The sequence below is a fragment of the Ornithorhynchus anatinus genome, chromosome X1 (assembly GCF_004115215.2).
Source record: "Ornithorhynchus anatinus isolate Pmale09 chromosome X1, mOrnAna1.pri.v4, whole genome shotgun sequence".
Classification (NCBI taxonomy): Eukaryota; Metazoa; Chordata; class Mammalia; order Monotremata; family Ornithorhynchidae; genus Ornithorhynchus; species Ornithorhynchus anatinus.
The window spans coordinates 61,285,422-61,357,510 of record NC_041749.1 but is presented as its reverse complement, the minus strand read 5'-3'; the positions used below and the strand labels follow the sequence as shown (position 1 = coordinate 61,357,510).

Below are 72,089 nucleotides of genomic sequence, written 5' to 3'. Positions count from 1 at the left end.
GTTCTGAAAATCCCCCCCCCCCCAATTTTCTAGTGACTCCCGCCCCCCAAATCCCTCGGAAACAGGGCAAGCAGCAATTGGGGGCAGTCCATCCTAAGAGAAACTGACGGATGGTTGTTGACAGATTACCATCCATCCAGCTAATGAATTAAACCAGCTAATTTCCCACTTAACTGCACTTTTCGGGTCACTGGGCAATTCGATTCTTTTGCTTCAGATGCTTCTGCTGATGGCTGGGGTGGGGAACCTTCAGCCTTCTAAAGTCAAACAGACCCTGGCTCTGCAGGGAACAAGCCGTGACCATCAGAAAAAAACCTTTGACATCAGTCCATCAGTGCAGAGCGCTGGAATAAGCACTTGGAAGAGGACAATACAACAGAGTTGGTAGATGTGTTACCTGCCCACTACGAGCTTACGGTCTAGATGGATGATCTCAAGTCAGTGGCATTTATCGAGCGCTTACTCTGTGCCGAACACTGGACTAAGCACTTGGGAGAGGACAATATGGCAGAGTTGGTAGACATGATCCCTGCCCACAATGAGTTTACCCATATGTTTTTAGTGGAGAAGAGGATGAGACATCATTTGCAAGTTCTCTTCACTGAGGAAGACTCTCATTCGATCTTTCTGACCGATCTTTTTTCAAAAATGATATTTGTTAAGCCTTTTACTTTGTGCCAGGCACTGCTCTAAATGCTGGGGCAGATATGAACCTATGAACCGACGAGGCTGGACACAGTCCATGTCCTACATGGGACTGGCAATTCATGATTTTACTCCCCATTTTAAGCTCATCGAGGGCAGGAAATATGGGACTGGATTAACTTGTATCTACCCCAGCATTTAGTATCCTAGTTGTGATCATATTTGTTGAGCACTTCCATGTGCCAGGCACTGTTCTAAGCACTGAGGAAGATACGAGCTAATGAGTCCACAGTACGCAGTCCATGTCCCAAATGGAGCTCACAGTCTTTAACCCCATTTTACAGATAAGTTAACTGAGGTACAGAGAAGCAAAGTGACTTGCCCAAGGTCATACAGTGGACAAGTGGCCTTTCTCCCAGGCCCAGGATCTATCCACAAGGTCTCACCATTTAGTGCTTAACAAATACCACACAGATGGCATGGCTTCGGCTACAAAGTCAATATGAACAACTCCCCAATCCACCTCTCCAACAAAATGCCAAGCAAGAGTGGGAAGATATTTTTCTTTCAGGACAGTATCACCAAGTCATCAATTATGTTTCCATTCCAGTACGTACCCTCTCTGTAATTTATATTAATGTCTGTCTGTAAGCTCATCGCGGCCAGGGAACAGGTCTCCCAGCTCGATCGTATTGGACTTTCTCAAGAACATTGTACAGTGCTCCACATGTGGTAAGCACTCAGTGAATTCCACTGATTGACTAATGAGCTTATCATTACTATATAACAATTATAACACTTCCACAAAGATTTGGATAGATTCACAGTGCATTCAAAAATATCAGCATCCAAAAAAGCAATTATAATGGGGAGATTTTGGATGCTTTGGATTTGGGGGAAAAAAAAGTCATTGGAACTCATGGTATCAGTCCCATGTGGGACCGGGACCGTGTCCAACTCAATCGGCTTATCTCTGCCCCAGTTCTTGGGACAGTGCCAGGCACATGGTAAGTGCTTCACAAATACTATTATGAATTATTATAATAATAAAATGAGGATTTGACGTTTGTTCCCCACTCCTTCTTGTCCTATGAGTTCCACGTGGAATGGGAAACGGGTCTATCTGGATAATCTTGAATCTACCTACGACTTGGCACACAGTGGACACTTAACAAATGCCACCACAATTATCATTATTATTACTATGCGAGAGAGGGAGGGACCCAGGAGTTTCTCAATAGATTTCCTTCCTCTCTCTCTTCCTCCTGCCTTGATAAGTAGAGGAGGGTCGTTTGGCTCAGCAGGCTGCACAGTGCCGAAGTGGTCACTTGTGAGATTAATCGACAGGGTTTATTTTACTCAGATCACTTTACCTAGCACTTGGGAGAGTTCAACAGAGCTGGTAGACACGATCCCTTCCTTCAAGGGTTTTACATTTTACTGGGGAAGGCAGATGCTAAAATAAAATTACAGGTCATAGAAGATATCTGGGGCACAATATATATTTGCGTGTACACGCATGCACGCCCATGTGAGCTAACTGTTCCTGGCTGCGTAAAAACATCTTTTGAGTTATTTCTCTTGAGGTAGTTGTATACATCCACCCAGGGTGTCTCTGCACCTCCACCACTGGTCTGCTCTGTGACCTTGGGCAAGTCACTTCACTTCTCTGTGCCTTCGTATCTCATCTGTAAAATGGAGATTAAGACAGCGAGCCTGACATGGGACAGTAACTGTGTCTGAACTGATTTGCTTATCTTCCCCACAGGGCTTGGTTGTGGGAGCTTAACTAATACCATGATTAATTAATCCCAGCTCCGCTACTTGTCTGCTGGGTGACCTTGGGCAGGTCACTCAACTTCTCTGGGCTTCAATTACCTCACCTGTCAAATGGAGATGGAGACTGTGGGCCCCGTGTGGGACAGGGAATACATCCAATCCGACTGCCTCGTATCTACCCCAGCGCTTGGAGTGGTGCCTGGGCCATGGTAAGTGCTTTACAGATCCCACAGTTATTATTATTACTACTATTACAATACAACAGAGTTAGTAGATATTTCCTGTCCACAAAGAGCTTACAGAGTAGAGGGAGAGACAGATATGAATATAAATAAATGATGGCAATCCTGGCACTTGTCTCGCCTTATGCTGTCAAGTCATCTCCGACCCATAGCGACACCATAGATGCATTTCTTCCAGAAGGTCACACCTCCATCAGAGATCGTTCTGGTAGCATATCCAAAGAGTTTTCTTGGTAAAAATACGGAAGCAATTTACTACTCCCTCCTTCTGCACAGTAAACCTGAGTCTCCACCCTCGATTTTCTCCCGTAATGCTGCTACAAGTTTTGACTTGTAGCAGATTGCCATCCACTCATTAGCCACTGCCCAAGCTAGGAATGGAATGATTATGCCTCTGCTTGACTCTGTCTCCTGTAGTCAAGACCGGTAGAGTACTGGAAACTCTCCACGTGAGACCCTGAGAGGGGATCCTGGCACTTAGTAAGCACCTGATATCATGATGTCACAATTGTCAGTGCTTAGAACAGTGCTAGACACATAGTACTTAAGAGATACCATTACTATTATTATTAGAAAAAGAGGGAGGGGAAAGCAGAAACCCAGAGAGATTGAGGGACACCCCTAAGGTCACACAGCAAGTCACTCGTTCATTCTCAGGCTCCTCCTCCGTCTCCCACTCCCTGTGGGGATCCCTCAAGGTTCAGTTCTGGGTCCCCTTCTATTCTCTATCTACACCCGCTCCTTCAGAGAACTCATTCACTCCCATGACTTCAACTACCACCTCTATGCTGACAATATAGCATATTGTCACCTCGCAAGTGCCACCCCCTCCACCTGCGCCTCGGACCCCATTCCCTCTCACCTTCTTAAAACCATCGCCCCTGCCCTCCTCCCTTCCTTAACTTCTATTTTTAACCACTCAATCTCCAAGGGCTCCTTCCCCTCTGCCTTCAAACATGCCCACGTCTCCCCCATCCTAAAAAAACCCGCTCTTGACCCCACTTCCCCCTCCAGTTATCGTCCTATCTCCCTACTACCCTTCCTTTCCAAAATCTTAGAACGAGTCGTCTACAATCGATGCCTAGAATTCCTTAACTCCCATTCTCTCCTAGACCCCCTCCAATCTGGCTTCCGTCCCCTCCACTCTACCGAGACTGCTCTCTCTAAGGTCACCCATGACCTCCTTCTTGCCAAATCCAATGGCTCCTACTCCATTCTGATCCTCCTTGACCTCTCTGCTGCCTTTGACACTGTCGACCATCCCCTCCTCCTCCATACCTTATCTCACCTTGGCTTCACGGACTCTGTCCTCTCCTGGTTCTCCTCTTACCTCTCTGGCCGATCATTCTCGGTCTCCTACGCTGGAGCCTCCTCCCCCTCCCATCCTTTAACTGTTGGAGTTCCTCAAGGGTCAGTTCTTGGCCCTCTTCTGTTCTCCATTTACACTCACTCCCTCGGTGAACTCATCCGCTCTCACGGCTTTGACTACCATCTCTACGCAGATGACACGCAGATCTACATCTCCGCCCCTGTCCTCTCCCCCTCCCTTCAGGCTCGCATCTCCTCCTGCCTCCGGGACGTCTCCACCTGGATGTCGGCCCGCCACCTAAAACTCAACATGAGCAAGACTGAGCTCCTCATCTTCCCTCCCAAGCCCGGTCCGCTCCCAGACTTCTCCGTCACCGTGGATGGCACGACCATCCTTCCCGTCCCGCAGGCCCGCAATCTCGGTGTCATCCTTGACTCGTCCCTCTCGTTCACCCCACACATCCTATCCGTTACCAAGACCTGCCGGTTTCACCTCTACAATATCGCCAAGATCCGCCCTTTCCTCTCCACCCAAACGGCTACCTTACTATTACGGGCTCTCGTTATATCCCGGCTAGACTACTGTGTCAGCCTTCTCTCTGACCTCCCTTCCTTCTCTCTCGCCCCGTTCCGGTCTATTCTTCACTCCGCTGCCCGGCTCATCTTCCCGCAGAAACGATCTGGGCATGTCACTCCCCTTCTTAAACAACTCCAGTGGTTGCCTATCGACCTCCGCTCCAAACAAAAACTCCTCACTCTAGGCTTCAAGGCTCTCCATCACCTTGCCCCTTCCTACCTCTCCTCCCTTCTCTCTTTCTACCGCCCACCCCGCACGCTCCGCTCCTCTGCCGCCCACCTCCTCGCCGTCCCTCGGTCTCGCCTATCCCGCCGTCGACCCCTGGGTCACGTCCTCCCGCGGTCCTGGAACGCCCTCCCTCCTCACCTCCGCCAAACTGATTCTCTTTCCCTCTTCAAAACCTTACTTAAAAATCACCTCCTCCAAGAGGCCTTCCCAGACTGAGCTCCTCTTCCCCCTCTACTCCCTCTGCCATCCCCCCTTTACCTCTCCGCAGCTAAAGCCTCATTTCCCCTTTTCCCTCTGCTCCTCCACCTCTCCCTACCCATCCCCACAGCACTGTACTCGTCCGCTCAACTGTATATATTTTCGTTACCCTATTTATTTTGTTAATGAATTGTACATCGCCTTGATTCTATTTAGTTGCCATTGTTTTTACGAGATGTTCTTCCCCTTGACGCTGTTTAGTGCCATTGTTCTTGTCTGTCCGTCTCCCCCGATTAGACTGTAAGCCCGTCAAACGGCAGGGACTGTCTCTATCTGTTGCCGACTTGTTCATCCCAAGCGCTTAGTACAGTGCTCTGCACATAGTAAGCGCTCAATAAATACTATTGAATGAATGAATGAATGAATGAACAATACTCAGATCTATCTCTCCAGCCCTAATTTCTCCCCCATCTCCAATCTCGCATCTCCTCCTGCCTTCAAGGCATCTCTACTTGGATGTCCTCCTGTCACCTCAAACTTGGCATGTCCAAAACGGAGCTCCTTATCTTCCCACCCAAACCCCATCCTTCCTATTACCGCAGGCAGCACCACCATCCTTCCTGTCCTACAAGCCCGTCACCTTGGCATTATCCTTGACTCCTCTCTGTTGTTCAATCCACATATTCGATCCATCATTAAATCCTTCGCAACATCGCTAAAATCCACCCTATCCCCTCTCCATTCGAACTGCTACCAAATTAATACCATCACTCATCCTATCCTGCCTGGATTACTGCATCAGCCTCGTTGCTGACCTCCCTGCCTCTACTCTCCCCCGCCCATACTTCATTCTGCTGTGTGGATCATTTTTCTACAAAAACATTCAGAACGTGTCACCCAGCTCCTCAAAAACTCCAATCGTTGCCCATCCACCTCCCTATCAAACAAAAATTTCTCACCATTGGCTTTAGAACACTCCATCACCTTGCCCCACCCTACCTCACCTCACTTCTCTCCTTCTACAACCCAGTCTGCACACTTTGCTCTTCCAGTGCTAACCTTCTCACAATTCCTGGGTCTTGCTGCCATCCCCCTGCTTAAGTCCCTCCTCTGGCCTGGCACACCCTCCCTACTCAAATCTGACAGATGATTCCTCTCCCTCCTGCCTTCAAAGGCTTACTGAAGGCATGCCTCCTCCAAGAGGCCTTCCCAGACTAACCCCCACTTTCCTCATCACCCACTCCCTTCTGTGTGACTCTGACTTGTTCCCTTTGCTCTTCCCCCTCACAGCCCCACAGCACTTATGTACATATCTGTCATTTTATTCATTTTTATTGATGTCTGTCTCCCCTCCTCTAAACTCTAAGCTCATTGTGGGCGGGGAACGTGACTCTTTATTCTTGCACTGTACTCTCCCACGCACTTATTACAGTGCTCTACACTCAGGAAGCATTCAATAATACAATTGAATGAATGAATTTAAGTCACTTCAATGTGACTGACTCACTGAGTAGGGGAACCTGGGACAACCTCCAGTCTGAGCCACCACCCACCCTCAGCCTGTGCCAACCCATCCATGTCTCTTTAGCTTAAAGGGTCCTGCCTCCCACCCTAGCCCAGCCTGGCAAAGAAATCAGAGACTCTTGAGCCATTAGGAGCCACACTATGCCTGTCCATTCCTCTAGAGCCCCTCAGCCTGGGGAGGCAGAGAGGGAAGGAGAAAAATAGGTCATCAACCCCTCTATTTGAACTATCAAGACTCCTGCCCCCTTAGCCTGCCTGGGTGAGACCAAAGGATGAGATCTGGGGGTGGGGAGGGAGGAGTGGGAGTTCTAGCCTGTCACTCTATAAGTTAGAAGCCGGTGGCATGCCTCCTGCTTTGAGTCCACAGCCAGTACCCCCAACTTGTAACGTCTGTGGAGCAGGATGAGCTGCCCCTGGACTAAGGTGAGTCAGGAGTGAGGCAGAATGTACACATTTTATTCCATACTGATGCATTTGGCCTTACAGAGGCCAGGCCACCAAGGGGACAAAAAAGAGGGGAGGAAACAAGGAAGGGGCCAGACCGTGCCATTTCTGTGGATAGGGTGTGTGTGTGTGTGTGGGGGGGAACCACTTTGCATCTTCCCACTTGAGTTGTTGCTACTCCTCTCCCCACCCTTATTCTGCTTGTCCAGGAGGGATGGAGGACATAAGGTAGTCATACACACACACACACACCATTGACTACTCCTTCCCCTAGCCCCTGCTTCCCCAGGGGCACCTCCCGTGGGCAGGAAAGAGAGCCTGTACTCATGAAGCCAGAGCTGGGCAGATAACTCCCAAAGACCCAGGCCAGGAGGAAGTTGCACTGACTATAGAATTAAGGGCCCCGGCCAACTTCACACCTGGTCTTGAGGTCCGTCCTCGGAGCACCTGTCCAGAACTCTAGACCCCTGCTTCTAGAACCCACCTCCCCATCCAAAGAGGGGTGGCCCCTCACCCTGCTCTGGTCCCAGCCCTTGTTCTCATGCCACACACACACACACACACACACCACCCCCAGGCCTCCATCAGCTCCTGGACTTTCAAGGGACTAGTTTGCCACCCATGATGCAGTGTTTGACCCTTGACCCCTCCCCAAAGGAAATGGCATTGGCTGGAGGGAGGGAATACAATCGTGGGCTCAGAGTGGGAGGGGTAGCCAGGGGGCAGCAACCTCGTCCCAACTGACTCCCTCATGGCAGGGCTGGTGCAGTGCTTGTGGCATCCTATGAGGGTCTGGTTAGCACTCCGCTGTCCATGGGGGCCGGTGTTCCAGTTCAGGTCTGAGCTGTGGCTTCTTGGGGACAGATGTGACCATTGAGTCGATGATGAGGTGTGCCCCAGCCTCCCCAAGGTGAGAGTGCCGATCAATCACAGTTGGGGGGGGTGCTGGGAGAAGGCTCGGCGGGTCTTCCTTAGGGAGCCCGGTCCTCCACCCAGGGAGTAGGAAGATGTACATTGGATAAGAACCTGGTCAGGAGTCACTTCTGGGCCAGGTGAGACTCGGTCACTGCGCTGAGTTTTGGACTATAAGGATGCAGTGGATTGTGAGTATGGGTAGTAGGGGATAAGGATACTCTCTCAAGTACTCTGTATAGTGCTCTAGACTTAAGCACTCAATAAATACTGTCGATTCCTCCCACTTACCCAAAACAGAGGCCCCAAAACCCGGGCCTAGGATATGACACTCACTGTCCTGTCCACACCAAGGTGTCCTTGGAGAGGCAAGGATGGATGGGGAGGTGGAGGGGGCAGGCCTCATGATGCATCTGGGGCTCAGGCTCCTTCTTTGGCCCTAAGGATACACCTTATCAAGCCTCAAGGCAATCTCACGAGAGAGAGAGAGAGAGAGAGAGAGAAAAGGGAGGGGAGATCCCTCTGAGGCTGAGATAGGTAGAGACAGGACAGAGCGGCCGCCACTCACACGCCCTGCAGGGGAGGCTCTGGATGGCTTTGTCACCCCAAGGCTGGACACCCTAGGCACTCGGGGTTTCCCCCCAACAGAGTCTTAGCCCCTGCAGAACCCCTCTCCAACACACCCACACAACCAGCTCTTACCTGTGGGAAGATTTGTCTGGGAGACTGCTCCAGGGGGCCAAAAGAAGCTGGACTTCTGTCTTTTCTCTTCCTGCAGCCACGTCCTTGCACACTTACCCAGTGCCGGTCTGGTCCTTCATCCCTGCTCCTTCCCACACCAAACACACTCAAGAAAAACAATACAACCTGACTGGGGCAGCTGACCCTAAGTTGTTCTGACTTGGATGAGACCACAGCTTAGTAAGCACCCTCTTTGGCCCTTTGGGTGTAGGAGACACAGCTCTTGCCCACTGGGAGCTTACAATTTAAGTCAGTCAATTCTATTTGGGCCCTGAATGTGTTTGGAGCACTGGACCACGTCCTCGGAAGAGTACAATACAACAATGTCACGGACACATGCCCTGCCAACGAGCTAACAATCTAGAGGGGGAAGCATCGACTTTGGAATGTGGTACGAATGCTTTCTGGAGTTCAACGCTACATAGCATACATGGTCCCTGCTCTCAAGAAGCTTCCGGTTTACGTGACGGACATTAAAATTGAGTTACACACATGGAATGGCAAATCCAAGGTTGGTATATGAAGTTGCTCACGCTGAACCCAAAGCTTGAATCGGCAGTACAAGCAGATAAAAACAGAGTAAATCAGTACATAAATTGAGTGGATGCTATTTGACAGAGCGCTGGAGTAAGAGCAGGATGGGGGTGAGAGGTGTCAACTGCTAAGGACACCCATTTCAGTTGGTCAATCCCATTTACCCAGGGCTTAATGTGAGCAGAGCACAATATAACCATCAGACAGATTCCCTGCCCACTATGGGCTTAGACTTTAGAGGGAGAGACAGACATTAATATCAATTACACCTGTTGAAGTAGGAGCTGTGACGAGTGCAGGGAGAAGTCCTCTGGAAATATCCTACAGACTAGGTTCCAACTCAAGGACCCATTTGCTCTTTGTAACCTCGGTCTCCCAGAAACTCAGTACAGTGCTCTGCACTGAAGTACTCAATGAATCCCATTGGTGTCTCAGCTTCTGCTGCTACAGCCGTGGCTGTGTCTTTGGTGTTACAACTCAGCCAGTCACATTTACTGAGGGCAGAGCACTGTATCAAGTGCTTGTGGGAATACAGAAACACAACAGACACATTCCCTGCCCTCAGTAACACACCTGTGGCTAGTGAAGCTTAACTCACTGCTAGGCTTTTGGGGAGCTGTAATGGAATCCCACAGGGGTTAAGGGGCAACTCGTACCTTGGGATACAGGAAGTGGGAAGTCCAAAGAGAGAATCCTCAGCCATCCAGCTGAGGTCAGTGCAATCCTGCCCTTGAGGGGCCTCCAGTGTACCAGCCCTCGAGGGGCACATAATGGTACCACCACCCCACCCCTCTCCCCATTTGCGGGTCTCGGTTCCTGCCCCGGGGGGCTCACAGTTTGATGCTTCGATACCGACGCTTCTGGGACCAACCCGTGGCACTGAATCCAGTGAGGATGGTGAAGGGCAGGGTGGAGGTTTCCAGTGGATGGGGGCTGGATGTGTTCCTCTTAGGCCTGACTCAAGGGGGTGGGGCGCCAGCCTTGCGGGAGCAGCCCCTCACCTTCTAGCACATTCCAAGCACAGGGTCCCATGCTAAAGTTGTGGAAAGTCACTGGCTTTGGTGACTTTATGGTTGAATGGGAAATACTAGCTAACTGAGGGCTGGCCAAAGAACAAAGAGAAATACAATGACACACACACACACACACACACACAGAGACAGTGAGCATGCACTGCCATGCATCCCAGGGTTTCTGCCCCATCCCTTTCTCCCCCTACCAAAACCCTCATCTCTAGACCCAAAACACCAATCAACCCCCACTTTAAGACAGGCCTCATAGCATCAACACTCTTCAACTTCCTCCGCTCCAGATGCTTCTCTTCCTGGACTCTAGACTCATCACCCAATCAGCAAAAACCAAAACCTGAGTCACCTGTGAGATGCCCTGCCCCTCTAGCGCATGAAGATTGTAGCCAAGTCAGAGTCTGGGCCACAAACACTGCTAAGCACACCCATCAGTGTCCAATCTGATCTTCTTGTCCCTACTCCAGCACTTAGAACAGTGTTTGAAATACAGTAAGTGCCCAAAGAATAAAAACATCACATCAGCAGTACAGACAAGTTAATGGTATTGAAATCTGCCCCATACCTGCCCCCCCATCAACTCTCTCTGTAGCCCACACATCATTCACACAGTCCACATTGACTATCCAGCCCTGCTTGCCCCCTTACCAGCTTTAGCTTTCTTCACCTTCTCCTGGATAAATTGATACAGGAAATATCATTTAGCCCAACCCTAGATTAGCAACCCAAATCACGGATATCAATTGACACCCAAACTCAATCCTATTTATGGAGTACTTACCGCAAGTAATAATAATAATGTTGGTATTTGTTAAGCACTTACTATGTGCCGAGCACTGTTCTAAGCGCTGGGGTAGACATAGGGGAATCAGGTTGTCCCATGTAGGGCTCACAGTCTTAATCCCCATTTTACAGATGAGGGAACTGAGGCACAGAGAAGTTAAGTGACTTGCCCACAGTCACACAGCCAACAAGTGGCAGAGCTGGGATTCGAACTCATGAGCCCTGACTCCAAAGCCCAGCCTCTTTCCACTGAGCCACGCTGCTTCTCATTAAGTAGAGCACTGTAATAAGCACTTGGGTAAGTAGAATATAACTCCCCAAGTCAGCTTCCTTCCTAACTCCCAAGGTGACATCACCATTATCAATTACTCCAGACTTGAGTCTCCCCTCCCCATCCTTTAACTTCAAAGGCTGGAGACCAGCCCCTTCCCGACCCCTCGATCACCAGAATCAATAAAGACTGTGAGCTCATTGTGGACAGGGAATGTGTCCATTTGTCATTATACTGTACTCACCTCAAGTACTTAATACAGTGAAAAGCAGTGTGGCTTAGTGGAAAGAGTATGGGCTTGGGAGTCAGAGTACATGGGGTCTAATCCCAGCTCTGCCACTTGTCTGCTGTGTGACCTTGGGCAAGTCACTTAACTTCTCTGTGCCTCAGTTCCCTCATCTGTAAAATGAGGAATAAGACTGGGAGCTCCACGTAGGACAACCTAATTACCTTGTATCTACCCCAGCACTTAGAACAGTCCTTGACACATAGTAAGTGCTTAACCAATACCATAATTATTATTAGAGTGCTTTACACACAGAAAGTGTTCAATAAATATAGTGGAGTGAAATAAACTAAGTATCCCAACCTTAAATACACAAATCATTGCTGAGTCATCCATAGAAAAACAACTCCCCCCACAAGCCACCCTATCCCTAATGTAGTTAACATTCATTAGCCCAGCCTTAAATTGCCCCCCAAAAGCATCAACCCAAGTCACTTCTGAACCATCAAAGCCAACCTACCTCAACAAAACCCCTCAACACCAACCACTTCAAGAGGCATCAGTTATCACAATTGAACAAAAAGATAATCAATGGGGCACCACAGACCCTGCTCACCACACTCCCCAAGGAGCATAGGCCATCTCCTTGCTATAGCCTACAAGAAATAGGATCCATAGGCCCCACAGCGAGTAGAAAAACACCCACAAGCTACAGGAGCTTTAAAGGACCAGTGCCACTTTCCCCATTGAAAGAAGGAAGAGGCAATAGGCTATTAAGGAAAAGGGGATTTGCAGCTACCCATTGTTGAAAGGATCTGGAAAAACATCCTTAATTAGAGACACCTGAAACTCATTCACATTCTCCTTGCCGATGGGGTCTAATTCTGATCCAGTGCTTTTCCAAGATTTAGTACAGTGCTTTGCTCCCAAGAGGATATTCAATAAATAAGAATGAATCAATCAGTCAATGAATCAATCAATGAACTCAAGCTCTTCACTAAGGTCTCCTAGACTCCGGGCCCCACTGTCCCTCCTTTTTGTTTTTTTTCTTTCAATGGTATTTAAGTGCTTTCTATATGCCAGGCACTGTACTGGGTTCCACGGTGGATTCAAGACAGTTGGGTTGGACACGGTCCCTGTCCCACATGGGGCTCACATCCTTCACCTCCTATTTCACAGATGACTTGAATGAGGTCCAGAAAAGTGAAGCAACTTGCTCAGGGTTGCACAGCAGATGGCTGCCAGAACCGAGGATGGAACCCGGGTCCTCTGACTCCCACACCTGAGCCCTTTCCACTAAGCCATGCTGCTTCTTTCCTCATTTCTGTCCCATTCAGCTTCCCAGGGAAGGACTGTTGGTGTAAGAAGTAGGTAGAGGAGGCTACCTCTGGGGGGATTTTAACCCAGGATCTGGGGAAGAGTGGGGGGAAAAGGAGGAGGGTGGGGAGGAAAGACAGGAAGGAAGGACGGGTCAGTTTGAAGGCTGGCCACTAGGGTGACCTCTTGATGGCCCTTGTAGATAGTGGACTGACAGATTATAATAATGGTATCTGTTAAGCGCTTACTATGTACCATGCACTTACTAAGCGCTGATGCCCATGGTGTCGCATGTCTGCTGTGTGACCTTGGGCAAGTCACTTCACTTCTCTGTGCCTCAGTTACCTCATCTGTAAAATGGGGATTGAGGCTGTGAGCCCCTCGTGGGACAGGAACTGTGTCCAACCCACTTTACTCGTATCCACCCCAGAGCTTAGTATAGGCTCTGGCCCATAGTAAGCTCTTTAAGAAATACCATAATTATCCCTCTAGACTGTGAACTCATTGTGGGCAGGGGTTGTCACTCTTCATTGCTGTATTGTACTTTCCCAAGCACTTAGTACAGTGCTCTGCACACAGAAAGTAAGCGCTCAATAAATATGGTTGAATGAATGAATGTCTCATGGAACACTTCTTTTTTATGCTACTCATTAATCACTTACTAAGTGCTCAACAGCATTCTAAGCCCTGGGGTAGATACAAGTGATTCAGTTGGCCACTGTCCCTGTACTGTGTGGGGCTCACAGTCTAAGTTGGAGGGAGAATAGGAGAACCGAGGCCCAGAGAAGTCGAGCCACTTGCCCAAGGTTACACAGTGGGCATTTGGTGGAGCGGGGATCAGAACTCGGGTCCTTTAACTCCCAGGCCCGGGCTCTTTCCACAAGGCAATGCTGCTTATAATAATAATAATGATGGCATTATCAGAAGTCTGCCTAAATCTTGGGCCCTACAGGGGGTAGGAAAAGGCTGACAAGCCTCTGATTCTTTAAGGGGACAGTGTCGTGTGCCCCATTCAAGGGCACCCTGTGGAAAGACTGGGTTTCTTGGGGGAAGATCAGGGAAGAAAGAAGCAGAAGGCTACTAAGGAGAGGGGGATTTGCTGCTGCCCTTCATTAAAAAGATCTGGAAAAACATCATTAATTTTAGACACCTGCAGCTCTTTTACATACTCCTTGAGGATCACGTCTAATTCTCATCTAATGTTTCCCAAAGCTTAGTACCTTGCTTTGCACCCAGCGAGTTATGCAATAAATAAGAATGAATGAGTGAATGAATGAATCAATCAGTCAATGAATCAATAAATGAACTCAAGCTCTTCATTGAGGCCTCCCCAGTCCCTGGATCCCATGGTTCCCTTTATTCTGTCTCTCTGTTTCGTTTTTTGTTTCCTTTTTAATGGTATTTGTTAAGTGGTATTTCTTAAGTGCTTTCTCTGTGTGAGCCACTGAAGCAGCATGGCCTAGTGGCAAGAGAATGAGCTTGGGAATCAGAGTATGTGGGTTTGAATCCTCCTCTGCCACTTGTTGGCTGTGTGATTTTGGGCAAGTCACTTCTCTTCTCTGTGCATCAGTTACCTCCTCTGTAAAATGGGGATGAAGAGTGTGAGCCTCATGTGGGACATGGATTGGGTCCAAGCTGATTACCTTTTCTACTCCAGCTCTTAGAACAGTGCCTGGCACATAGTAAAATTAGAGAAACAGCACTGCTTAGTGGAAAGAGCATGGTCTTGGGAGGCAGAAGCCATGGGTTCTAATCCTGACTCGACCACTTGTCTGTGGTGTGACTTTGGGCAAGCCACTTAACTTCTCTGTGCCTCAGTTCCCTCATTTGTAAAATGGGGATCAAGACTGTGAGCCCCACGTGGGACAACCTGCTTTCTTTGTATCTACCTCAGCACTAAGAACAGTGTTTGGCACATAGTAAGTGCTTATCAAATACCATTATCATCATTATTATTATTATACAAGATAGTCTGCACTGCTTCTCTCCTCCCTGCTTCTGTCCCATTCAGCTTCCGGGGAAGGACTGTTGGTATAAGAAGTAGGTAGAAGTGGCCATCTCTGGGAGGCTCTAAACTCAGGAGCCTGGGGAGAGTGGAGGGAAAAGGCTGGGAAGGCAGGGGAAGACAGGAAGGAAGGGAGGGTCAGCTTTAAGGCTGGCCACTAGAGTAGCCACTGATGGCCCTTGCAAATCTTGGACTGTCAGATAATAATGATGGTGTTTGTTAAGCCCTTACTATGTATCAAGCATTGTACAAAGCATTGATGCCCAGGGTGGCACATATGTCATGGAAAACTTTTTTTTATGTTATTTGTTAATTTCTTACTATGTGCTCAACAACATTCTAAGCACTAAGGTAGATACAAGTGAATTAGGTCAGACACAATCCCCGTCCTATATCGGGCTTACGGTCTAGCAGGAAGGAGAACAGGAGAACCGAGGTCCAGAGAAGTGGAGCCACTTACCCAAGGTCACACAGTGGGCATTTGGCAGAGTTATGATTGGAACTCAGGTCCTTTAATAACAAGAAAAAAAAATAATAATAGTATTTGTTAAGTGCTTACTATGTGCCAAGCACTATTCTAAGCGCTGGGGTAGATGCAATGCAATCAGCTTGTCCCCTGGGGGGCTCATAATCTTAATCCTTATTTTACAGATGAGGTAGCTGAGGCACAGAGAAGTTAAGTGACTTGCCCAGAGTCACACAGTTGATAAGTGGTGGAGTCGGGATTAGAACCCTCAACATCTGACTCCCAAGCCTGTACTCTTGCCACTAAACCACGCTGCTTCTCACCACGCTGCTTCTCGGAAGTCTGCCTGAACTTTGGGTGTTTTTCCACTTGCGTTCCCCTCTCTGGTCCCTGGAAGCACGGGCACCACTTTTGAGTCAGGGAACTCGGCAGGAGGAATAAAGGAATGGAGGGAGGCTGGGCATGGAAAATAAAAATGGTGGACAGCAAGGCGTTCGGTACTGACCTGTACTGTATTGGCCAGGTTGGCTGAGATTCATATTGTTAGCGGTCACATAGGAAAAATGGCCGTTCTATTGGCCACCTTGTCTGTGGACCTGTGACTCACCTGAGGCCACACAGCAGGCCAGCTGTGGGCTTCTCTGGTCTCCCCTCCCAGAGTGTCTTGGGTTTGGGACATGCCACACATGGGCCCTCGGGGCTTACCATTGAATAGGTTTTCAGTTTTGTAGTGCAGAGGATGGACCGAGATGCCACATGTCTGCTCTGTAACCTTGGGGAAGTTACTGCACTTCTCTGTGCCTTAGTTACCTCATCTGTAAAATGGGGGTTAAGACTGTGAGCTCCATGTGGGACAGACTTTGTGTCCAGCCTCATTACCTTGTATCTACCCCAGCACTTAGAACAGTGCTTAGCACATAGTAAGCCCTTAACAAATAGCCCAATTATTATTATCACGAGCAGATGGAACAGCAATGTTCAGCCGTTATTCACTGAATGTAACAAAACCCATCCATGCTCATCACATCATCTTCCACGTCCCTTCAAATGAAAAGCATCCAGGATGCATCAAGATCTTAGCAGGGACAGATCACTCTCTATGGTCAAAGTGGTTGAAGATTTAGCTCTGAATAAGCCATGCCAATTTAGGATGAAAGTGTCTTCTAGGAGGGTACAGAGATCATGGAAATCCAAAGAAAGTGAAGCCAAAAAGGGAGTACTAAAACATAATGGGAATCCGACCATGGAAAATGAAGAGGTAAGCCTGAATTGTAAATCAATGTCACGAAACTTCTTATAACTTGGATATGTCGCTAAAAGATGTCTCTGTGAGGAAGAAAATGTAGAACAAAGGATAGACTCTAGACTGTAAGCTTGTTGTGGACAGGGAATGTGTCTGCTACTTCTCTTAATAGTGATTATCATTATTGTTATATTATAGCATCTACCCCAGTGCTTAGTACAGTTCCTGGCACAGAGTAGTCACTTAATACCATAAAAAATGGCTATAGACTTTCACCAGATAAACCTATGCAGCAGCAACAGTGGTGGTGACTTTTAACCTGAGAGCATTTGTATCCTTTGTCAAACAACAGCAGCAGTGCCTGGCATATAGTAAGTGCTTAACATATATTATCATCGTTATTATTATTATGAGGGACAGGCTTTTTTCCATAAACAGTCAATCAATTAACGGCATTTACTGAGCACTTACTCTGTATCCAGCACTATATTAAGCAACTGGAAGCGTCCACTAGATTTAGTAGATACAATCCCAGCCCTCAAAGGGCTAACAGGCCAGCAAGGTGCCATTTGGGGTCCTTTCAGCCTTAATTGGAAACTCTCTGAGACCTGGGCCCAAGCAGGGACGTGGAAATTTGGGAGCCACCAATCCATCACCCTCTTCACCCCTATGGATTGGTCTCTCCCCATGCTCCAGACCTGTTCTACTTCCCCTGCCTCATCTCTATAAACTGGGAAGCCTCTTCTGGGTCCTGGGGTTTGAAAATTGAAAATGACAGGCATAAACAATGCCCAGTGCTATTAGTACTGGACTGGGGACAAACCAGCCGAGAATTGGGCCAACGGGCATAAAATGGTCAAGACCTGGGGATCCTGGCTGAAGGAGGAGTGGGCAAGAGGGTGGGGAGACTGAGGTCAGAGGGGAGGTGAGCCTTGCACATAATAAGTGCTCAATAAATGCCATCGATTATGATACTGATATTGCTTTTTTAGGTGAATATTTTCAATTTTCAAATTAACATTTAAATACCCAAATAAGGTTTGTGTGTGGCTGAAGATCTAGTGAGGCTACATAATTACAAAGCCCTACACTGTACCGTGAGCTCTGGGCCGGTCCAGGGATGGTGTTCAACCAGATTAACTTGTGTTTACCCAAGTGTTTATACATAGAAAGCACTTTAACAAATACCACAAGCACTTGGTATTCATACCACCCTCAGCCTCACAGCACTTACAAACATATCCATAATTTATTTGCAGTAATGTCTGCCTCCCCCTCTAGGCTGTAAACTCATTGTGGGCAGGGAATGGGTCCACCAAACCTGTTCTATTGTATTATCCTAAGCACTGAGTAGAGTGCTCTACATACAGTACACACTCAATAAATACTATTGATTGATTGATTTAGTTTGGCCTCATGCAGATGGAGCCTCAGATTCAATCGATCGACTTTCCAGGATCAGAAGTCAATAAGAAAAGCACAAACTGTAGCTGATGCCCATTTCATTTCGGAAAATCTGCTCCGATCAATTTAAATGTATTAAGTCATTATCATCAACCGTATCTGTTGAGCAGTGGATTAAGCGCTTGGAAGAGTACAGTACAGCAGAGCTAGCAGACATGTACTCTGCCCACAGCAAGCTTACAGTAGATAGGGGAAAATATAATTAAATGATTTGCAATGTATAATTCAAAGAGATGTACATCAATGCTGTGGGGCTGAAGGGTGGGGTGTATATCTAATGCCCAAAGGTTACATATTCAAGTACATAGTCTTCTACTGACTTTGCTGTATTGCACTCTCCCAAGCATGTGAGAAGTAGCTTGGCTATCCCAATGGATAGAGTGCAGACCTGGGAGTCCAAAGGACCTGGCTTCCGATCCCGGCTCTGCCACTTGCCTCCTGTGTGAGTTTGGGTAGGTCACTTCGGGTCTCTGTGCCTCTGTTACCTCATTTGTAAAATGGGGATTAAGACTGTGAGCCCCATGTGAGACTTAGACTGTGTCCAACCTGATTATATCGTGTCTACCCTAGAGCTTAATATAGTGCCTGGCACATAGCATTTAACACATACCATAATAAACAAACAAATAAGTAAATAGACAATGAAGGGAGAGGGAGCCCGGGGAAAAGAGGGCTTAATCTGGAAAAGCTTTTCTTAGAGGAGATGTGACCATAATAATGCTCTGAAGGTGGAGTGGTGGTCTGGAGTATATGAGGGGGAGGCAATTCCAGGCAAGGGGGAGGATGTAATAATAATGATTGCGCTGTTTGTTAAGAGCTTGTTCTATGCAGATAATCAAGCAGAACACAGTCTCCATCTAACTTGGGCCTCAGTGTCTAAATTAGAAGGAGAATAGAGATTAAATCTCCATTTGTCAGATAAGGAAGCTAAGGACCAGGGAAATTAAGTGACAGCTAAGGCAAGCGGCAAGTAGCAGGCAAGTGGCAGAGCTGGGATTAGAATGCCCAGATTTTCTTCCCACCAGGCTATGGTGCTTCTCTGGCCTAGGAGAACTTAATCAATTAGCTACTCTCAAATATCCAAAGCCACCTGACACCTTTCCACCCTTACTTGGTGAAAGCACAATTATTTCCAAATTTCTGTACTGACACAGAAAGTGAGTCTTAGCAACTGCTCACTCTTCTATATGCTATGCTGATAATGAATAAGAAAGCATAAAATTATTTGACAAAAAAAACAGGAAGGACCATTCTCCAGAAGGAACATAAATCACTAATTTTATTTCATTTTCTTTGGGGAGAGGATGGGAATGATTGCCATTCATATTTCAATGGATGCTTCATTGGAACAATTTTATAGGTAAATGTAATTTGCTCACTTGCATGCCTGGCTAGAGCTGAAACATTAAAACTAGATAAAATGAAAAAAAGAAAACCAAGTCTGGTAAACTCTTCTGTACAGTCATACTAGACCCAGTTGAACAGAATCTCGCTATATTAATCTGCTGGAAAGTCCCTGTCCATGAAGAGTGCTCTGGAAAATCTGGAAAATCAATCCAAAGGGGTCGGCGAGATCAGGATACCGGGAGGAAGCTGGGGCTGAGAGGAGCCGAGTGGGAGGGCTGGGTTGCAGTAGGTTGTATAGGCTATATGTCTTTAGACAACCTCTGGCTTCAAATTATTTCCTCTTCGGTTGATTTGCCGAAATTACAAAAAAGTTGTCTGAACAGGGCAACAATTGCTCTTTGGTTGACATGGATCCTGGGGAAAAGGCCCCTATGATGTCTTTTTCTTAAGGTCTACATCACCACCTAGTATAGCTAGCTGAAATATGTAACTTCCCACTTTCAAATTCCAGCTATTGGCAAAGTATATTTTCAGAAAAATGAAATAGTTTAGGGGGATGATGAAAAGTTCCTTCAACAGTTTGTTTCCACATTTTTCCCCGTTACTGAACCACAGTCCAGTGTATTAATGATACCGAGCATGTATTCACTTTGTTTAGAGAAATTTAGCCTTTCAAATACTTTAGGGAGTCCATTCTATCAATCAATATTTTTAAAATGGTATTTGTTAAGCACTTACTACGTACAATGCGCTGTACTAAGCTCTAGAGTAGATACAAGCTAACCTTGTTGGACACAGTCCATGGTCTATATGGGGCTCACAGTCTTAATCCCATATTCTGGATGAGGTAACTGAGGCACAGGGAAGTGAAGTGACTTGCCCAAGCAGACAAGTGGAGAAGCTGGGATTAGAACCCAAGTTCTTCTGACTCCCAGACCCATGTTCTATCCACTAGGCCATGCTGCTTCATATCCAGATACATGGGTGTGGCTGAAAAGATGGATAGATGACCAACACACCTCATTGAATGGCTTGCATTTAAGAACCTATAGTTTTGTGTTGACGATTTGTTCTCTACAAAATCTACCTGTTTTCCAATCTGCCTGGCACATAGTATTTAACAAATACCTTTTAAAAAAAAATCACACCCCTTATGGCAACCCTGTTCTAGGCTTTGATGCTGATTATGGCTCATAGATGGAGCAGAAGAAACTGCTATAGACAGGAGTGCAGTGTGATTGGGTGGTTGACCGTATCCACTGCACACTTAGAGGCAGAAAAGATTTGTGATTGGGTGACATACATTTGCTTCCACCTCTTCAACTCTTGTGCCTGTCATGCTCCCTACCCCTTCTCCACTCATGCCCAGGGTCACACAGCCAACAAGTGGCCTACTGGTTAGAGCACGGGCCTGGGAGTCAGAAGGACCTGGGTTCTAATCCTGACTGCCACTTTCATTCATTCTATCGTAATTTATTGTGCTCTTACTGTATGCAGAGCTCTGTACTAAGCACTTGGAAAAGTACAATACAACTGAGTGACCTTGGGCAAGTCACTTCACTTCTCTGTGCCTTGGTTACTGCATCTGTAAAGCAGGGATTAAGACTGTGAGCAGGGACAGGGACTGTGTCCAACCTGATTAGCTTGTATCTACCCCAGAATTTAGAACAGTGCCTGACACATAGTAAGCACTTCATAAATACCACTAAAAAATCCAGGTCCTCCTGACTCCCAAGCCCATGCTCGATCCTCTAGGCCATGCTGCTTTTCGAACCAGGTAACTGCTAGCCCCAGCTCCAGTGCCTGGGGAGAATGGGAGATATGCAGTTCACATGGCTGGACTGGGGTTGGATTGTAAATTCCTTGAGGGCAGAGACTGATGCAGGGTTCATCACTTCTATTTAATGCTCCCAGGTATCCAGTACAGTGCTCTGCACACAAAGGGTGCTCAGCATAGTGCTTTGCATACAGTAAGTGCTCAATAAATACCGCTATTGGTAGGGAGAGAAGCTAGGCCTTTTCCCCAGTCCATGATCAATCATGGGCTGCGGTCGGCACTGCCAAGTTTGAGACATGAATTATATATGGTGCTCTAGCAGGTCTTCCTGGTGATCTGGGAGAAACCCTCTCCCCTACTCCCCTCCCCCACCCTCCCCTTCCTCCAGTACTCCTGGCCTAGCAGCCACCTGGGTGCTCTGGGTGTCTGGGTGGGGACAGAGCTACTGGTGAGGGAGCCATTGGGTGACGGCCGCTGGAGTGAGTTAAGAAATGGCCATTCCTCATGGTTTGGAGCGGCTGGGTCTAGGCCAGACTTCCTCTGAACTCTGCCCCCTGCCCCCTCCCCTATGTCCCTATGGGAGCACCCAATCTGGGCACCTTGGGATTTTCCCATGAGCCACCTGGGCAAACCCAGTCAGATAGGCATTTTCTCTGGAATGCAGCCTCCACAGTCTTGACTAGTGGTTCCCAACTCTTTCCAGGACATTCATTCATTTGATGGTATTTATTGAGCATTTTCTGTGTGCAGAGCACTCTATGAAGTGCTTGGGAGAGTACAATACAATAATAAACAGACACAGTCCCTGCCAACAATGAGTTTACAGTCTAGAGGGGGAGACAGACACTAATATAAATAAGTAAATGACAGCTATGTACATTAAGTGCTGTGGGGCTGGGAGGAGGGATGAATAAAGGGAGCAAGTCAGGGTGATGCAGAAGGCAGGGGGAGAAGAGGAAAGGAGGGCCTAGTCAGGGAAGGTCTCTTGGAGGAGATGTGCCTTCAATAAGGCTTTGTAAAGGGGAGAGTCACTGTCTGTCAGATTTGAGGAGGGAGGGCATTCCAGGCCAAAGGCAGGATGTAGGCGAGTGGGGAGAGATAGACGAGATTGAGGTAGAGTGAGAAGTTTAGCATTAAAAAGAGCAAAGTGTGAGGTCTGGGTTGTAATAGGAGACATCTATGGTGGAAGCTGAAACTGAAATAATGCTTAAAGATGACATTCTCCTGCTCAAAGTGTCCCCTGGGCAATGACTGGAAGTTCCAGCCTCCCTTATCCTGGCCATGAACACTACTTTCCCAGGGCCCTGATTTACCCATCTGGGAATCTGGGATTGGGTGGGCTTCCTCTTTGGAGTGATGAGGGTGGTTGAATGCCTATGTGATTCAAAACTCAAGGTTGGGCTTGCATGTATGTATGTATAATATCTATAATTCTATTTATTTATATTGATGTCTGTTTACCTGTTTTGATGTCTCTCCCTCCTTCTAGACTGTAAGCCTGGTGTGGGTTGGGAAGTCTCTATTGCTGAATTGTACTTTCCAAGCATTTAGTACAGTGCTCTGCATACAGTAAGCACTCGATAAATACGATTGACTGAATGAATGGACAGCAACAAGAGGAAAGACCCAGAGGAAAGCAGAGAACAGGGTAGGATGAGGAGGGGAGGGGGGGAAGCGGCATACGAATCAACCGCCTAGACAGATGAGAGCAAATGGAATTAGGGTCTTATTATAGCCAGTGACTGATGCATCTTCTGTCACTGAATTCCCCAACTCCTTGCAGTTTTAACATCAAACATGTTCAATGCTTTGTTATGCTGTTTCAAGCCAATTTTTCAGTTTGCTTTAAAAAAAAAATTACAGTGTTTGCCAAAACCTGCCTTCTGTTTTCTGCCTAAAAGCCGAAATCCCATGGAAGGTTGATTGGGCCTCCGGGGGCTTGGGAAGTCAGTCTCCGGAGCAACAAAGGCCTGAAAAATACCAGCCTTAGAGCATGGCAAAGTCCTTTCTAATGTCCAAAAGGAAAGGCTTGTGAATGAACTGAAAGTTAAAAATGGAGGTGGGTACTGAGAATGTTTCACTTGATTTGGGAAGTCGAAAAACTCTCAAAGCAAGTAAGTGGAGGGTGATGCTAGGGGAAGCAGCGTGACCGAGTGGGTAGAGCATGGGCCTGGGAGTCAGAAGGACCTGTGGGTTTTAATCCCAGCTCCACCAGATATCTTCTGTGAGACTTTGTGCAAGTCACTTCTTTTCTCTAGGCCCCAGTTCCCTCATCTGTAAAATGGGGATTAAGAGTAAGAGCCCCATGTGGGACAAGGACTGTGTCCAACCTGTTTAACTTATGTCTACCCCAGCGCTTAGAACAGTGCTTGGCACATAGTAAGCACTTAACAGTTACCATAAATATTATCATTATTGTTATTTTGCCTTTAAGAGAGGGAATTGACTATTTCTTGCTAAACATGTCATCTCCTTCTTAAAACCTCTACCCAATTCTGAGGGTTGGCAAGCTGAGATTTGGATGCTGAGGGAAAACACATCATGAGGACTATGGGGAAAGGTAGAGGAGAGAGAAAGAAACAGAGAGAGTGGGAAGAATATGTGTGTGTGTGTGTGCGTATATGTGTTAAGATACTCTTCTGTTTCTGCCTTTAAGCTGTGCCTTTGGAAGCCTGATTCCCTCTGGGCCTCTGGACCTGTATTCCTCTCTCATTCTCTCTCTGTCTCTCCATAATTTATTGATTTATATTAATGCCTGCCTCCTCATCTAGAATGTAAGCTCCTCATGAGCAGGGAAGTGTCTACTAACTCGGCTTTTGCAAGAGCTTAGTACAATGGTCTGCACCTCAGTAAGGGCTTAATTAATGTGATTGATTCATGGACTGATTGAATGGTTTTGTAGAAAGGGCAGCAGAGTGAAGTATGGACTGGAGTGGGGAGACAGGAGGCAGAGAGTTCAGCAAGGAGGATGATACAGTAATCAAGGCGGGATAGGACAAGTGCTTGGATTAACATGATAGCAGTTTGGATGGAAAGGAAAGGGGGGATTTTAGCAATGTCAGGAAGGTTGAGCCGACAGGATTTAGTGACAGATTGAATATGTGGGTTGAATGAGAGAGATGACTCAAGGATAACGCCAAGATTATGGGCTCGGGAGACAAGGATGGTGGTTCTGTCTATAGTGATAAGAAATACAGGGAGGACAGGGTTTGGGTGGGAAAATAAGGAGTTCTCTTTTGGACACATTAAGTTGGCAGTTATGGCAGAACATTCAAGTAGAAATGTCTTGAAGGCAGGAAGAAATGCAAGACTGCGGAGAGGGAGAGAGATTTGGGAATCAACGCCTAGAGGTGGCAGGTGATGCTCACCACTAAAGAGCTCACCTTTAAATGTGCTAGCCAAAATATGACTATCTGTCGTAAAGCAAAGGGAGTCCAATTTCTAGGTCTTCCAGAGTCAGAATGAAATGAGCAAAAGTAGCACAGGTGGTCTTGTTTGGGAAAATGATCGTTAAGCCCAAATCTCAGGATTGCCTGACTGCCAAGTTGGGTGAAAACAGATTGAAAGGCCAGGCTTCACTATAAAGCCCCGTGGCTCAGCAGAAGGATCATAGGCCTGGGAATCAGAGGACCTGGGCTCTAATCCCAGCTCAGCCACTTGTCTGCTGCATGACCTTAGGCAAGTCACTTAATTTATCTGTGCCTCAGTTCCTTCATCTGCAAAACAGGGAGTCAAGCCTGTTCTCCCTCTTATTTAGACAGTAAGCCCCATGGAGGATTTGATTATCTTAGGTCTACCTGAGCACTTAGTACTGTGGTTTTGTTTTTGTTTTTTTGTAATGGTATTTGTTCAGCACTTACTATGTGCCAGGCACTATTCTAAATTCTGGGGTAGATACAAAGAAATCAGGTCGGACACAGTGAATATCCCTCATGGGGCTCACAGTCTTAATCCCCATTTTACAGATGAGGTAACTGAGGCACCAAGAAGTTAAGTGACTTTCCCAAGGTCACACAACAGCTCAGCTGTGGAGCTGGGATTAGAAACCAGGTCCTCTGATTCCCGGGCCCATGGTCAGGCCCAGGCACACAGTAAATGCTATTATTATTATTATCATACTATCATTAGTATTGATAATAATAATAATAAAACCCCTCAACTATGTGAATATTCATCAGACTTAAGGATTCATCTGAAAAGTCATTTTTCTGTTCACTAACCTCAAAACTCTCTTCCCTACAGGCTTCTCCCTGAACTTTTCTAGGACTAAATGACCAGAAGTGTCCCAGCTCAAGGCAGGTGAGCTGGCCCTGATGACTGGAAATCAATCCATCTCTCAGTGGCATTCACTGAGCGCTTCTTACTGTGTCCAGAGCACTGAACTAAGCACTTGGGAGAGTACAAAATAACAGAGTTGGTAGACACATTCCTTGCCTTCAATGAGTTCAGTCTAGAGGGAAAGAAAATGGAAAGAAAAGGATTTAGTACCTGAGCCTCTGCCTCTGGTGCTTCAAAGACAGGGCTACGTTTGCCTTCATGGTACTCCTCTACAATCCTGGCAGAATTCAAACTGAAAAAAAAAAGAAATAAACATCCATCAAAAGCAAGTGTAGTCATAGATGACTAGAGTCGATCAACTAATGGTATTTGTTGAGCACTTACTGTGTGCAGAGTACTGTGCTAGAGAAGTGGAAAGAGTATGGGCCTGGCAATCAGAGGACCTGAGTTCCAATCCCAGCTCTGCCACTCACTTGCTGTGTGACCCTTGGGCAAATCAATTAAGTTCTCTGTGTCTCAATTCCCTCATCAGCAAAATATGGATTCAATACCTGTTCTCCCTCCTACTTGGACTGTTAGCCCCATATGGGACCTGATTATCTTGTAACTATCCCAGTGTTTAGTACAGCACTTGACACAGAGTGGGCTTTTAAATACAACAATAAACATGACTATTACTTAGCAGTTGGGCAAGTACAATAAATTGGAAGCAAATTTAGTCATAGAAAACTAGAGTCAATCCATCAGTCATATTTGTTAATAATGATTATGGTATTTGTTAAGCACTAGGTGCCATGCACTGTGCTAAATGCTGGGGTAGATACGAGGTAATCAAGTTGTCCCACGTGGGGCTCACAGTCTTAATCCCCATTTTACAGATGAGGTTAACTGAGGCACAGAGAAATTAAGTGACTTGTCCAAGGTCACACAGCAGACAAGTGGCAGAGCTGGGAATAGAACCCATGTCCTCTGACTTCCAAGCCCGTGCTGTTGCCACTAGACCATGCTGCTTCTCTTACTATTAATCAATTAATTGTACTTATTGAGCCCTTGCTATATGCAGGGCACTGTACTAAGTACTTGGTAGAATATTATATAACAGTTGGAAGACCCATTCCCTGCCTATAATGAGCTTATAGTCTAAGTAAGTGAGGCTCAGAGAAGTGACGTGCCTAGCCCAAGCTCTCACAGCAGACAAGTGGTGGAGCCAGGAGAGTAAGAGAGCAAGAGAGAATGAGAGTGAGAGAGAGAGAGAGAGCGTGTGTGTTTGTGTGTATTTCCTGAAGAGCCTGGTGACATTTCTTCATGTCATTTTTTGAAGTGAATGTGGTCTGCACAGTTCAAGCCGGTGATAATCATTCTGCAGCTGATCTCTCACTGCTGCCTTCGAATACAGCATTCATTCATTCAGTTGCATTTATTGAGCGCTTACTGTGTGCAGAGCACTGTACTAAGTGCTTGGAAAGTACAATTCGGCAACAAAGAGAGATAATCCCTAACCAACAATGGGCTCACAGTCTAGAAGGGGGGAAACAGACAACAAAACAGAACAAAACAAGTAGACAGGCATCAATAGTGTCAATATAAATAGAATTATAGATATATGCACATCATTAATGAAATAAATAGAATAATAAAATAATATGTACATATACACACAAGTGCTGTGGGGAGGGGAGAGGGGTAGAGCAGAGGGAGGGATTAGGGGTGATGGGGAGGGGAGGAGGAGCAGAGGAAGAGGGGGACTCAGTCTGGGAAGGCCTCCTGGAGGAAGTGAGTTTTCAGTAAGGCTTTGAAGGGGGGATGCGTGCTAGTTTGGAGGATGTGAGGAGGGAGGGCATTCCAAGGCAGAGGTAGGATGTGGCCAGGGGTTAATGGCGGGACAGGCGAGAACGAGGCACAGTGAAGGGGTTAGCGGCAGAGGAGCGGAGTGTGCAGGCTGGGCTGTAGAAGGAGAGAAGGGAGGTGAGGTAAGAGGAGGCAAGGTGATGAAGAGCTTTGAAATCAATAGTGAGTAGTTTTTGCTTGATCTGAAGATTGATAGGCAACCACTGGAGATTATTGAGGAGGGCGGTAACATGCCCAGAGCGTTTCTGTAGAAAGATAAGCTGGGCAGCAGAGTGAAATATAGATTGAAGCAGGGAGCGACAGGAGGTTGGGCAGTCAGATGGCATAGGCATCACTTGCCTCATCTGTACAATGGGGATGGCATGTAGATGGCAGTGAGCCCTCTCTCTTTGCGTGACAGCATGAGACTCTTTGCATCTTATTTGCTGGTGGATGAGATGTCAAACCAGTTGCATGGTGGAAGAACCCCTGGAGGTGGATCAGTTTGTCAAATCAAGTAGGCCTTCCCTGACACATCTCCATTTGGTTCTCCTCTGCAGGGCCAGCCTGGATCACGGGCTAGTAGGATAGAGCAGGGGAACAAGACAAGAAACTTTCTTCAATTCCATTCAGCAACACAAATCTTACAGCTGCTAAAATGAAACATGGCAAGAAGTTTGCCGTTAACCTGCCTTCAGTAGCTTAATATACTGTGACCGGTGGTGTGCCCCTGGCCAGAAAATAAACAAACAAAAAACAGATTTGGTTATTATAACTAGGCATTTCAAATGAAAGACCTCAAAATGATTCTATCAACACCCCAAATGCTAATAATAATTATTGAACCTCCTTTCCTCTATTTGTGAAGAGAAGGGAGAGTGGTTAACAGATGGATCAACCTGCTAGAAATTTCCAAAGCATATTCCTGTCGTGAATTTGCTTGGAGGATTGCTATCAATTCCAACTGAAACGAAGGAATTCATGTTTCATTTTTCAGTTCTCATTTCATTCTGCAGACATGGAGCATTTAGGTGTGGAACAATCTAATGGCTCCCTGCACACACACATAGGTACATCAGTCAATCGGTGGTGTTTATCAAGTTCTTCCTGGGTGTAGACCACTAAACTACAGCTTGGGAGACTGTAATACAACAGAGATAGTAGATACTTTCCCTGCTTGCAAGGAGCTTACAGTCTAGAGGGGGAGACTGACATGACTACAAATAATTGATCATATATAATTTATAGTTATGGACACGACAGGGACATTGTTCCTCTTCCTTCAGGATACTGCTTCTCCCATCCACTATGCACAGGCCCCACCGCACGGAACGTGTCTGTGGCAACAATATAGCCCCACTGGGCTACCTGAGAAAGGTGGGGAAGTGTGTGGGTGGGAGGATAAACTGACATTTCTACCCTTTAGGCCCTTTGCCCATCAAACGTGCATGGAGAAAGATTTTTCAGTCGGCTGTGGCATGTGGCTGGGGATAACTGGCTGATTTTCCCCACTGTCACTGATAAAATTTCCATCAAAACAGCTGGTTGGGTTATTTCTGTAAATCTGTAATACTAGCAGCAATAATCATACTTGTGGTATTTGTTGAGGGCCTACTATGGACCAGGAACTGTACTAAGTGCGTGAAGAATCGATGTAGCCCGGTGGAAAGAGCCTGGACCTAGGAGTCAGAGGATCTGGGCTCTAATCTCAGCTCCACCCCGTGTCTGCTGTGTGACCTTGTAAGTCACACAGAAGTTACTTAACTTCTCTGGGCCTCACCTGCCTCATCTGTACAATGGGGATTAAGACTGTGAGCCCTATGTGGGACATGGACTGTGTCCAACCTGATTCTCACCCCCAACCCTTATGAAAGTGTTTGACACATAGTAAGCACTTAACAAATATCATAAAGAAGAAAAAAGCTCTGGGGTAGATGCAAGATAATTGGTCCCTGTCCTACATGGGACTCACAGTGTACTTCAACATTTCACAGTAGATTTTACAGATGAGGAAACTGAGGCACAGACAAGTTGACTGACTTGTCCAAGGTCACACTACATGCAAGCAGCGGAGGGGGGTTTAGAATCTAGGTCCTCTGACTCTCAGGCCCAAGCTCTTTCCAATAGGCCACACTGTGTCTCCATTCCCAGGATTTCACTTCCGTCTCATTCAGTAGTGAAAATGACAGTAGGAGAGCTCCAGGCTTTGTGGGATAGTTGCAAACAACTTCTGATTACCCACAAGATCTCACCAGATCGAGGCCTGCCTTCCCTCTGACCACGGCACACGTCAAGGAATTTGTGGTCCAAACAGTGGTTCTGACTAGGATCTGCCTTCCCTCAGACATGTGACCCTGCCTTCTCTCTGCTCAGCTGGGGACCCAAGCTAACCATTGTTTTGTATTATCTTTAGAAGCAGCAGGGCCTGGTGGAAAGACCATGGGCCTGGAAGTCAGAGAACCCGGGTTCTAATCCCAGCTGTGCTGTGTAACCTTGGACAAGTCACTTAGTTTATCTTCACCTCAGTTTCCTCATCTGTAAAATGGGGATTAAATACCTATTCTCCCTCCCACTTAGATTGTGAGCCCCCTAGGGGAAAGGGACTGTGACCCATTTGATTCATTTGCATTCATTCATTCAATAGTATTTATTGAGCGCTTACTATGTGCAGAGCACTGTACTAAGTGATTGGAATGTACAATTCGGCAACAGATAGAGACAATCCCTGCCCAATGATGGGCTTACAGTCTAAACGAGGGAGACAGCAAAGCAAAGCAAAACAGAACAAAACAAGACAACACCATCAAGATAAATAGAATCAAGGAGATATACACCTCATTAACAAGATGAATAGGGTAATAAATAAAATATACAAATGAGAACAATGCTGAGGGGAGAGGAAGGGGGAAGAGCTGGGAGTAGGAGGGGAGTGGGGAGGGGGAGCAGAGGGAAAGGGGGGACACAGGCTGGGAAGGCCTCCTGGAGGAGGTGAACTCTGAGTAGGGCTTTGAAGAGGGGAAGAGAGTTAGTTTGGCAGATCTGAGGAGAGAGGGCATTCCAGGACAGTGGTAGGACATGGGCCGGGGTCAACGGCAGGATAGATGTGAACGGGGGACAGTGAGGAGGTGAGTGGCAGAGGAGAGGAGTGTATGGGGTGGGCAGTAGAAAGAGAGGAGGGCGGTGAGGTGGGAGGGGCCAAGGTGATGGAGAGCTCTGAAGCCAAGAGTGAGGAGTTTTTGTTTCGTGCGAAGGTTGATAGGCAACCATTGGAGGTTTTTGAGGAGGGGAGTGACATGTCCAGAGCGTTTCTGTAGAAAGATGATTCGGGCAGTGGAATGAAGAATAGACTGGAGTGGGGAGAGACAGGAGGAAGGGAGATCAGAGAGAAGGCTGACACAATAATCCAGTCGGGATTTTATGAGAGCTTGTACCAGCACGGTAGCAGTTTGGATGGAGAGGAAAGGGTGGATCTTGGCGATATTTTGAAGGTGAGATGGGCAGGTGTTGGTGACGGATTGGATGTGTGGGATGAATGAGAGAGCCGTGTCAAGGACGACACCAAGTTGCAGGCATGTGAGATGGGAAGGTTGGTAGTGCCGTCTACAGTGAGGGGAAAGTCAGGGAGAGGACAGGGTTTGGGAGGGAAGATAAGGAGCTCAGTTTTAGACATGTTGAGTTTTAGGTGGCAGGCAGACATCCAGGTGGAGATGTCCTGGAGGCAGGAGGAGATACGAGCCTGGAGGGAGGGGGAGAGAACCGGGGAGGAGATGTAGATTTGGGTGTCATCTACCCCAGAGCTTAAAACAGGGTTTGGACACATAGTAGGCACTGAACAATGATCATCACACTGATTCATAATTACTCTGTACCACTTTGCTCCTTCATTAATCTAGGTGACTGAGAAAACTGTAAAGAAAAATGAATATGATCCGGAAAATGTTACTAGAGTCCGCTGAGGCCCTTTCCCCCGGAGACCAAAATTAGGGCTGCTTTTCTGTATGCCACTAAAATTGGACTGACCACCTCCTGTTCAATCATCCTGGGAAGATCTGGAATTAAGAACTCCCACCAAGATGCGGTTGAGAAGTCTATGAAATAACTGTAATAACTGTGGTTGAGCCAGACTCCCAAACAAGAAAAGGATCAAAATCCAGAGTTAATTAGGGGGAAAAAAAACCACAACAGAAAATACTAAAGTCAAGGTTTACCATGTCATTTTTACATGTACTGAGGTTTAGGGTCACCAGGGTCAAGTTGTGGATGTAATTAGCAGAAGTCAGATGCCATTTGCTAGGTTGAAGGGACAACCTGATTCCCCTGTGTCTACCCCAGCGCTTAGAACAGTGCTCTGCACATAGTAAGCGCTTAACAAATACCAACATTATTATTATTATTATTAAGGCAAGAACCTGGACTTGGTCTAAGGCAACAGAAGCAATGCAGTCTAATGGATAGAGCACGGGGCTGGGAGTCAGAGGACCTGGGCTCTAATTCAGGCTCCACCATTCCTCGGCTGTGTGTGACCTTGGGAAGATCACTTCACTTCTCTGTGCCTCAGTAACCTCATCTGTAAAATGGAGAAGAAGGTTGTGAGTCCCATGTGGGCCACAGACTGTGTCCAACCTGATTAGCTTGTATCTACCGCTGCACTTAGTACAGTGCCTAGCAAATAGAAAGCGCTTAACAAATACCATAAAAAGAAACCCAAATTAAAAGAATGACCAAGTTAATATGCTTGAACTTCCTTGGTAGGTACCTCAGAGGTAGGGCTAAGGAAGAGAGAAATAAATGTACTGCATGATGATCTTTTCAGGCTCAACTTCAGAGAAAGAGGTAGGTTGTATCTCACAGCCAACAGGAAGTTGTCTGTTTTTCTATTGCTCTGCCCTCAGGAGAACTCAGCTCCACTACTGACAGAGAAGTCGACCTCTTCCCAGAGTTCTCCAAACAATTTTGTTTGTGTTGGCTACCTCTTCCATCTGGCCTGGGACTTGTCCAAGGTCATACAGCAGACAAGGGGCAGAGTGGCAATTAGAACCCGGGTCCTTCTGCCTCTTAGGCCCGTACACTAGGCCACAGTGCATGTACTGGAATAATTTTATTCCAACGTATGAATGTATTTTATTCATATTACTGTCTGTCTTCCCCTCTAGACTCTATGCTTGTTATGGACAGGGAATGTATCTAATACTGTACTCTCCTAAGAGCTTATTACAGCATCCTGCACATTGTAAGTGTTCAATAAATATGACTAATTGTTTTAAAAGTGGAGAAAACAAAGGAGCCATGAAATACAGATGATCAGGAATAGGCAGGATTCGATGGCAGATTAGGTGTGCAGAATTGTTGACGGTGACACGGGGAAGACTGAAAAAGGAAGGAGCCGGCATTCCAAAGCCTTTCAGCAGGTATAGCGAATGTGACCCTGCCGTTGTGTTTCTAACCCTCATAATCCCCTTTTCTGCACTAAAGTATTCAAGCTACTTCATCCTAGGAGAGGCAGAATATAAACTCCTGAGTGGTGAAGAACAGAAAATCGATTTTCATAGAAATCAATATAGTATTATGCTTCTGATGAAGAAGAAGACAGTCTAAAACTCAGCAACAAAGAAGCTTGTATCTGAGTCACATTTTGGTGCAGTGCCTGGCACATAGTAAGCACTTAATTACTACGATTATTATTATTATTGTTACTGTTATTAAGGGTGAGATAACCCAAGAGGAGAAATTAGAAGAGTATCCTGAGATGATAATCATCAATACCATCCCTTCAACACACCCTCCTTTTTCATTTTAGGATCTCGATGCAGAGGCTTTTGCTTCAAAATCACCCACTGTGGCACGATTCTTGGTGACAAGAGAGGATGGTTAGTCTCATGTTATTTAGGGCTTGGGTTTGCAGTTTGTATTCCACATTTCTGCTAAAGATAAACTAATTGCAAGAAGCTATTTAATGAGTCATTTTCTAAGAACTAAGCAGGAGAACCTAGGCTGTAATTTTCATTTCCTGCCTGCATGAGACCTTCGACATTTAAGTGTATACGTTCCCTAAAGCTGTTAATGTTAGGGAGAAATTGCCAGTTGTGATTGCGATGGCAGCTTGCACCCAAATTGCAAGAACTCTATAGTGGATATGCCACCGTGCTTTTAACAGCCTGTTTTGACAGGATGCTTTGCATTTGGTAAATGTGTGCGATTTGGAGATGTAGATCAAGAACAACTTAGGGGGAAAGCCCAAGTGGGTTATTAAAAGGCTAATGTCGGTATTCCTTCCTTCCTTCAATCATATTTTTTTAACACTTACTGTGTGCAGAGCACTCTAGTAAGTGCTTGGGAGAGTACAATATAACAATACCTGTTTGATTCAGAGGAAACATGGCCTGAACATGGAGCCCCTTATTGCTGGCCCTGACAGCAAAGCCAGAAGCACAGCTGAAAGTGCTGCGACAAAGTGCCCTCCTGGCTCAAAGAGCTGTGGGGAGGAGCTCAATTGCTTATCCCTGCCAGCCCCAGCCTGGGGGCCATCCCCCGGCCCATGGGGCCCTGGTTTCAGCACCCCTCCCTGCATCACTACTTCCATCTTATCACGTCACCTTAAACTGCAGGTATAACCATCTGGTACATGAATGCGTGCACACTGTGGCCTCTGCACTTCCAACAAGGCGCCCTTCCCCACCCCCAGGCTTCTCCGTCTTGCCCTTCCAAGTTTTTGCTGGGGCAGGTGAACCTCCAGAGTCTACCCCCACTAGCTCCAATTCCTCATCCTGGCTGCTCCGGTGAGATCAAAGGCCCTAAGGCCCGGGGCATCTGGACACCGAACTAGGGTGGGACTTACTGCTGCGGCCTCCCCTGGCAACATGGTAAAGGATACATGAGTGTCGGTCCGATGGAAGTGGGGATGATCGGAGTTGCTCATGCAGCTGAAACCTTGGCGTGGACATCTGGATGAGTGATCCTGAAGGTTTTGGGTTCTCACCCTGCCCTCTGTTGGCAGCTGAGGTCCACATCTCAGTTGCCAGATATTAATGTCTCCAGGAGAATCGATGACTTTGAAGCTGGAGAGAGAAAGGTGGGGGTTTCAGACAACGTTTTTTCCTAAGCCCTCAATTCACCCTCCTTTCAGTGACCCCCACCTCCAGGAGAATTGAGGTCTACAGACACAGACAAGTAAACCCACTTAAGATGAATACAACTCTCTGATCTACTAAGACTTAACCAGCCCTTCCTTACCACCTCTGTTAGTCCAGGAAGGGCTTGCGCTCCAGGGACTGGAGATCAAACCCAAACTGGACAAATTTCACTTTTGCCTGTCTGCCATGCTCCCTGTCTGCACGTGTGACAACTCCTTCTCAAAACTCTGTTTTTCACAAAGGGATAGAGTAGATACACTGATAGCTTTCCTCCCCGATTCAAGACCCTAAACTTCCAGAAGCCATCAGTGGCAGGCCAAGACAGGTCCTTTGTGTTCTAATCCCAGCTCCACCACTTATCTGCTGTGTGACCTGGGGCAAGTTGCTACACTTCTCTGGGCCTCAGTTACCTCATCTGTAAAATGAGGATTGAGATTATGAGCCCCAAGTGGGACAGGGAACCTGTCCAACCCAATATGCTTGTCTCCACACCAGTGCTTAGTACTAGCAACTGCTTAACAAATACCATAATTAGAACTCTTATTTTTCAGGGCCTGAGAGTGAGCAGGTTGACTCTGCAGACAGGACTGCAGGTGCAGGGAAGTTTGAACCATCTATAGAATTAAGGACGTGGGGTCTTCTCAGTCCTACAGTCTAGTCAGACAGAACCGGCTTCCTGCACAGAGCCCCAGGCCCAGTTTCCAGAATCTGCCTCTGTACCGAAAATGACAGCCACCTCCTATTCTTCCTCAAAAGCTAACCCTATTATTCTCTCTCTCACTCACTATCACTATCTCTCTCTCTCTCTCTCTCTCTCTCTCTTTCACACACACAATCTTAGTCTTAACGCTGACCTTCCACTTCCCCAGGAGCAACCCCAATAGATATGGAAATGTCCCTTCTTCAGGAGCTAGAAATGTGCAAGGCAGTTCCAATTAAAGGACTGTTCACTACTCTGCTCTACCTTTCTCTACATATGGAACCCCTCTCTACCTCAGAACCCCCCATCCCCACATATCAGGCCTGTAGGTCTGGTATTCCTGAATTCAGGTATCCCTGGAACATTTGTACACTGGACACAAGTCACTTTCTAATACAGTGCCTGCATTTTCAGCTCTTGGGCCTACATTCTTGACTCTCAAGGAAATGTATCTATTGCAGCTCAGCGTGTCTCCTAACAATGACATGTGTCTCCTACTAGAATCCCTAGAACTCAATTTATCAGAGGAAGATGAGGCAGATAGTGACAATCCCTGCCTTCCTTCAGTCCAAGCACCACCTACTTGGCTTTCCCAGAAGTCACTGTCAGACACAGAAGAGTCCCTTCTTGGGGGACTGTGGATGTGCAAGGCAACTCTGAAGGCACAAGGATGTTTCATCTGCCTGCCCCTGTCCTCTCCCCCTCCCTTCAGGCTCGTATCTCCTCCTGCCTCCAAGACGTCTCTACCTGGATGTCTGCCTGCCACCTAAAACTCAACATGGCCAAAACAGAGCTCATCTTCCCTCCCAAGCCCTGTCCTCTTCCTGACTTCCCTATCACTGTGGATGGTACGTTCATCCTTCCTGTCCCTCAGACCCACAACCTCGGTGTCATCTTTGACTCGGCTCTCTCATTCACCCCACACATCCAATCCGTCGCCAAAACCTGCCAGTCTCACCTTTATAATATCGCCAAGATCCGCCCTTTCCTCTCCACCCAAACGGCTATCTTACTGTTACAGGCTCTCATAATATCCCGGCTGGATTATTGTGTCAGCCTTCTCTCTGATCTCCCGTCCTCCTCTCTCTCCCGGCTCCAGTCTGTTCTTCACTCCGCTGCCCGGCTCATCTTCCTGCAGAAATGCTCTGGGCATGTCACTCCCCTCCTTAAAAACCTCCAGTGGTTGCCTATCAACCTCTACATGAAACAAAAACTTCTCACTCTAGGCTTCAAGGCTCTCCATCACCTTGCCCCTTCCTACCTCTCCTCCCTTCTCTCTTTCCACTGTCCACCCCGCATGCTCCGCTCCTCTGCCGCCCACCTCCTCACCGTCCCCCGTTCTTGCCTATCCTGCCGTCGACCCCTGGACCACGTCCTCCCGTGGTCCTGGAATGCCCTCCCTCCTCACCTCCACCAAACTAATTCTCTTCCCCTCTTCAAAACCCTACTTAAAGCTCACGTCCTCCAAGAGGTCTTCCCAGACTGGGCTCTCCCTTTTCCCTCTGCTCCCCCTTTACCCCCTCTTCACCTCCCCTCAGCTAAGCCCTCTTTTCCCCCTTTTCCCTCTGCTCCTCCCCCTCTCCCTTCCCCTCCCCTCAGCACTGTATTCGTCCGCTCAACTGTATATATTTTCGTTACCCTATTTATTTTGTTAATGAGATGTACATCACCTTGATTCTATTATTTTGTTAATGAGATGTACATCACCTTGATTCTATTTATTTGTTATTGTTTTAATATGTTCATCCCTTTGATTCTATTTATTGCTATTGTTTTTGTCTGTCTCCCCCGATTAGACTGTAAGTCCATCAAAGGGCAGGGACTGTCTCTGTTACCGATTTGTACATTCCAGGCACTTAGTACAGTGCTCTGCACATAGTAAGCACTCAATTAATACTATTGAATGAATGAATGGGCCCCTGTGCCTTCAGTCCTACGACCGAGTCAAACGGAGCCAGACCCCGTTTCCATAACTGGCTTCCGTGTCGACAGTGGCATCCTCTTCCTTGCTGTTCTATCCCCCCAACCCCCACCAGGTTCACAAGCACACACCCAACACCTTCCCTTTGAGGTAGTAGTACAGTTCCTTCTCAATAACAGTTCAAGTCTGAGAAAAAATCTGACAGTCTAAAGTGTGGAGGAACGATCCACAAAGCTGGGGAAATATAATGGGCAGCCTCTTGATTCATTCCATCATATTTCTTGATCACTTACTGTACTAAGCACTCATGAGATTACAACACCAGACACAGTCATGGCCCACAGAGCTCATATTCTGGTGGCAGGGGGAGAATTTACGTATATAAATAATTAAATTACAGATCTCTCTCTCTCTCTTATATATATATATACACACACACATTTTGTAGAGTTGGGAGGGAGAATGAATGAAGGCAGTAAGTCACGGTGATGCATAAGGGAGAGGGAGAAGAAGACTTCATCAGGGAAGGCTTCTTAGCAGAGACATATCTTTGGTAAGGCTTCCAAGTGGTGGAGAGCAATTATCTGTCTGATAGGGGGAAGGAGGATGTGGAAAACAGGTTGGTGGTGAGACAGGTGAAATCGAGGTACAGTGAGAAGGTTAATGTTACGGGAACAAAGCGTGTGGGCTTGGTTGAACTTGGAGAATAGCGAAGTGAGGTAGGAGTGTTGAGGAGCTATTGTTTGTCGCAGAGGTGGATGGTCAACCACTGGATTTTTTTCAGGAGTGTGGAAACGTCTTCTGAACATTTCTGTAGGAAAACAATCCGGGTGGCAGACTGGAGTATGGACTGGAAGAGAGGTCAGTGAGGAGGCTGATACCATTATTGAGGCGGGATGGGATAAGTTTTTACATCCATGTGGTGATGGAGAGAAAGGGGCAAATTTTACCAATGTAAAGAGAGAGTAGAGAGAGTACAGTACTCTCTGTAGAGAAAGTAATAACTAGTTGGAGTCTCCCCCAGGTCACTCCACCCCAACCCGTGGACTGCTGGGACTTGAAGCCATGGGACTCTCCTCTGGGTATTGGAGCCATTCGGACATGCGACTTGAGCGCCTCTCTGCCGAGGCCTCCTCCGGTGACACAGTAATGGACCCCGGAGTGTCAGTCCAATGATCCGATGAAGGTGGGGAATGATCGGAGCCGCTCTGATGGTCCTGGCCGACATGCATTCAAAACCTTGGCACGGGCACTTGGATCTGTGATTCTGAAGGCTGGGCTCTCTCGCCCCTGCCCTCTGTCCATAGACGAGGACCACGTTGGAATCACCGGATGCAAATGTCTCCCGGAGCATCAGTGGCCTCGAAGCTGGGGAGAGAAGGATAGGGGTTTCAATGACTATTTTCTTAGCAAGCATTTGATTCTCTTGTCCACCAAAGACCTCGATGCCGTGAGAGGGGAGGTCTCCGCAAACAGATTGATCAAGCTTAAGCTGAATACAAAACTCCGCCCGACCGATACTCAGCCACCTACTCCAAATCTTTCAGTCCAGAGAGTTCTTGTACTATGGGAACCGGAGGTCTGAGCCAAACCGGACTAATCTCAGCTAGGAGTATGATGTCTCCCTTCTTTACTCCCTGTCCGCACCTGTGACGAATCATTCGCAGAACTCTGCTTCTCAGAGAGGAATACGGCAGACGCAGTGATACTTTTCCCGCCCCACTATGGACATTGGTCTCCCAGGAGCCACCACTGGCAGTTCGAGACAGGTCTCTTCTCCAGGGCCTGGTGGTCTGAGGGTTAACCCTAAAGACAGGACTGTGGGTGGAGGAAGTTTTGACCAATCTTTAGAATTCAGGGCCCCACGTTTTCTCAATCCCACAGTCAGGTCAAATAGAGCCAGTTCCCTGCCCAGAGCCCCAGGCCCTGTTTCCAGAACCAGCCTCCATATCAAGAGTGGTAGCTTCCTCCTAACTATCCTTCTCCAAAAATCTAACCTCATTACACACACACACACACACACACACACACAGAGATCCTTCCCTTTGTGGTGGCAACATGGTCCACACCGTTCAATCCCTCACTGGTGGGACAAGTCTGGGGATCGACTTGATTGTGCCCACACTGAAAGGAGATGATCCCCAAGGCCAGGGAGAAGTATTCTCTCTGGAGAGAAATAGCTGACCGGATTCCTCCCTTGGAATCCTACCTCAAGCTGTGCATTGCGGGCCTCTTTCTGTGTCTGCACCAGCAAGACACGAAGGCGGTAGGGGTGTGGGAAAATCTTAGGATTCACCACCGATACCTCCTCCAGGTGGCTGGCAGAGGAGCCTAGAGCATCACTCTGATGGAAGTCGACTGCTATGGGAACTTCTCCTCCACCCATCCTGGCTGAAAACCATTTTGGGTTGAGGAAACTGGCCTTGGATTCGTGAGCCGGAGGGTCTGGGCTCCCCCATCCTGCCCTCTGAGGTCCTCATCTGCTGCCAAACACTTGGGTCTCCAGGAGAATCAGTTCTCACAACTGGAGATAGAGGGATAGGAGATTGCAGACAAATTTTTTGTTTTTGTTCTTTTTTTTATGGGGATAGGAGCAAAATACTATATCCCTCCCAAAACACTGACTACCACAGCTAAGCTGACTGCAACACTATTAATAATTAGCCCTATTAATAATTAGCAGCCCCCTCAGAATCCCAGCAGGGACTCATTCCCCAGGGCCTAGAGGTCCAGAACAACAACACAAGTTAATTTTTAGGGCAAAGCCTGCCGTCTCCGCTCCTCCCCATCACGCCGCTGTTGATGTGCTCTTGGATGGGAGTCTGCACGACTCTGCATCTCAGAGATGAATGGGGTGGAAGCGTGGAGGCCATCTGTCCAGCCCCTGACACTAGACTCCCAGAAGCCACCACTGACAGGTCCAGACTGGTCCCTTCTCCAGGAGCCTATTTTGCACCAGTTGACCCTGCAGATGGCACCGTGGGCAAATGGGGTTTGACCGTCTATAGAATTAAGGGCCCTGGGTCTTCTCGATCCCTTAATCGAGTCAAACAACACCAACTCCCTGTGCAGAGCCTCAGCCTCTGTTCTTCTTCTTCCCTTCTCCAGGGTCTGAGGATGCAAAGAGTGACCCTACATACAGGACTGTGGACACAGGGAGATTTGACCAGTCTATAAAATTAAGGGCCCTGGATATTCTCAGCCCCGTGGTCATGTCCAACAGAACCAGTTTCCTGCCCAGAGCATCAGCTTCCAGAACCAGCCTACGTACCGAGATTGGCAGTCCCTACCTCATTATTCTATCCCCAAAACTAAGCCCATCTCTCTCTCTCTCTCTCTCTCTCTCTCTCTCTCACACACACACACACACACACACACACACAAAACCTTCCCTTTGTGGTGGCAGCATGGCCCACAGCTCCATCTCTCCAAGGTGGGGGAAATCTGAGAATTAATTAGACTGGACTCACACTGCAAGGGGACGATCCTCAAGGTTAGGGCGAGGTGCTGAGTAGCCTCTGTTTGCAGATTAATAGCCGGTCAGATTCTCCCTCATGTCAACCTACCCCGAGCCGTGCACTGCAGGGGGTTGGTGCTGCGGGACTCCTGTTCGTGTCCTAGCTGAACAGGCCTGGTATGTAGTGGGGGTGGGAAGACGGGGGAAAGAGCCTGTTAATGACCAGACAAGAAGTAGCATGGCCTAATGGATAGAGCACAGGCCTGGGAGTCAGAATGACCTGGGTTTCAACCATGGCCCTGCCACTTCTCTGCTGTTTTACCTTGGACGAGTCACTTCACTGCTCTGTGTCCCAATTACCTCACCTGTAAAATGGGATTTAAGACTGTGAGCCCCAGGTGGGACATGGACTCTGTTCAACCTGATTTGCTTGTATCCACCCTCGGGCTTAGTATGATGCCTAGCACATAGTAACTGCTTAACAGATGTCATTATTATTATTATCATTATCATCATCACAAAATCCTGAAACGCAGAACTCTGGAGCAAACTTTTCTGCATCCTTGAGTCAAGTGGAGGGTTTAGAAGCTCCTTTCAGTTGTCATTTTTCCTACTCTTGAAACAACAGCGACCCTGAACCCCATATCACTCTCCCTCAAACCATCGCTCCAGTGCTTTCTGGTGAGGAAACTACTTGCAATGACAGTGCAGTTTCCAGGAATTATTGTTGCTCTTCCAGCTCCCCCACTGATATGGTCTCAGCCTAGATTCTCTATAACGCTCTTCTCCACAAATGATGGGTTGCACATAGACACACACTGACGCACAAAACCTGACATTGCAAATTCACCCATCCCTGATGCTGGGTCCCCTTTTCCCCAGGCCCTCCTCACCCGGAAGCACCAGATGATTCCTTTCACTGGGGGCCAGAGTTCTGTGTGGGACGAGGCTGACGACCAAACCGTGGACTCAGGTAGGTTTGACCCGTCTATAGATTTAAGGGCCCTGGGTCTTCTCCAGTCCATGGTCAGGTCGGCAGAATCTCTTCCCCATATGCAGCCGAGGCCTCCAGATCCAGGGCTGGCCTTGGTCTCGAGAGGGAGGAGCCCCCCCCCCACCACCCTGGCGCCTGACTTGTCACCCTGATGGGCTCCCTTCTTCATCCCCCCTCTGATCCCCTTATATCAATGTCTGTCTCCCCCTCTAGACTGTGAGCTCGTTCTGGGCAGGGAATGGGTCTGTTTATTGTGTTACTGTACTCTCCCAAACCCTTAGTACAGTGCTCTGCACACAGTAAGTGCTCAAAAAATTCAATTTGATAAATGAACAGCACCCTCACACCTCAAAGTCAATCCCACCACGTGCACACACATCCCACACAAACCCATCGCTTTCTGGAGGACGCAGCAGGTAGTCCCTGGCAATAAAATATTAATCCTCAAGGAAACGGCATTGCTGGATTGGGGGCCAGGGATTGCTAATAATAATAATGTTGGTATTTGTTAAGTACTTACTACGTGTCAAGCACTGTTCTAAGCACTGGGGTAGATACAAGGTAATCAGATTGTCCCACGTAGGGCTCACAGTCTTCATCCCCATTTTACAGATGAGGTAACTGAGGCACAGAGAAGTTAAGTCACTTGCCCAAGGTCACACTGCTGACAAGTGGTGGAGCCAGAATTAGAACCCATGATCTCTGACTCCCAAGCCCGTGCTCTTTCCACTAGCGTGGCTTAACAAATACCAACATTCTCTAACTTAGCTCAGTCTCTGGAGGGGCCCGGGGAGCCATCCAGTCGTATCCACACTGCACAGTCGAGATCCTCATGGCCGTGGAGGACCCGGACGCTCCGTCTCCAGCGGAATGGCTGGCAATTGGTCAGTCATGACCTATTCCGTTCTTTGGACGCCTTCCCTCTTCTCAGCTCCCCTATGAACACAAACGATGGTTGGTCAAGAACAATGACCCAAATGACAAGCATGGTTTTAGGGTGCACCGAGTAGGCAACTGTACCATGGCTATGCTGAGTCGACAAAGTCAAGACAAGTCCTGGGGGGAACTTAGTTCCAGATAAACCTCGGTACTCACCTTTGCCCTCTGTGCCTCCTCTGGCCATATGTATAAGAAAGTTCCATTCCAGGAGAGAGATGAATGTTTCTCCGCTGGTCCTGAACCATGCACATCTGGAAATGTCACTTGGATTAGTTAGAGAGCTTTCAGTCCATCTTGCACACGGCACACACTATTTACTAAATACTAAGCACTTAGAAGGGTACAATACAATAAGGAGACATGGTTCCTGTCCTTCAGGAGATTACAATCTAGCAGGGCCAACAGCTACCTGTTGTATACTAGGATTTCTTCCTACTGGCACTTTTAGTGCTGAGGTGCCATAGGGAATGAAGATTAGTGAATGCCCAAGTCTTAAACTGAGGAAAGAATTGAAGTGGCAGTTTGAATGGGGAAATAGGGTGGAGGGATGAAAGGTTCATGATGCACTGCTTCCAAGAAGTCATTTCAGAAGATCCTTAAACATAGAAATCACGTGAGAAGGTTGGGGAAGAGGTTTAAGGGTCAAAGGAAGAGTAAGCAAGAGAATAGTGACAGATGAGAGTGAGAGACAGAGAGAGAGAGAGAGAGAGAGAGAGAGAGAGAGATTTAGGGAGGCACGATCAGTAGCTCACCTCGATTGAAGTGTGTGGACTGAGTTAAGGGAGAGAAGAGTGAGGCTAGCTGGTGAGTAACTGTAGGACCAACTCCCAACCTCCCATCCCCCCCAGGAATCCCCCCATCCATCCAACACCCCAATCCTCCCCACCCCATCCCCACAACAGCTCCCACCCCACAACCCATCCCCCCACTCTATCCTGACCACACCCCCACCCCACTCTCTAGAAACTTGCCACGCTCCGCCTCCATCCACACACTCCCACCCCACTCCCAACACCCCCATCCCATCCCCAAGTCCCTCCAACACTCCCATCCCCCAACTCCCCAACCCCCCATCCCTCCAACATTCCCAAATCCCCATCTCCACTCCCAAACCCATCATCCCTCCATTCCCATCCACCCCACACATGATACACTTCAATGCCCATCTCCCACTCACCCCTCTCTCCCTGAATTTCTCACCCAATCACTGCCCGCCATTACTGCCCACTCTCAGCAATACCCCTATTTCCCCTCCCAACAATTCCCATGTCCACCCCTACCCCGCCCCCCCCCCCCCCGCCCGGCCCCTGACGCACCCATTCTGGCAGAGTCCTCAGATATCACGGTTGCTCTCACGGCCAATCCATCATTTTTATTCAGCTCCTAAACTGTACACAGCTTTGGGGAAAGAACAATGTAACCATCAACTATCACAGTTCTTCCCCACTCTGGGCTCACAGGCTAGAGTGGGAGATAGACATTATGGCACATAAATGTATTATGGATAGATAAGCTATCGGGGTGGAAAAATAAACAGTTCTGGTTTAGTCACGTTAAGATGTGGGAGATGCCAAAGATGAGGGAGATGTCAGAGGCAATGGGAGATCCAAGCTCCACCCAGAAGGTCCTTGTGGCTGTGGTGACTCCGCCTGGTCTGCATCCAGGGGAACAGGTGGCAGTTGGTTGGTAGTGACCCAGTCCGTTCTTCAGGCACCCTCCCTCTTGTCTCAGCTGCCCTGGAAACACAAGCAATGGTTGGTCAAAAAGGATAGCCCAGATGACTTAGACTCTATTCTTGCTTCTCTGAGCCCAAGTCAAGACAAGTCCTTCGAGGAACATCTTGTTCCTTCCAGATAGGCCTCAATACTCACGGTGACTCTCTGGGCATCCTCTGGCCCTGTGGATAAGAAAATGTCCATCCCCGGGGAGAGACTGATGTTTCTCCACTGGTCCTGACCCGTGCACATCAGCAGTGGCAGATCCTGCACCCAAAATACACTTGGATTAACTTCCAGTTGATTCTTGGGTACCATCCTTCTCCTCTCTTCGGTGAACAGTGAGAGGATTGTGGAGCAACATACAACTTTTTTTTTTTTGTCAGATGAGCCCAAGGGAAAGAGTGGGAATGTCTGAAAGCAGTGGGGAAGAAAGTAATTTGGCAGAGAGGATCTGGTTGAAGATTGTATTCATGAAGGGAAGAAAAGTGGGTGAGTGTTCAAGCAGTGTGAAGGAAAGGAAAAATCAGAGAAAGTGTGAGGGGAGTGATATTGAATTCAGGCAGGTAAGAAATAGCTGGGAAGGATGTGGGTGGATGGGTATTGGGAGAAGAAGGTATGGGGACAGGGCAAATCCAATTGCTCCAGTGTCACCAGATTCTGTGATAGGAGCGAGAGTATTGATTAAATACATCTGAAGTGCAGAGTACAGATTAAGCACTGCCAGTTGCCTCCATGACAAGAAGGGAGTTGGGGGCACTGCGTGTTTAAGGCAGGATTTAAGTCTAAAACATATGGTGAAGCCAGTAGGCATGAGAATCAATGAGGGAGGGGAGTCATTGTGCATATTTACTAAGCCCTTACTGTGTGCAGAGCACTGTTCTAAGTGCTTGGAAAAGTACAATGATGAGGCATGAGAGGACAGTCACAGAAACATTGTCTTCTCCACTCTGCCCTACCCCTGCCATTGGATCCCCACACTCCCAGGTTTCGAGAGGCCTGGACTCAAAGGTCAAGTGGTCTCCAGTGTGCGATGTCAGACTAATCAGGGGAATGGTAAGGCCTGCAGTTACCTAGAACCAAATCTTTGTATGCTCCCTACAAAGACTCAGGTTGGAGGCTACAGCAATCCAGAGAAGAATGGAGTTTGTTCATTCTCTCTCTCTCTCTCTCTCTCTCTCACACACACACACACACACACACACACACACACACAAAACTCCCACTTCCCTGGGAACAAGCCCTAGCAAATAAGGAAAGGTCCCTTCTGAGGGAGCTAGAGATGTGCAAGGCAGTTCCAATGAGAGGTTTGTTCACTACTATGCTCTATCCTACTCTTCACATTAGAGCCCTCTCCCTCCCAGAGATCCCTTCCTCTTCCCTCTCCCCACAAATATTAGGCCTGTAGGGCTGGTATTCCTGGCTCCAGAAATACCAGGCACATTTGTACATTGGACAGAAGTCGGTTTCTAGTAAAATGTCTGCATTTTCAGCTCCCCATCCTGTGTGCTTGACTGTCAAGATAACATCCACTATGCCTCACTGTGACTCTTACGACTAACATCCATCTCCTATAAATCCCAACAACTCACTTTCTCAGCAGTGAATGAGGTAAACAGTGCTTAGCCCTGCCTTACTCCTGACATAGCATCAGCTACCTGGCTTCCCCAGAAACCATTGTCAGACACAGAGGAATCACTTCTTTGGGGATTGAGGATGTGCAGGGTGATTCTGAAGGCAAGACTTTGACCCATCTGTAAAATTCAGGGCTGTAGGTCTTCAGTCCCACAGTCAAGTCAAACAGAACCTGTTCCCCGCACAGAGCCCCGGTCCCCATTTCCAGAACCAGCTTCTGTGTCAACAATGGCATCTACTTCCTTAGTGTTATATCTCCCCATCTAGTTAATCCACCTCACCCCTCTTTTGCATACATGTGTGCACACATACACACACCCACCCCCGCCACACACCCGACCAACAACTTTCTTTTGAGGTAGCAGTGCAGCCTGCCTCTCTCTATGGCAGGGCAATTCCTAGAATTGACTTGACAGTTCCAATTGCAGAGGGATGGTCCTCAGGGCCAGGGAAATGCATTGGGCAGCCTCTGGAGAGAGAGTAATAGATAGTCAGATTCTCCCCTCAGGCATCCCACTCCAACTTGTGCAAAGCCAGGCTTTGAGGCCGAGGGATTTCCTGCTGGGTCTCAGAGTTGTCTGGACTCACAGCCAAGGCCTCGTCTGGCAAAAATGGTACCGGACCCTGGAGCATCAGTCCTGTGGAGTTGAGTTATGATTGGAACTTGTCTGCTGGTTGTCGCTGATGCAGTTTTGAAACCTTGGCGAGGACACATGGATTAGTGACCCTGAAGATCTGGGTTTCTCACCATGCTCTCTGTCCATAGCCAAGGATTACATCTAAAAATCACTACATGCCTATGTCTCCGGGAGAATCAATCATCTTGAATCTGGAGAGAGAAGAGTAGGGATGTCAGACAACTTTTTTGTGTGACCAAGTATTCAATTCTCACTCCTTCCAATAACCCCAACACCAGGTTTATGGACACAATCACAGTTAAACCCCATGCAAAACTCTACCCTACTAATACTTAACCACCCCTTCAAAATTGGTTAGTCCAGGAGGGGCTTGGTTTCTAAGGACTGGAGATCCAACCCAACCTGGACAATTTCAGTTTGCGCTCCAAACTGAAGCGCTCCGCACACCCTCTCCACACCTGCGACAACACCATCTCAGAACTCTGATTTTCAGAGAGGAATGGAGTAGATATGGAGTAGAAGCAGCGTGGCTCAGTGGAAAGAGCACGGGCTTGGGAGTCAGAGGTCATGGGTTCTAATCCCGGCTCCGCCACTTGTCAGCTGTGTGACCTTGGGCAAGTCACTTAACTTCTCTGTGCCTCAGTTCCCTCATCTGTAAAATGGGGATGGAGTCTGTGAGCCCTATGTGAGACAATCTGATTGCCTTGTATCTACCCCAGCACTTAGAACAGTGCTCGGCACATAGTAAGCACTTAACAAATACCAACATTATTATTATTATTAGATACACTGATAGTATTCCTGCCTGACTCTGGACACTCGACTCCCAAAAGCCACCACTGGCAAGCTCAGACATGCCCCTTCCCCAGGGTCTGAGGGTGCTCAGGTTGACCCTGCACACAGGACTGTGGCTACAGAGAGGTTTGACCCATCTGTAGAATTAAGGGCCCTGGGTCTTCTCAGTCCCACAGTCAAGTCAGACGGAACAAGTTCCCTGTACAGAGCACCAGGCAGAGGTTCCAGAACCTGCCGCTGTACTAAGAGTGATAACCTCCTCCTGTCATGGCCCAAAGCTAGCCCCTTCATTCATTCATTCTCATTCTCTCTCTCTTTCACACACACACACACACACACACACACAAACACACACACACTAAACCTTGCTTTTGTGGTGGCAGCGTGGCCCGCAGCTCCATCTCTCCAGAGTGGGGGAAATCCGAGAATTGATTTGACTGGACTCACACTGCAAGGGGATGATCCTCAAAGCCAGGGCGAGGTGTTGAGCAACCTCTCTTTACAGAGTAATAGCCGGTCAGATTCTCCCTCATGTCAACCTACCCCGAGCTGTGCACTACAGGGGGTTGGGGCTGCGGGACTCCTGTCCGCATCCTAGCTGATGGGTCACTGACCCGGTGGGGTTGGGGGAGGAGGGGGGGGGAGAGCATGTTAAAGACCTGGAAAAAATCAGCATGGGCTAGTGGATAGAGCACAGGCATGGGATTCAGAAGGACCTGGGTTTCAAGCCTGGCTCTGACACTTGTCTGCTGTTTTACTCCAGCAAGTCACTTACTTCTCTGTTGCACAGTTACTTCACCTGTAAAATGGGGATTAAGACTGTGAGCCCCATTTGAGACAAGGGACCATGTCCAACCTGATTTGCTTGCATCCACCCTGGCACTTAGTACAGTGCCTGACACATAGGAAGCACTTAAATGCCATTATTATTGTTATAAACATCATTATGAGTTTCACAAAATCCTGAAACACAGGGTTTTGGACTTACCTTATTTGCAGCCCTGGGTCAAGTGGAGGGTTTAGACGCTCCTTTCAGTTCTCAGTTTATGTACATTTTACACCAAAAAGACCCTGAACCCACATTAGTTTCCCTCAAACCACTGCTACTACTTGCTGTACCTGCTGTAGTACTGAAACTACTTGCACTGACAATGCAATTTTCACAAACAACAGTTGCTCTTCCAGGCCCCAGTGATGTGTTCTTAGCCTAGATTCCCTATAATGCTCTTTTCCACAAGTGATGGGTCACACACAGGCAAACAAAACATGATATTGCAAATGTAACCATGCCCCTTTCTCCCCAGGCCCTCCCCATCATCAGTACCAAAGGGCTCCTTTCTCTGGGGGTCAGAGGTCTGTGTGGGGTGATGCTAAAGATTGGACTGTGGACTCAGGTAGGTTTGACCCATCTATAGATTTAAGGGCCCCGAGCCTTCTCTGGCCCACAGTCCAATCGGCAGAATCTATTCCTGGTACAGAGCCGGGGCCCCTGGATCCAGGGCCGGCCTCGGTGCCGAGAGAGAGGAAGTCCCCCCTCTGGTGCCTGACTTGTCACCCTGATGTGCTCCCTTTCTTCATCCTCCCTCCAATCCTCACCTATCAATGTCTGTCTCCCCCTCTAGACTGTGAGCTCACTGTGGGCAGGGAATGGGTCTGTTTACTGGGATACTGTACTCTCCCAAACCCTTAGTACAGTGCTCTGCACACAGTAAGTGCTCAATAAATACAATTCAGTGAATGAATGGCACCTTCACACCTCCAAGTCAATCCCACGATGCACCCACATATCCCACAAAATCCCATCACTTTCTGGAGGAGGCAGCACATAGCCCCCAGCAATAAAATATTTATCCTCAAGGAATTGGCACTGTTGGATTGGGGGCCAGGGATTGTTCTTAGCTCAGTCTGTGGAGCCACCCATTAGTAACCACGCTGCACAGTCGAGATCCTCATGGCCATGGAGGACCCGAGTGCTCCGCGTCCAGCAGAATGGCTGGCGACTGGTTGGACGTGACCTACTCCGTTCTTTGGGTGCCTTCCCTTGTCTCAGCTCCCCTGTGAACACAAGCGAAGCTTGGTCAAAAACAATGACCCAAATGACAAGCACAGTTTTAGGGTGCACAGGGTAGAGGTCTCTACTAGAGAAGCAGTGTGGCTCAGTGGAAAGAGCATGGGCTTGGAAGTCAGAGGTCATGAGTTCGAATCCCGGCTCTGCCATTTGTCAGCTGTGTGACTGTGGGCAAGTCACTTCACTTCTCTGTGCCTCAGTTACCTCATCTGTAAAATGGGGGTTAAAACTGTGAGCCTCAAGTGGGACAACCTAATTACCCTGTATCTACCCCAGCGCTTAGAACAGTGCTCTGCCCATAGTAAGCATTTAACAAATACCAACATTATTACTATGGCTGCTCTGAGCCAACAAGATAAGTCCTTGGGAGAGCTTCCTGTTTGTTCCCAACAGGCCTCAGGACTCTCCTATGCTCACTGGGCCTCCTCTGGTCATATGGATAAGAAAGTGTCCGTCCCAGGGGAGAGATTGATGTTTCTCTACTGAGTCTGACTCGTGCACATCCGGAATGGTGGATCCTAGCCCCAAATAACACTTGGATTACTTAAAAACCTTTCAGTCCATCCTGCACGCAACACACAATATTTGCTAAATATCAAGTACTTAGGAGGGTACAATACATTAGGGAGATATGGCCCCTGCTCTACAGGAGATTACAGTTTAGCAGGGCAAATAGGGATCTGTCATATTCTAGGTCTTCTTTCTACTGGCAATTATGGTGTCAAGATGTGATAGTGGACTAAGATTAGTGAATGCCCAAGTTTTTAAGTGATGAGAGCATTGAGGTGGCATTTTGGTGGGGACAAAGGGTGGAAGGATGAAAAATTAATCCTGCACTGCCTCCTGGAGATGTCATCTCAGAAGATCCTTAAAGATGCAAGGCACTGGTCTGCACATCCTTACTATGTGCAGAGCACTGTACTAAGCGCTTGGAATGTACAATTCGGCAACAGATAGAGACAATCCCTGCTCATTGATGGGTTTACAGTCTAATCGGGGGAGAAAGACAAAAACAATAGCAATAAATAGAATCAAGGGAATGTACATCTCATTAACAAAATAAATAGGGTAATAAAAATATATACAAATGAGCAGATGAGCACAATGCTGAGGGGAGGGGAAGGGAGAGGGGGAGGAGCAGAGGGAAGGGGGGGAAGGGGGCTTAGCTGAGGGGAGGGGGTGGGGGCAGAGAGGCAGCAGAGGGAGCAGAGGGAAAAGGGGAAACTCAGTTTGGGAAAGCTCAGATGACAGTCTCACATCTGCCAAACTAACTCTCTTCCCCTCTTCAAAGCCCTACTGAGAGCTAACCTCCTCCAGGAGGCCTTCCCAGAATGAGCCCTCCCTTTCCCTCTGCTCCTCCTCCCCTCCCCATTCCCCCTACTCCCTCCCTCTGCTCTTCCCCCTTCACCTCCCCACAGCACTTGTGCATATTTGTGTATATTTATTACCCTATTCTGTTAATGATGTGCATATATCTATGATTCTATTTATCTTGATGATATTGACTCCAGACTACTTGTTTTGTTTTGTTCTGTTTTGTTTTGTTGTCTGTCTCCCCCATTTAGACTGTGAGCCTGTTGTTGAGCAGGGATTGTCTCTATCTTTTGCCAAATTGTAGCTTGGAATGTACATAGTAAGCACTCTGCACCTAGTAAGCGCTCAATAAATATGATTGAATGAATGAATAATTCTCCCAAAACTTTAAAAGCCCTGCTGAAATTCTTTCTTCTCCATCAAGCTGACCGTGATTAAAGCTCTCATCTCCCTACCCCCAACCCCACCACATGCTTCATTTTCCCTTCCAGCTCACCCATGCACTTAGGCCCACCCACCAAGCACTGAAGTATTCACCCCACAGCGATTAGGTACATATCTTCATACTCAGATCCTTCCCTTACCCATATTGGATTATCTGGGTCCTACCCATTCAACTGATGCTGGACCTCTAAGATTGAAAGGGAACTAGGTTAGAATGTAGAATACACACATATCTGAAGGTGTAAGGGAAGGAGATACTTGAAGGATAGCAGAGAAGCGGGGACAGGTGTGCTGAATCAGGGCTGCAAGGAACATGTCTAAATGTGTTGTCTTGTACTCTCCCTAGGTATTAAGTACAGTACATTACAAATAGTGAGGGATATTAACACTGATGGATTGCAGGAGGAAAGTGTCTCTTAGAATTTCCACAGCCACAGAAAGTGGCTCACCCATGCATTTAGGTTCACCCCCCTGAGCCCTGAAGTATTCACCACATATCCTTATACTCAGATCTTTCCCTAACAGGTATTGTATCTTCTGTGTCCTCCCCATTCCACTGATGCTGGACCTATAATATGGAAAGGGAATTCTGTTAGAATTGTAAAGACAAGCATATCTGAAGGTGCAAGGAAAGGAGACACCGTAATGAGAGCAGAGAAGTGGGGAACAGGTGGACTGAGGTGTTCATCAGGGCTACAGGGAACATGTCCGCTAATTCTGTTACTATACTCTCCTAAAACTCTACAGTACAGTGCTCTACACATAGTAAACACTCAAATACCATTGGTTGACTGCATGAGGGAAGTGTCTCTGTGGCTGTGGAAGTTCTAAAAGAGAGGCGGGAGAACAAACTGGCAGTTGGAGTGGCCAGGAAGCCTTCTGAGATGGAGTGTCAGGCTCTTCACCTGATTACCCACCCCTCAGCATCACCACGGGCATCAGTGAGGTCAGGAGAGTTGAGGGATGATACCCCCAACAGAACAGCCCTGCAGGGAGGTCTTTGGGGAAATTACAAGGCCCTGAAGAGCTTCCAGTTAGTAAGGCAGAAAACAGATTCGAGGTTACCCAAAACTCAACACCTCCTTCTCTAACCCATTTCTTTTCCTAAACTCACCAGACACTTACATGGAAGCAAACACACTCACTCAGCTTCGAGCACAGTGAAGCCCAGGAAGCTTATATAGGGCAGGGAGGGGCTGGAGTCTGACATCACTAATCTCCCTGAACAGAAGCAACTGGGAGAGAGGTCAGGTGTCCCAGGAGGAAGCCCCAGCCACAGTATGGGAGGAAGAGATGGCTGTGGGAAAAATAGGGTGGGATAGGGGATGAATAGGATGGGGGTAGCAGAGGGGATAGCTTCTCTAGCATGAAGGTTTCGTTTTGTGCAAAGGTTGATAGGCAACCATTTGAGGTTTTTGAGGAGGGGAGTGACATGCCCAGAGCATTTCTGCAGGAAGATGATCCGGGCAGCAGAATGAAGAATAGACTGGAGTGGAGAGAGACAGGAGGAAGGGAGATCAGAGAGGAGGCTGACACAATAATCCAGTCGGGATATTATGAGAGCTTCTACCACAGGACGGTAGCAGTTTGGACGGAGAAGGACGGATCTTGGCGATATTGTAAAAGGCGAGACTGGCAGGTGTTCGTGACGGATTGGATGTGTGGGGTGAATGAGAGAGCAGAGTTAAGGATGACACCAAGGTTGTGGGCCTGTGAGACGGGAAGGATGGTAGTGCCATCCACAGTGACAGGGAAGGCAGGGAGAGGACAGGGTTTGGGAGGGAAGATAAGGAGCTCAGTTTTGGACATGTTGAGTTTTAGGTGGCGGGCAGACATCCAGGTGGAGACGTCCTGGTGGCAGGAAGAGATATGAGCCTGGAAGGAGGGGGAGAGAACAGGGGAGGAGATGTAGATTTGGGTGTCATCTGCGTAGAGATGAGAGTTGAAGCCATGGGAGTCAATGAGCTCACCAAGGGAGTGAGTATAGATGGAGAACAGAAGAGGGCCAAGAACTGACCCTTCAGGAACGCCTACAGTTAGTGGATGGGAGGGTGAGGAGGAGCCCACGAAGGAGACTGAGAATGAACAGCCAGAAATATAAGAGGAGAACCAGGAGAGGACGGAGTCCATGAAGCCAAGGTGAGATAAAGTGTGGTGGAGAAGGGGAGAGTTGACAGTGTCAAAGGCAGCTGAGAGGTTGAGGAGGATTAGGATAGAATAGGAGCCATTGGATTTGGCAAGAAGGTCATTGGTGACCTTTGGAAGGGCAGTTTCGGTGGAGTGGAGGTGACGGAAGCCAGATTGGAGGGGGTCCATGAGAGAGATGGAGTTGAGGAATTGAAGGCAGTGAGTGTAGACGACTCGTTCTAGGAGTTTGGAAAGGAAGGGTAGGAGGGAGATAGAATGATAACTGGAAGGGGAAGTGGGGTCAAGAGAGGGATTTTTTAGGATGGGGGAGACATGGGCATGTTTGAAGGCAGAGGGGAAGAAGCCATTGCAGAGTGCTTAAAGATAGAAGCTAAGGAGGGGAGGAGGGAAGGGGCGATAGTTTTTATAAGGTTTTCATAAGGTCTGAAGCACAGGGGGAGGGGGTGGCACTTGTGAGGAGAGAGATCTCATCTGAGTATACTGCTGGGAAGGGTGGGAAAGTAGGGGAGAGGGTTGGGAGTGGGGGGTGATGGAGAAGGGGGAGGGGTGACTTTGGGGAGCTCAGACCTGATGGTGTTAATTTTTGTAATGAAGTAGGTGGCCAGAACACTGAGGGTGAGGGGAGGGGGAGGAACAAGGGGTCTGAGAGGAGAGTTAAGAGTCTGGAACAATTGGCAGGGGTGATGGGCATGGGCATCAATGAGGGAAGAAAAATAGTCTTGCCTGGCAGAGGAGAGGGCAGAGTTAAGGCAGGAAAGGATAAAATTTAAGTGAATAAGGTTGGCTTGGTGCTTAAACTTTCACCAGCAGCGCTCAGCAGCTCTAGCATAAAAGCGGAGGAGGCGGGCAGAGGCAGAGATCCAGGGCTGTGGGTTAGTGGAGCGAGAGCGGAGGAGGGAAAGGGGAGAGAGCAAGCTGAGTTGAGTAGAGAGGGTGGAGTTGAGAGCAGTATTCTGATCATCGAGAGTGGGACGAGAAGATAGGGAAGCAAGGTGGGGTGTGATGCTTTGGGAGAGACGGGTGGACTCCCAGAGACCCTTACAATTGTCAGTCCTCCTGGGGCCCAAGATACACAGCAAGGCTGCAGACTGGACAGAAATCTGTTTCCCATACAATGCCTGCTTTCCCCAATCATCCCCTCTGCTGACTGCTTCATAATAAAGGCCCCATGGTCCTGCCTCTCAGAAAGTGGGATGGAGTGGACACAGTCACATTCCCTACTTCACTCCTGAACCTGTGCCTCTCGCCTTCCCCGCTGCACCCCACCTCCCGTCTCCCCCTAACCCGGCTCTTCCCAAGAGGAAGCCACCATCAGTCATGGTAAGGTCCCTCCTCCCAATACTGAGGCTGCACAGACAGGGCCCTGAGTGCAAAGAGGTTTGACCAATCTATAGAATTAAGGGCCCCGTGGCTCCTCGGTCCCACAGTCAATTTAGACAGAAGGAGTTCTTTGCCCAGAGCCCCGGTCCCTGTTGCCAGAACCACCCTCCTTTCCAAGAATGGCATCCCTCTCCTCACTCTTCTTCCCCTTAGGGTAACCTCATCATGTACACAGACACCACCTTCCCTTTTGCCTGGCAGTGCAGCTCTGGCTCCATCCATCAGCAGCGAGGTGAATTTTTGGGATGACCTCAACGGTGCCCATGCCACAGAGAAAGAGTCCACCAGCCAAGGAGACACGTCAAGTGGCCTCTGTGGAGAGGGTAGATGGTCAGATCTGCCCCTTGGTCAATCCGGCCCCGACAACATGGCTTCCACCCTACCAGCAGCCTACGAATGAACGACAATTTGACCGTAATAATGACAATGTGTGGTATTTGTTAAGTGCTTACTAGGTGCCAGGCACTGTACTAAATGCTGGGATGAATATAAGGTAAATGGGCTGGAAATAGTTCCTGTCCCATGTAGGGCTTACGGTTTTAATACCCATTATATAGATGAGGTAACCTAGGCACAGAGAAGTTAAGTGATTAGCCCGAGATCACACAGCAGACAAGTGGCAGAACCAGGCTTAGCACTTCAGTCCTTCTGATGCCCGGTCCGTGCTCTATTCACTAGACCATGCTGCTTCACACACTCCCATTATATTCTCATCTAGCTTGGACATCTAGAACTGCATTCTTCAACACCCTGAGGGCTCGTCACTGTCCCTTCCATTTCCTGCACCTAATTCTTGCTTGTTGGAGGCAGGGAACAGGTAAACTGGCTCTGCTGCACTGTGCTCTCCCAAGCCCAGCTCCACAACTTGTCTGCTGTGTGACCTTGGGCAAGTCACTTCACTTCTCTGTGCCTCACTTACCTCATCTTTAAAATGGGGATTGAGACTGTGAGTCTCATGTGGGACAGGGACCGTGGTCCAACTCCAGCGCTTAGTACAGCACCTAACATATAGTAAACACTTAAATACCATAATTATTATTATTATTATTACAGTGCTCTGCACACTGATTAATATGGTCGACCAAAGGAGCAGATTTGGGACATCTGCAGTGAATTCCACATTCCAGAATGTTCAGAAGAGAGGGGCAGAACTGTGACAGGGTTCACCAGGAGAGCACCTCCCCACACACACATACACCCACACCTGACACACCTTCTGAGGGAGCAGGGCTCTAGTTCTGTTCCCTCCATCTTGATTAAGACTGTGAGCTCCATGTGGGACCAGGACTTTGTCCAACCTGAATAGCTTGTATCTATCCCAGGACTTAGTACAGTGCTTGGCACACAGTAATAGTTTAACAAATGCCATAAAAAGAAAAAGAAAGCGGTACATAGGCTTCACTCCCCTGAAATAAGCAGCTGTGATATCCACTTCTGAAAGACAAAAGGAGGCTCTACTCTCTAGAAATCCAGGGGAGCAGAAATGAACTACTGTTGGGACAGTAGTTCCCAATAGTAGTAATAGTAGGTTGCCCTCTAGACTGTAAGCTCTTTAAGGGCAGGGAACAAATCTGCTAATTCTGTGGTATAGTATTGTCCCAAGGGCTTAGTACACTGTTTGATAGTGTATTAAGTGCTGAATAAATCCTTTGACAGATTGACAGAGCGGGTGTTCTGTGCATCTGCTAGGGGCCTTTAGGCAGGGCCCAATAGACACCTGTCTGGAAGAGCACTCTGACTTGGGGTGTGGTCAGCAGGTAGAACTCACTGGAGGAGAGCGCAATCCTGGCTTCACAGAGATATTCATTTGTTCATTTAATCATGTATATACTGAGCTGTTATTGCGTGGAGAGTGCTGTACTAAGCGCTTGGGAGAGTACAACATAAAGCAGCGTGGCTCAGTGGAAAGAGCACGGGCTTTGGAGTCAGAGCTCATGAGTTCGAATCCCAGCTCTGCCACTTGTCGGCTGTGTGACTGTGGGCAAGTCACTTAACTTCTCTGTGCCTCAGTTCCCTCATCTGTAAAATGGGGATTAACACTGTGAACCCCACGTGGGACAACCTGATTCCCCTGTGTCTACCCCAGTGCTTAGAACAGTGCTCGGCACATAGTAAGCGCTTAACAAATACCAACATTATTATAATAAACTGACACATTCCCTACCCATTAAGAGCTTAGAGTCTAGAGGGGAGGCAGACATGAAAATAAGTACATAAATTACAGATACGGACATAAATGCTGTGGGGCTAGAAGGATGTGATGCATGAAAGGGAGCAAGACAAGGCAATGCAGAAGGGAGAGGGACAAGAGAAAAGGCGGGCTTAATCAGGGAAGGCAGCTTGGAGGAATGTTGACAGGATCCTAAGCCAACCTCATGAGGAACGTGGCACTTAACTTCATTTTTATGAAAATAAAATGGTCTTTGTTAAGCACTTACTATACGTCAGGCACTGTACTAAGCACTGTGGTAGATACAAGTTAATCAGATCTGACACAGTTCCTGACCCACATGGGGCTCACAATCTTAATCGCTATTTTAGAGAAGAGGTGACTGAAGCCCAATGAAGTGAAGTGGCTTGCTTCACTCACATCACTCAGCAGATCAGCAGTGGAGTCAGGATTAGAACCCAGGTCCTTCTGAATTCCAGGCCTACCGCCGGTGCTCTAACCGCTAAACCACACTGCTCTAGATGCATCATGGAGTGAGGCAGGGGTTTCTGGCATTTCAAACTGACGTCACATCACGTCCAGGTTGTTTCCTCCTGGAGGAATCCACTGTGTTAGTACACAACCGCCTGGCATGTCTGCCTGCCACATGAAGAAACACAAAGGAGTGTAACATTTCAAAAGCTTAACAAAGTCACTTCATTTCCTCCATCTCCTCACTTTAACCACATTTGGACACGCAACAAAGCCCCTTCAACCCAAGCGCCCTGGCGTCATGGTTCCCTCTAGAGCTGAATGCTTTCAATGGTTGCGTCACTATGCAGAGAGATAAGTAAAAACACAACTCAGTGTTTACCAAAGCATCTAGCAATTTCTTTTTTTCCACAGGATTTTGAGACCTGAGTGAGATGCCTCTGGACCTATCTTTCTGCAACTTGAAAAAAACTACATAGATTTAAGTCAAACAGAACGATCTTGATTCTAAGGCAAGATAGATGGTGCAGTGGGTGGTTGCCTGAGAAAAACAGCCAAACTTTCATTCATTCATTCAATAGTATTTATTGAGCGCTTACTACGTGCAGAGCACTGTACTTAGCGTTTGGAATGTACAAATCGGCAACAGATAGAGACAGTCCCTGCCCTTTGAAGGGCTTACAGTCTAATCAGGGGAGACAGGCAGACAAGAACAGTGGCAATAAATAGAGTCAAGGGGAAGAACATCTCATAAAAACAATAGCAAATAAATAGAATCAGGGTGATGTACATCTCATTAAACAAAATAAATAGGGTGATGAAGATATATACAGTTGATTTCAGGTTCCTGTCTGTTGATTCCTAGGACCCCACCTGTTTGGGGCAGGGGGTGTCACCCACCCTGGGGGTTGTGGGTAGAATGGAGTTTGGACACAAGGAACTGTGGGATAAGCCATGGTGTCTGCTTACCTTCAAAGCAGGGTTCGTCTCCCTCAGAGAAAGCAGTGTTATCACTTGCTGAGCCCTCAGTCACCCAGCTGACAGCCCTGCAGGCTATCTAGTGGGTGGAGCCTCAGAGAGGTGGCACCTGTGAGACAGCACATCCACTTAACCCATGCCTGGAAGCAGCAGGTCTGCCCTTGAAGATCCTCTCTGCATCCTGGCTTGGGTTTAATACTTCAATCTCCTTCCTGAGTACTTTTTGTTTGAGTTTATCTTGGAAGGTCTTTCTCAATTAATTGTATTTATTGAGCACTTACTCTGCACAGAGCACTGTATTAAGTGCTTGGGAGAGTACAATGTAATAGAGTTGGTGGACAGATTTCCTGCCCACAACTTTCATTCATGCATTCATTCAATAGTATTTATTGAGCATTTACTGTGAGGAAAGCACTGTACTAAGCACCTGGGAGAGTACAATATAACAATAAACAGACATGTTCCCCACCCACAAGGAACTTACAGTCTAGCTTCTTGCCAGAAGCCCTGAGCTGGAGAGATTCCCCCCATTTTCACCCTAGTCTGGTTTCCCTGGCCAGTTCCCACAGCTGCGTTGGATGGACTGGTGACTGGAAAGGGGGCATTGGGAGGTGGGGGGAATGGGGCATCAGGGGTAATGGAAGACTGGGCCCCAACCCCGATGGAGGCTCCTAGGATCCTCTCCAGAAATGAAGCCTGCTGGGAAAAGAAACTCTGAGGCCCGGTTCTGTCCCCCCTGGAACTCAGAAAGCTGAGAATTCAACTGAGGGAGGCCATTCCTGTCAGAGATAGCAGAAAGGCAGGCCACCTAGTGGAGAGAGTGCTGATCTGGGAGTCAGAAGAGCTGGGTTCCAATCCATCTTCTGCCACTTGCCTGCTGTGTAAAGTGATTTATCTGCTCGGTGCCTCAGTTTCTTAATCTGTAGGATGGGGATTCAATCTTTTTTATGGTCTTGTTTAAGCACTTTATTATGTGCCAGGGACTATACTAAGCCCTGGGATAGATAACAAGATAATCAAGTTGGACCTAGTCCATGTCCCACATAGGGCTCTCAGTCTTAATCCCAATTTTACAGATGAAGTCACTGAGGCATAGAAAAGTTAAGTGGCTTGCCCAAGTTTACACAGCAGACAAAATCTAAAGCCAGGCTCTTTCCACTATGCCCCGCTGCTTCTCTATGCCACCATTATTATTATTATTATGATGATGATGCAGGAGGCAGTGGGACCCAGCTGGTTTCTGTTCTCTCTCTCCTCCCCCTGCCTTGTTAACTAGAGAAGGGTGGTTTGGCTTGGCAGGCTGGACACTGCTGAAGAGGGCACATGGTACATTAATCTAGTTTACTACATCAGCCTCCTTTCTGACCTCCCAACCTCCTGCCTCTCCCCACTTCAGTCCATACTTCACTCTACTGCCTAGATTCTGTTTCTATGGAAACTTTCAGGACACATCACCCCTCCCTCCTCAAAAATCTCCAGTAGTTGCCTATCCACCTCTGTATCAAACAAAAACTTCTCACCACTGGGTTTTAAAGCACTCCATCACCTTGCCTCCTCCTACCTCACCTTGCTTCTCTCCTTTTACAACCCAGCCCCCACTCTTTGCTCTTTTGGCACTAACCTTCTTATTGTGCCTTGATCTCGTCTGACTCGCTGCCGACCCCTGGCCCACATCCTACCTCTGGCCTGGAATTCCCTCCCTCCTCAAGTCTTCTAGAGAATTACTCTCCCCCCCTTCAAAGCCTTACTGAAGGCACATCTCCTCCAAGAGGCTTTCCTTGACTAAGCCTTACTTTTCCTCAACTCCCACTCCCTTATGTGTCACTCTGACTTGCTCCCATTGCTCTTCCCCCCTATCCCCGCCCCACAGCACTTAAGTATCTGTCATTTTATTTATTTATATTGATGTCTGCCTCCCCCCTCCTCTAGGCTGTGAGCTCCGTATAGGCAGGAATTTTTTCTTTATTGCTGTATTGTACTTGCCCAAGCACTTAGTACAGTACTCTGCACACACTAAGCATTCAATAAATATGATTGAATGAATGAATAATCAAGAGGGTTTATTTTATCCAGATTACTTTACCAAGCGCTTGGAAGAGTTCAGCAGAGCTGGGAGATGCGATCCCTGCCCTCAAGGGTCCTACATTCTACTGGGGGAGGTGGACGCTACAATAAAGTTATAGGTAGGGGGATATCTGAGGCACGAGTATATTTGTGTATGTATGCACTCATACGCACATTTGAGCATGGGTATGTAGTTCTGTATTTTGATTTGTCCATTGTAAGGTGCTTATATATGCCCACCTATAGCATCTCCATGCTGTGTATGTGTCGGATGACAATTCCTTGGCATGGGCCTGGGAGTCAGAATAATAATTATGGTACTTGCTAAGTGCTTACTCTGTGCCAGATACTGTACTAAGCAAGCTCATGGTTTTTAATCCCAGCTTCACCATTTGTCTGCTTTGTGAACTTGGGGAAATCACTTCCCTTCTCTGTTGCTTAGTTAACTCATCTGTAAAATGGAGATTAAGACAGTAAGCCCAATGTGGGTCAGGAAATGGGTCAAACTTGATTTGCTTGTGCTTCCCCCCGCCCCCTCACCCCCAACCACAGTGGTACACTGCCTGACACACTGGGGGCGCTTTAACAAAGGTGATCATTAATCCCAGTTCTGCCACTTGTCTGCTGTGTGACCTTGGGCAGGTCACAACTTCTTTGGGCCTCAGTTGTCTCATCTCTGAAATGGGGATTGAGACTGGGGGCCCTGTGTGGGACAGGCACCGGACTCAATCCGAGGACCTTGTATCTACCCCCATGCTTGGGGCAGGGCCTGACACATGGGAAGTACTTTACAAATACCCCAATTCTTATTACTACTATTACAATCAAACATGGGTAGTAGACATAGTCCCTGCCCACAAGGAGTTTACAGACTAGAGGGTGAGATAGACATGAATATAAATAAATGATGGCTATCCTGGAACTTAGGAAGCGCTTAATACAACACTTATTATGATGATTATTACAAAAGGGGGAGGGGAAAGCAGAGATCCAGAGAGATCGAGGACACCTCTTAGGTCACACAGCAAGTCACTTAAGTACAACTGATTGACTCACTGACTGACTGGGTAGTGGAACCTGGGACAACTGCCCACCCCCACCCTTGGCTGCTCTCTCCTTGGCTCTTGGGTCTAAAGAGTCCTGCCTCCCATTCATTCAATAGTATTTATTGAGCACTTACTATGTACAGAACACTGTACTGAGCACTTGAAATGTACAATTCAGCAACAGATACAGTCCTTGAACAATGACAGGCTCACAGTCTAACTGGGGGAGACAGACAGCAAAGCAAAACAGAACAAAACAAAAACAAGACATCATCAAGATAAATAGAATCAAGGGGATGTACATCTCATTAACAAAATAAATAGGGTAATAAATAATATATACAAATGAGCACAGTGCTGAGGGGAGGGGAAGGGGAGCAGAGGGAAAGGGGGAGTTCAGTATGGGAAGGCTTCTTGGAGGAGGTGAGCTCTCAGTAGGGTTTTGAAGAGGGGAAGACAGTTTGGCAGACATGAGGAGGGAGGGCATTCCAGGACAGCGGTAGGACGTGGGCCAGGGGTCGACAGTGGGATAGGAGTGAACGGGGGACAGTGAGGAGGTGAGTGGCAGAGGAGCGGAGTGTACCGGGTGGGCAGTAGAAAGAGAGAAGGGAGGTGAGGTAGAAGGGGGCAAGGTGATGGAGAGCTTAGCCAAGACTGGCAAAATTGACAGGGGCAGGGAGAAATCAGAGTCTCCCACCAATGAGAGCCACACTTCTGGGCCATTCCTCTGGAGACTCTCAGGCTGGACAGAGGGTGGGGAATGGTGGAGAGAGAGGTGAAAAAGAGGGTGTCATCACTCCTTCTCTTAGAGCTCTCAAGCTTCCAGCTCCCTTACCCAGCCTGGCTAAGACTGAAGGAATGAGATCTAGGGGTCGGAGGGAGGAGTGAAGGTTCTAGGTTGTCAGTCTGTAAGTTAAATGCTGGTGACATCCCTCCTGCTCTGAGTACACAACTGGTACCCCCAATTATAACCCTCCTATAGGGCAGGGCCTGCTGCCAGTGGCTCAAGGAGACTCAAGGGTGATGAACATCATAATACATTTTATTCCAGAAACATTTGGCCTTACAGAGCCCAGCCGGGCAAGGGAAAAGAGAGGGGAGGAGGAGAGGAGAGGTCCAGACTGTGCCTTTTCCTTCACTGTGCAGGTGGGGAAAACACTTTGCATCGTCCCACTCTAGGATTTGCTAATAATCCTCCCCCCTCCTCATTTGGCTCCTCCAAGAGGAATGGATGACACATGGCACACACACACACACACACGACACACACACACCCCGCCCCCCCCAACTACTCCTGCCCCTATACTCCACTCCCCCAGGGGCACCACCCTCGGGTGGGAAAGAGCCTCTACTCTTGAAGCCAGAGACGGGCAGATAACTCCAAATGGACCAGACCCGGATGAAGTCGCACTGACTATAGAATTAAGGGCCCCAGGTGACTTCACACCGGCTCTTGAGGTCCATCCTCGGAGCACCTGTCCAGAACTCTAGCCCCCTGTTTTCAGAAGCCGTCTCCCCGTCCAAAGAGGGGCAGCCCCTCTCACCCTGCTCTTGTCCCGGCCCTTGTTCTCACACCAGACACACACACACACACACACACACACACACACACACACACATCATCTCTAGGAGTTTCCAGAGACTGGTTTGGCACCCATGATGCAGTGTTTGACCCTTGCCCACCAAAGGAAATGGCATTGGCTGGAGGGAGGGGATACAGTTGTGGGCTGGGCGGTAGGGTGGGTTGGGGATTAGGGGGGAGGCATGGCCAGGTGGCAGCAGCCTGGTGCCGACTGCCTCTCGTTAGGGCCGGTGCAGTGCCCGTGGCATCCTGTGAGTGGCCGGTTAGTCTTCCACTGCCCACAGGATGAGGTGGTGTGGTTCAGGTCTGGGTTGTGGTTTCCTGGGGATGGATATGACCATTGGTTGGCTGATGAGGTGTGCCCCAGCCTGTCACAGTTGGGAAGGGGGGGTGGGGGGCGAGAAAGAGAAGGCTTACATGGGTCTTTAGTGGGGAGCCTGCTCCTCCAGCCAGGGAGCAGGAAGCTGGATGTTGGGTAGGAGCCTGGGCCAGAGACACTACTGGGCCTCGTGGAACTTGGTCACTGCTCTAATTTGTGAACTATAAGAACACAGTGGGTAGTGTGTATGAGTAGTGGGGGATGAGGATCCCTTCACTATACTGTCTCAAGCACTCAATCCATACCACTGATTTCTCCCACTTGCTCCCAACAGATCTCCAATAGTCCCAGGCTTGGGGCATGACACTTGACATCCTGTCCACACCAAGATGTCCATGGGGAGGCTGGGTCTGGCATGGCCGGGTCTCCCACGATGCATCTGAGGCTCAGGCTTCTTCCTTGGCCCTAAGGGTACACCTAGTCAGGTCTCAGGACACTCTTGCTCTGCCCCCCTCCTTGGGTCAATGGGTGCTGAGAGAGAAGGAGAAGAGATGATAGAGAAAGAAAAGAGATGATAGAGAAAGAGAGAGACCCCCTCCAAGATAGAGATAGGCAGAGACAGCACAGAACTCAGGCTGCCATTCACAGACCCAGCAGGGGAGGCCCTGGCTGGCTTTGTCACCCCAAGTCAGGATACCCCAGCCCATATGGATTTCCCACAAGTCTTAACCCCTGCAGACCCCCTCCCCAACACACCCACAAACCCAGTTTGCCAGGGTCTTATCTCTAAAGCAGAGTTGACTGGGAGACTTCTCCAGGGGTGCAGAAAGAAGCTGGGCTTCTTCCTTTTCTCCTCCTGCAGCCAAGGCCCTGAACACTTACCCAGTGTCAGTCTGGTTCTTCACCCCTGCTCCTTCTCCCCTCCAACAGTAGAGCCCAATTAGGGAGGCTGACCCCAAGTTTGGTCTGACTTGAGCAAGATCATACCCCATTAAGCACCCTCTTGGGCAAGTTGGGTGGAGGAGACACAGCCCCTGCCCACTGGGAGCTTACAATCTAAGTCAGTCACTCGATTGTATTTGACCTCTGTGTGCACAGCACTGTATTAAATCCTTGAGAGAGTACATGAGAACAATATAACAGATACATGCCCTGCCCACATTGAGCTTACCAGCTAGAGGGGGAAGGACTGATTTTGGAACAACATGGTACAACTGCTTCAAAGAGTTCACTATGGCCCCTACTCCGAAGATGCTTGCAGGCTACGTGACAGACATTAAAATTGAGTTACATATGGGCAGAATGGCATATACAGGGTTGGTACATGAAGTTGCGCACACTGAACCCAAGGTAAACTTGAAAGTGCAGTACAAGTACATAAAAAACAGTAAATCAGAGAGAGTGAAGGGTGGCAGTATTGCATTAAGACAGCAAGAATGGTTATTGAAGATTCTTCGACAGAGCACTGTAAGAAGAACATGACTGGGGTGAGAGGCCTCAGTTGCTAAGGACACCAGTTTCAGTCAGTCGCATTTATCTGGCACTTACCATGGGCAGAACACAATACCACAATCAACAAAGTTTTCCTGGCCCCTGTGAGTTTACCGCGTTGAGGGGGAGACGCACATTAATAAAAAAAATAAATTATACCCATTCCATTAGGAGCCATGATGAGCGGAGAGAAAAGTCATCAGAAGTCTTATGTCGACTAGGGTCCGACTCAGTTTCCCAGTTGTTCGGTATCTACTGAGTACTCAACAAATGTCGTTGGTAATTTGGTTTCTGCTGCTACAACAGTGCTCCAAAGCCAGGCCGTTATTTATCAAGCTCAGAGGACTGTATTAGGTGCTCAAGAGAGTACGATAACACACACATTCCCTGCCCACCACGACCTTACAGTCTACTCCACATGGGTAGGGCTACCAAACCCCAACTCATTCCTGGGCTTTTGGGGAGCTATAATGAGTTCCATGGGGGTTAAAGGGGAGACTTGTAGCTTGGGGTACAGTGATTGGGAAGCCCAAACAAAGAAGGCCTTGGACATCCAGCTGATGTTGGCTCAATCCTGCCCTCGAGGGGTTTCCAGTTTTAGAGCCCTCAAGGGGCACACAACGGTATCGTTACCCTGCCCCTCCCCTGGTGCCAGCCTTGGATCCTGCCCTGGGGGGGCTCACAGTCTGACACCCTGATACTGACGCTTACATGACTGACCCACGGTGCTGAATCCAACGAAGAGGGGGCAGCAAAAAGCTGCACAAAAGGGGCACGCAGAAAGGGCATAAGAACCTTACAAAAGCAGCCTCTCCCTGTCTAGCACATTCCAGTTGCAGGATGCAGTGTAGAGATTGTGGAGGGTCACTGGCCTTGGTGACTTTATGGTTCAGTGGGAAATACTAGCTAATTAGGGGCTGGCAAGAGCAGAAGGAGAAAGGCAGTGACAGACACACACAGAGAGACAGTGAGCATGCACAGCCTTGCACCCCATGGTTTCTGCCCCATCCCTTCTCCCCCCACCACACCTCTTCTCCAAACCCAGAGCACCAGTCATCCCCCCTCAAAATGCACTTAGTAGCATCACAACCCCTCAACTTTCTCTGCTTCAGAGATTTTTTGTTGTCCCAGTCGGACAATTCTCTTCCTAGAGCACAGACTTACCACCCAGTCTTCAAAAACCAAAACCTGTGTCACCTGTAGCATGCCCAGCCCCTATAGGGCATGATTCCGATAGCCATATCACAGACTGGGCCCCAAACACTGTTACCCCATACATCAGTGTCTGTGCCCTGACACATGTCCTGTCCCTATCGAGCTTACCGGCTAGAGAGGGAAGCACTGACTTTGGAACAATATGGTAGAACTGTTTCAGAGTTAAACACTACATAGCATACACAGCCCCTACTCTGAAGCTTTCAGGCTACATGACAGATATTTAAACTGAGTTACACACAGGCAGAATGTCATATACCGGGTCGGTACATGAAGTCACGCACCCTGAACCCAAGGTAAACTTGAAAGAGCAGTACAAGTACATTAAAAAAAGAGTAAATCAGTAGAGAGAGTGAAGGGTGGCAGTATTGCATTAAGACAGCAGGAGTGATGATTGAAGGTTCTTTGACAGAGCACTGTACGAAGAACACGATAGGGGTGAGAGGTCTCAGTTGCTAAGGATGCCAGTTTCAGTCAGTCATTCGTATTTATCCGGCACTTATCATGGGCAGAACACAATACCACAATCAACAGAAAGATTTCCTGGCCCCTATGAGCTTACCGCATTGAGTGGGACGCACACAATAATAAAAATAAATTATACCCATTCCATTAGGAACCATGATGAGCGGAGAAAGAAGTCATTTGAAATCTCATGCCGACTAGGGTCCGACTCAGTTTCCCAGTTGCTCGGTATCTGAGTACTCAACGAATGCCGTTGGTGACTCAGTTTCTGCTGCTACAACTGTGCTCCGAGCCAGTCTGTCATATTTAATCAGGCACAGAGCACTGTATTAAGTGCTCGGGAGAGTACAATATAACACACACATTCCCTATCCACCATGACCTTACAGTCTACTCCACATGAGTAGGGGTACCAAACCCCAACTCATTCCTGGGCTTTTGAGGAGCTATGGGTTCCATGGGAGTTAGAGAGGAGACTTGTATCTTGGGGTATAGTGATTGGGAGGCTGATAAAGGAGGTCCCCAGACAGGCAGCTGAGGTCAGCGCAATCCTGCCCTCGAGGGGCTTCCAGTTTTAGAGCCCTCAAGTGCCACCACGCTCCTCCCCTGGCAATAGGTCTCGGATCCTACCCCGGGGGGCTCACAGTCTGACGTCCTGATACTGACACTTCCACGACGGAGACACGGCACTGAATAGTAAAAAGGCACAGCAAGGGCACAAGATGGCTGGGTGTGAACCTTGCAAAAGCAGCCTCTTGTCTTCTAGCACATTCCAGGCACAGGATGCAGTGTAGCAATTATGGAAGGTCACTGACCTTGGTGACTTTAAGGTTCAGTGGGAAATATTAGCTAACTGAGGGCTGGCAAGAGAACAAGGAGAAGAGCACAATGACAGAGACACACAGAGACAGTGAGCATGCACACCCATGCACCCCATGGTTTCTGCCCCATCCCTTTCTCCCCTGACCAAAATCCTCTTCTCCAAACCCAGAGCACTAGTCATCCCCCCTCAAAACACATTTAATTAGCATCACAACCCCTTAACTTCCTCTGCTCCAGAGATATTTTTTTGTCCCACTCGGACACTTCTCTTCCTGGAGCACAGACTTACGTTCCAGTCAATAAAAATCAAAACCTGTCTCATCTGTGGCATTCCCAGCCCCTCTAGGGCATGAGTCTGTAGTCAAATCAGAGGCTGGGCCACAAACACTGTTACCCCACACATCTCTGTCCAATCTGATTATCTCATACATACCACAGCATTCACAACAGTGCTTGACACATAGTAAGCACTTAACAGATATCATCACCACCACATCAGCAATACGGACAACTCATTGGTATCAAACACAATCACCAGACACCCCCTCAGCCCACACATCATAAATGCAGTCCACGTTGCCTATTCAATCCTGGTTCCACCCCAACATACCAACTCCAACTTTCTCCACATTCTCCTGGATATCAGTTTTCCCAGCCCTATATAGTAATGATTATACTATTTAAGTGCTTACTATGTGCCAGACACTGTTCTAAATCCTGGGGTAGATACAAGGTAATCAGGTTGTCCCACATAGGGCTCACAGCCCTAAATTATCAACCCAAATCTTTCCCCCTCTCTAGACTGTAAACCCATTGTGGGTGGAGATCATCTCTCTTGATTGCTGTATTGTACTTTCCAAGCACTTAGTACAGTGCTCTACACAAAGTAAGTGCTCAATAAAGATGACTGAATGAATACTATCAACCCACACCCAAACTCAATCCTAGTGATGGAGTACTTACTGTGGGCAGAGGACTATGCTAAGTACTTAGAGGAATACACTATAACTCCCACCTGCAGCCCTAAGGTGTCATCACCACTATTTCAATTACTCCAGACTTGGGTCTCCCCTCCCCACTCCTCAACTTCAAAACCCTTGAGACCAACCCACTCCTCAACTCCCTCAAATCACCATAATCAATAAAATAACCAATAAAAATCCAATAATCAATAAAATCCAAACCCTAAGCACACCCATAAACAGAATGACCTAGTTGCAAGAACATAGGCTTGGGAGTCAGAGGGTGTAAATTCTAATCCCAGCTCCACTACATGTCTGTTGTATGACCTTAAGCAAGTCACTTCTCCTCCCTGTGCTCTGGGGTTTTAAAGAAGCAGTGGCCCCTGCCCCACTGAAAAGCACCTAATGGAGAGACTGGATCTCTGGGGGGTGGGGCTGTAGGTTCAAGGAAGGAAGATGCAGAAGACTATTAAGGAGAAGGGGATTTGCAGCTGTTCATCATTAAAAGGATCTGGAAAAACATCCTTAATTATAAACATTCACATACTCCTTGAGGGACCAGTCTAATTCTCACTGAGTGCTTCCCCAGAGCTTAGTACAGTGTTTTGCACCTAAGAGGATATTCAGTAAATAAGAATGAATGAGTGAATGAATGAATGACTCAATCAACTCAAGCTCTTCACTAAGGCCCCCCAGTCCCAAGCCCCATTGTCCCCTCCACTCTGTCTCTCCTTTTTCTATTTTGTTTCCTGTTTAATGGTATTTGTTAAGCATTTCCTATGTGCCAGACACTGTGCTGGCTGCCACGGTGGATACAAGATAATGGGGTTGGACATAGTTGCTGTCCCACATGGGGCTCTCACTCTTGATCCCCCATTTTACAGATGAGGTGACTGAAGCCCAGAGAAGTCAAGCGATTTGCCAAAGGTCACACAGCAGATGGGTAGTGGACCCAGGGTTGGAACCCAGGCCCTCTGACTCCCAGGCCAGGGCCCTTTCCACTAGGCTGCCCTGCTTCTCTCTTCCCTGCTTCTGTCCCATTCAGCTTCCTGGGGAAAGACTATTGGTGTAAGAAGTAGGTAGAGGAGGCCAACTTTGGGGGGCTTTTAATCCAGGAGCCGGAAGAGAGTGGAAGGAAAACACAGGCAAGGGGGCCAGGGGTTGGGGGGAGAGGAAGGAAGGGTGAGTCAGCTTTAAGACTGGCCACTAAGGATGGCCAAGGATCTTGCAGATCTTGGATCAACAGATAATAATAATGGCATTTGTTAAGCACTTGATATGTGCCAAGCACTGTACTAAGCACAGGCTGTCATGTGTCTCATGGAACACTTTTTTTATGCTATTTAAATATTTAAGTACTTACTGTGTGTTGACACCATTCTAAGCGCTGAGTCAGATACAAGTGAATTAGGTCGGACACAGTCCCTGTCTCATATGGGCCTCTTGGTCTATGAACCGAGAAGAGAACCGAGGCCCAGAGAAGTGCAGCCCCTTGCCCAAGATCACACAGTGGGCATTTGGCAGAACCAGGATTGGAAATCAGGTCCTTTGACTTCTAGGCCCGGGCTCTTTCCACAAGGCCACGCTTTTTCTTGGAAGTCTGCCCAAATCTTGTCTGTTTCTCCCTGGAAGCACAGGCACTACTTCCGAGCCATGGAACTGGGTAGTCGAAGTAAAGGAGCGGAAGGAACCTGGGCATGGAAAATAAAAATGGTGGGCAGGAAGACATTCGACACTGACCCTTACCATATTGGCTGGGAATCAGATTAAGACAAATAGCCGTTCTACTGGCCACCTTTTCTGCAGGCCTGTGACTCACCCGAGGTCACGCAGCAACCAGGTCTGCCCTGGGGTTCTCCGGTCTCCCTTCCCAGAATGCCTGGGGTTGGGATAGGCCACACAAGGCCCCTCAAGACTTACCATAGAACAGGTTTCCTGTTACAGGTTGTGGAGGATGGACTGAGATGCCACATCTCTGCTGTGTGACCTTAGGCAAGCCACTTCACTTCTCTGTACCTCAGTTACCTCATCTGTAAAATGGGGATTAATACTACTTTTCAAGCGCTTAGTACAGTGCTCTGCACACAGTCAGTGCTCAATAAATATAATCGAATGAATGAATGAATGAATGAATGAATGAATGACTGTGAGCTCCACGTGGGACAAACCTTGTGTTCAGCCTCATGGGCTTGTATCTACCCCAGTGCTTAGAACAGTGTGTGGCACATAATAAGTGCTTAACAAATACCACAATTATTATTGTGAGAAAGGTTTCAATCCAACAATAGTCAATCAATCAACAGTATTTATTAAGCACTTACCCTGTGTCAAGCACTGTATTAAGCAACTGGAATAATAATAATTAATAATAATTATGGTATTTGTTAAGTGCTCACTATGTGCCAAGCACTGTTCTAAGCACTGGGGTAGATCAGGTTGTCCCACGTGGGGCTCACAGTCTTAATCCCCATTTTCCAGATGAGGTAACTGAGGCACAGAGAAGTTAAGTGGCTTTCCCAAGGTCACACAGGAGACGTGGTGGGGCTGGGATTAGAACCCATGACTTCTGACTCCCAAGACCGTGCTCTTTCCACTAAGCCATGCTGCTTATCAAATGCCATTGATTGAGTGACTAACCTGTCCCTCTAGCCTGTAAGCTCATTATGGGCAGGGAACATGACTTCTGATTCACTTGTAGTGTACTCTTCCAAGTACTTAGTACAAGGTAGGGAACATGTCTGCTAATTCAGTTGTAGTGTACTCTACCAAGCACTTAGTACAGTGCTTTGAACATACAAAGTGCTCAATAAATACCAATGATTACTATAGACTCTCCCTCGAAACATTAAGCTCATTATGGGTAGGGAATGTGTCTGCTAATTCTGTTGGAGTGTACTTGAGAAGCAGCGTGGCGCAGTGGAAAGAACACGGGCTTTGGAGTCAGGGCTCATGAGTTCGAATCCCAGCTCTGCCACTTGTCAGCTGTGTGACTGTGGGCAAGTCACTTAACTTCTCTGTGCCTCAGTTCCCTCATCTGTAAAATGAGGATTAAGACTGTGAGCCCCACGTGGGACAACCTGATTCCCCTGTGTTTACCCCAGCGCTTAGAACAGTGCTCTGCACATAGTAAGCGCTTAACAAATACCAACATTATTACTTTCCTAAGCTCTGCACATAGAAAGTGCTTAAAAAGATTGATTGGAAACTATTTCCCTAGGATTTTCCTGGTGAGACCTGCTTCTTGTCAGCAATTCTCCACAGGGTACTGGTTCTTCAGGGGGAAAAAATCCCTGAGAATTGGGTTGACATTTAGAAACAACTAAAGGGCAGGGTGAAAGGAGAGATACACAGACCTCCTGCCCTTTCCCCAGTCTTGAATTTGCTGGACTGCCAGCTGGACAGCTTTTGCGCTTGGTGATTTGTTAGCAAAGTCACCACTGGTTGTCTTTGTCCTGAGGGGTGGGCACAGGCACAAGGACTGTAAGCTCGTTGTGGGCAGGGGTTGTGTCTGTTATTATTGTTGTCCTGGACTCTGCCAAGACCTTAGGACAGGGCTCTGCACACAATAAACATTCAATAAATCCAATTGACTGACTGGCCCTAAATCAGGTAGAGATCCAGCCCACCGAGAGCTCCCATCTGTGCTTAGGAGAGGGGAGAGAATCCTATCATAATAACGAAACTGAGTCTCAGGAAGGAAGTGGAATTTACCCCAGGGCCTCTCAGAGGTGCTATCTAGGTGAAAACTGGTTTTCTTAGGGCCACATGAGCAGATTGGGTATTAACGCACAGGCCTGGAAGTCAGGTCATGGGTTCTAATCCCCTTTCTGTCACTTGTCTATTGCGTGACCTTGGGCAAGTCACAACTTCTCTGTGTCTCAGTTCCCTCATCTATAAAATGGGGATTAAGATTGTGAGCCTTATGTGGGACAGGGACTGTGTCCAACTCAATTATCTTGTTCCTACCCTAGTGCTTAAAAACAATGCCTGTCACTTAAACCCTTGATACCATCACTATCATTATCATTATTCCCCAAGCTCCTCTAAACATCTACCTTTCCCAGC

The 72,089-nt window shown here is 47.9% G+C and overlaps 1 long non-coding RNA gene across 1 annotated transcript; it reads right to left on the bottom strand.

Moving 5' to 3' along the window:
* Window positions 1-43,654: 43,654 nt before the first annotated feature.
* On the bottom strand, window positions 43,655-44,280 carry LOC114806332. The gene is made up of 2 exons (XR_003754360.2): window positions 44,174-44,280; window positions 43,655-44,038 (listed from the first exon to the last, which is right to left on the bottom strand). It is a non-coding gene; the product is annotated as an uncharacterized LOC114806332 (long non-coding RNA).
* Window positions 44,281-72,089: the final 27,809 nt, after the last annotated feature.